Source organism: Petaurus breviceps, unplaced genomic scaffold (assembly GCF_028583685.1).
Source record: "Petaurus breviceps papuanus isolate PSGF00001 unplaced genomic scaffold, PetGlider_PUasm1.0 76, whole genome shotgun sequence".
In the NCBI taxonomy this organism is placed as follows: Eukaryota; Metazoa; Chordata; class Mammalia; order Diprotodontia; family Petauridae; genus Petaurus; species Petaurus breviceps.
In genome coordinates this window covers 34,782,945-34,855,033 of record NW_027186473.1, presented here as the reverse complement: position 1 = coordinate 34,855,033, position 72,089 = coordinate 34,782,945, and the positions used below count along the sequence as shown (strand labels likewise).

The 72,089-nt window shown below is 35.0% G+C and overlaps 1 pseudogene; it reads left to right on the top strand.

Moving 5' to 3' along the window:
- Positions 1-34,074: 34,074 nt before the first annotated feature.
- LOC138174790 (transcription factor BTF3 homolog 4 pseudogene) lies at positions 34,075-34,549 on the top strand (annotated as a pseudogene).
- Positions 34,550-72,089: the final 37,540 nt, after the last annotated feature.

Here is a 72,089-nt window from a genome sequence, read left to right as displayed (position 1 = left end):
AAATACAGTTCCCTGATACATATATTTGAAAGCATTTTTCTAGAGTGTCCTTTTTTCAGAATCTGATTTTGAGTGGAGATCAAAATTCTAGTATCCTTTTAGCTCAGTGATGGTATGATTTGCAATTATTTTGTTTTCTCTTAGTTTTTTATTAAAATCTCCTTTTGGAAAAATCATTAGTTGAATTATGGAGAAAAGGCATGTCACCATCCATTGGTGGGATGGGCATGGAGTTCACTGAATCCCTAGTAATCTGTAGTTGTAAGAGTGGTATAATGTCTCCTCCAAAGTCTTAAAAGAACAGGTATCTCCTATAATGAGAAAAAGTGGAATAAAGCTGAGAACAACTTCTGCTCTTGACCCCTTCATAGATTTAACTGGAATCAGCAATCACTTTCTCTTTTGATTAATGTGAGTCTTTCCTATGTGTGACATGGAGTAGTGAGAGTATTTCCCAATACTCTACAACATTTGAATGCCCCCAATGAGATAAATGTGTATTTTTAATAGAATGGAAAGGAGTAATCAGGATACTTGCACATAGTTAAAAGATGAGGCCTTTTGAAGATGTTACCTATTGTCCCACAAAGCTAAACCTATCATCTCCCTACTGTTGCCATTGCATTGTTGAATCTCAACCCCAGGCCTTAAGTTTACTCTGCAGTTCTAAGGGTCATTTTGTTCTTCATTTATGATTGATCATGAATTCTCACTATCATGACTATATTAGCTTTAATCATATCTGACTAATGTGAACTAGCTATCTTTTGGCCTTTATTTTCAGAAAGTATAAAGGAATATGAGCTGGTGGTTGCCATAAAATATATGTCTTCTATTTTTTTTTTGGAGGGTGGAAGGCTGGGCAATTGGGGTTAAGTGACTTGCCTGGGGTCACACGGCTAGTAAGTGTTAATGTATTGGATTTTGGCTAGTCACTCAACCTCCTTCAGCTTCAGTTTGCTCATATGTAGTACATGCCTTTCAGGGTTTATATGAGGATCAAATGATGAACGATATAATAAACATTTCTCAATCCTTAAAACTGTATGAGGGGAGCTATTATTGTTATTAATTTTAGTCAATAAAAAGTTATGCATCTATTAATTGAAAGTCTTTGTGCTAGGCACTGTGTTATCTCCTATTAATACAAAGACAGAAACAAAACATCCCTTGTTGTCAAGGGCCTCACATTCTTCTAGGGAGAGAAATATGTAAAATTATGAGTAATTAAAAAGTAATGTTGTAGGAGACAGTACTTCAACTGGAGGGATCAGAAAAGATTTTGTGAAACAGATCATAATAACAATGATGTGAAAGAAACTAGGTATTTTAAAAGAAAGATGTGAAGAAGGCTTGCTTTCCAAACATAGAGGAACACTTTGCAAAGGCATGGAGTATGGAGATGCAGTGAAGTATGTAAGAAAGAACTTGTAGGAAGGTTGTCCAGGATGGAAAGTGAATATAGAAGAATATAATGAAATATAACACAAAAGTAGAAGTGCAGTGTATGGTGGAAAGCTTTAAATGCTAAGATCAAGAATTAAAAAAAAAATCTGAAGCAGTAATGTGTCACTGAAGATTTCTGAATGTAACAGTCATACAAGGAGAGTTAAGGGATGGTAATTTTCATAGTTTTGGTGAAAACACATTGGAGAAGGGGGACTGTTATTATTGTTCCATCAGCCACAAGTAAAGTTTCTGTTCCATCTTTGATCCACCATTTTCTAACTTAAAACAAACTAAAGGTGGGTAGAGGCAAGTTGGCAGAGTAGAAGCACAAAGTTCATGTGAGCTCCCTCTCCAATATCTTCTAATACATGTAAAAAAAAAAGACTTTAAACAAATTTTAGTGCTACAGAATCCACAAAGTGATAGAGAGAAACAAATCTCCCACTGAAGGCAGCCTAGCAGCATGACAGGAAGAGTCTAACACACCAGGCTGGAAGCCTAGCACAGTCCTGCATGAGTTGTGAGGTTCTGGCCCCAGGGTGGCCCCAACCAGCAGCAGCCAGAGCAGACTTCAGGAGAGTGAATCACGAGCAGCTGTGGTGGTTTCCAGACTTCTCAACCCATAAACATCAAAGATAAAGTAAAAGGTAAGTCAGGAACTCTGTTGGACAGAAGAGCACAGTCCGGCCGCTGCCCCCAGGACAAGAAGTGGTGGAGGCACAGTGGCTGCAGCTGCTTCCAGAGCTCCTGGCCTACAGATTGTAGTGACCATTTAGAGGGTAATTCTCTTTGCTTTAACCTGCTTGGATCTGGATTGCAGTCTTGGGTGGTGGTCCTTGATTGTGTGGCCAGTGTGCCAGAGCTTGTGGGAGCTGTAGAGAAGGCACCCTCCCAATAGCTCTGGCAGCTATGAAAAACATAGCAATTTGGGACAAGGCTCTCTCCATTCTGGAAGCAGAGTTCTACCATGGCAAAGAGCCCAAAAGACAAATAATTGGCTGGCAATATGAGCAAGAAGAGGAAGCACAAACAGACTGTAGAATCCTTTTTTGTGGATGAAAAGATCAAAACACGGAATGGGAGGAAGACAACAAAGTCAGAACTCCTGCACAAAAGCTTCCAAGAATAATATGAATTGCTTACAGGCTGTGGAGGAGCTCAGGAAGGATTTTGAAAATCAAGTGGAGGAAAAATTGGGAAGAGAAAGGAGAATGATGCAACAAAATCATGAAAAGAGAGTCAACATCCTGCTAAAGGAGATGCAAAAAAAATGAAGAAAATAACATCTTAAAAAATAAACTAGCCCAAATGGCAAAAGAGGCCCAAAAAGCCAATGAGGAGAAGAATGCCTTAAAAAGCCAAGTTTGTCAGTTGGAAAAAGAGTTTCAAAAACTCACTGAGGAGAACAATTCCTTCAAAATTATATTAGAGGAAATGGAAGCTAATGACATTATGAGAAATCAACACACTATAAAACAGATACAAAGAAGTGAAAAAGTAGAAGGAAATGGGAAATATATCATTGGAAAAACCACTGAACTGGAGAATAGATCCATAAGAGATAATTTAAAAATTATTGGACTATCTGAAAGCCGTGATAAAAAAAAAAGAGCCTAGACACCATCTTTCAAGAAATTATCAAGCAAAATTGCACTGATATTCTAGAACCACAGGGCAAAATTGAAAATTAAAGAATTCACAGATCACCTCTTGAAAAAAGATCTCTAAAAGAAAACTCTTAGGGATATTATAGCCAAATTCCAAAGTTCCCAGGACAAGGAGAAAATTGCACAGTCAGGAAGAAACAATTTGAGTACTATGGAAACACAATCAGGATAACACTAGACCCAGCAGCTTCTGCATCAAGGGATCAAAAGGCTTGAAATATGATATTCTAGATCTAAAAGGAACTGAAACTAAAACCAAGAATCATCTACCCAGCAAACCTGAGTAAAATGTTTTAAGGGAAAATATGGTCTTTGAATGAAATAGTGGATTTTCAAGCATTCTTGATAAAGAAACCAGAGTTGAACAGAAAATGTGACTTTCAACTACAAGAACCAAGAGAAACATGAAAAGGTAAACAGGAAAAGAAATCATAAGGAACTAATGAAAGTTGAATTATTTACATTCCTACATGGAAAAATTGTAACTCATAAGACTTTTCTCAGTATGAGTATAGTTGAAGGGAATATAAATGTATATATATTTATATGCATGTATGTATATATATTACATATTATATATATATATGTATGTATATATGTGTATATATATGGGAAGGTACATGTGTATATAAATATGTATGTGACTGTGAGCATATGTATGTACATGTATACATAGACAGAGGGCACAGGATGAGTTGAATATGATGGGATGATATCTAAAAAATGAAATTAAGAGGGGAGAGAGGAATTTATTGGGAAAAGGAAAAAGGGAGAGATAGATCAGGGTAAATAATCTCATATAAAAGAGGCAAGAGAAAACTGTTACAATGGAGGGGAAGAACAGGAAAGTGAAAGGGAATGGGACAACCTTGTTCTCTTTGAATTTGGCATAAGGAGGGAATAACATACACATTCAATTTGGTATCTTACCCTATAGGAAAATGGGGGGGGGGAGAGCAGGGATGAAAGAAGGGAGGGAAGATTGGGGGAGAGGGTAGTTAGAAGCAAACACTTTTGAAAAGGGATAGGGTTAAAGGATAAAACAGAATAATTGGGAGGCTGGGGTAGGATGGAGGGAAATATAGGTAATCTTTCACAATATAACTACTATGGAAATGTCACTACACATGTCTCTACACATGTCACTACACATGTACAATCTATATTGAATTTCTTATCTTCCCAGTGGGGGTGGGTGAAGAGGAAAGAAAGGAAAAAATCTGATACTCAAAGTTTTAAAAGAAAATGTTTAAAAAAATGTTTTTTACAGGCAATGGGGAAATAAGATATACAGGCACTGGGGTATAGAAATCCATCTTGCCATACTAGAAAGTTAGTTGGGGGGATGGGAGAGTATATAAGAGTGAACAGATTGGGGAAGGGGTATTCAGTAGGCTTGCTATTTTGGGGAAGGGGATAGGTCAAAGACAGGAAGAAATATTTGTAACTCAAAATCTGGTGGAAATGAATGTTGAAAACAAAAAATTAATAAATACATTAAAAAATAAAACAATTAGAAGACAAAAAATAAAAACAAACCAAAACTAATAAAAAGTTTTGTCATCCTTGGCTTTCTATGTCAACCTCAGCTCATTTTAAGCCTTCACATTCTCAACATTAACAAGACTGTGTCATACTCTTGTGCTCATCATCTTTTGTTTTTGCTTCCATCATTTACATATTTATTTATTAAATCTAAGTTGACTGTTGAGTTCCCTCTTGTCAGTCATTTGTTTCAGCTGTTTTCAACTCTCCATAACTTTATTTGGTATTTTCTTGGCAAAAATACTTTAGTGGGTTGCCATTTTCCTCTCCAGTTCATCTTACGGATGAGAGACTGAGGTAAACAGAAGTGACTTGCCCAGTGTGACAGAAATATTAAGTGTCTAAAGTTTGATTTGAACACAGAAAGATGGTTCTTTCTGATTCCAGGCCCAGTGCTCTATCCCCTGAGCCACCAAGCTACGCCCAATCTCCTTGTCAATCCATTCATATCATTGTGTTCATCTAATCTCATTTTTTCCTCTTTACTAGAAGTGGATTCCTTGTTTGTTCAGAATTTCTTTCTTGCTTATATTCTCACTTCCTTTAGCTTACTTGCAAAAAGTATTTTGCTTCATGAATGGCTATTTTTATTCTCTAAAGTCTTTTAAACCTCTTTTCCCCAAAACTCAGACGCATTTTAGGTCATGTCCAGATTTTTGGCTCTCTATCCCAAACTCTAAGATAGAACGGTTGCTCTAACTGCCCTGCCAGCTTACTTCATCAATCCATAATTAACTCTATCAATCAGTTCTTCCATGTTAGTGAAAATGAGATCCAGAAAATAATCCCTATTAATGGTTACTTAGTCTTTTAAAAGTTGAAGTTATTACTATGACAAGTTCAGAATTTATTAGTTTACCTCAATGGTGGTAGAACTTGTGACCCTGAGGCCACATGTGGCCTTCTTAGGTCCTCTTTCTGTCTAGGTGGTTTATGAGACATGCCCATGACAACAAATGCTTCTGTTTTTTCCTCTTTTTAGAGATACCCAAATAATTGCAGCTATATTTCACATGTGTTCCTGAATTTCCTGACATTCCTTTATTGCTAAAAAAAAAAAAAGATTGCCTCATTGATATACATGGCATATTAAATGCATAGGGTGCATGCTATTTAAAGAATTATGATGTCCATGATGATTTTATTGACATTGTTATAATCTTTTCCTGGTATATAAAGGAAATCACTTAACTATACTAGGAAAGTCTTTGGTTTTCCATTAGTAGAACTCATAGCTTGTTAGATCTGGAAATAGCTGCTTCTAACTGTATCATGTAGCCTATTTTCTGTCTTGTTAACGAGGAGAAAACTTAGAAGAAGATAGATTATTAAGTGGTTTATCCATGTTATGTAGCAATTCAGAGGCAAAACTAGGAGTAGATGCCAGTTTTCAAATCTTATTCCCATGCTAATGTTCCTCCCACTTAATTTTTCAAACTAAGCATAATTTCCTAAGGATAAAATACCCAAAACATACACACACATGTATATACACACATGTATACACAAATATACACATTTGTATATGTGTACATGAACATGTTTTTGGATGATATTACTAGTAAGGTCTTAATCCTTATAGAATGTTAAGTTGAACACATTAAAACAATTGCTAAATCATGCCTTATTTGTTCTTAGCTCCTCTTTTTTTCTTTTTCCATTAATGCAAATGGAAGGCCCTAGGTGAACAGATAATGGCTTCCTGATTGCTTTCTGTGTGCTGCCTATCAAGGTGAGCAGTATTCAAGAAGACACAAATGCTCAGGTGCACATCAGTTATCAAGGTGGATTCTGCACCCCCAGTGGAAGATCATGATTATTCAATATTTTCAACTATTCTCAGAACAACATTCAATGAATATAAATACTTGGAGAATTGTAAAACATCTAAAACATGAGTCTAAATAAAAATGCATACTATCATCTTTATCTAAAAATACAGTAATAAAACAAAGTTTGCATTATTCAAATTCAGAACATACCACAGGGAGTAAGGAGAAAAATAACAAGAAACATGGATGTTTACAGATTGACAAAACAGTAATAACAATAAAATTGATATAGGAAAATATGCACATCAATTCTGGTGAGGATACTGTCGAAACATTTAGTACTTTTTTATTTGACATCAACTCAGAAGACAACTATGATTCAGGCTGTGCATTGATAAATACCTGGAAGGATTAGCTCTTAAGTTCACTGAGATGCAAAAATGTATAATCAGACTAAAGTAGGACCAATGGGGAAATTCATCTGAAGCTCTCTCACAATGGAGAAACAGTAGAGATCATGGCAAAATCTGACAGCTTTTACAAAACTATGATCTCTAAATAAAAAAAAGATACTGCAAGTTCTAGTTGTCTGAGGTACCAATGTGGAGTTTTGTATTATTCTTTCCTCTCATCTCATTTCCATTGCTTTACTTTTCCTTCGCCCTTCTTCCTTTCTGTCTGTCTCCCTGTCTCTCTCTGTCTCTCCCACCCTCTCTGTGTGTCTCTGCTCTGTCTCTCTCTGTCTTCACCCTGTCCCCTTTCTCTTGTCTTCCTCTCCCAAGTGCATAACAAGTAGACAATTAGATTAAGTGGTAATCATTGCTTAAATTACATAGATTAGAGCAAGCGAGGAAAAAGGTAATATTAAACTGAAGTATATCTTTCAATAATGTGAGGTTATTGGGATGTAGAAGAAGAAATGTGTTATGAAGACTCTCAATGAAAGATGCTTCTATTTATTTATAGACACCTGAAAATCATGAATTCAAAAAGACTTAGTTAGAAGACAACCACAAATTCTATAGACAACAAAGCAAAGACTATGCTGCTTCCCTTCGTAGCCACACTTTTCATTCTTATCTGACTTAACCAATGTTCAAAAAGAAAAAATAAGTCAGTCAATTAATTAATCAACAAGCATTCCTTAAGCATACCATATTCCAGGCACTGTGCTAGGTATAAATTTACAAGTGGAGAGAATGGAACAAGCCCTGTTCTCAAGGAGCTTATATTCTATTGAGGCAGCAACATGAACAAATATAGAGCCTAAAGAAAACACAAGACAACTAAAAATAAATACAGAACAATTATGTACAAGAAAGTTATAGAGAGAAAGCAAGAGTTGAGGGAGATAGTATTTGAATAATGACAGAAAGTCAGTGCAAAGGCACAGGGCTAGAGATAGTCATATGTTAAGAGACAGAGAGAAGGCCAGTTTGGTGGATTATGAAGTGCATTAAAGTGAATAATATAAAACAAGGCTGGAAAAATAAGATGTGGCAAAGGTGAAGGAATGCAAATGACTGAACTGCTATTTTATTTTAGAAGATACAAGATATGATAGTTTATTGATTAGTAAGGAGCACGGTTAAATCTGTACTTTATGAAAATCACTTTGAGAACTGTGTGGCAGGTGAACTGGATTGGAGAGAAATTGTAAGCAAGACAACCAAAAAGGGAGCCTTTGCAGTATTCTAGGGCAGAAGTAACAAAGGCCTCAACTAATGTGGTAGGCTCTATGAGGAGAGAAAAGGTGGAATATGAGAAATGCTGTATAGGTAGAAATAATAAAACATAGCTTGTGATTGGATATCTGGGATTAAGGAGAATTAAGAGTCAGAGGTAACAAAACCTAGATTAAAAGAATAGTGTTGCTTTCAATAGAAGAGGGAAATTTGGAGGAATGGAGTATTTGGGATGAAAGATAATGAAGTTGTTTGGACATACTGAGTTTGATAAGTCTAGGAAAACCAGCTTGAAATGTTCAATAGGTGATTGTGGAAGTGTAACAGAACTAAGATAAATGAGCAGAATATATTGATCTGTGAGTCATCTATATAGCAATTATACTTTAACTCAAAGGAGTTGCTAAGGTCAATAAGCAAGAGTGTAGAGAGTTAAGAAAAGAGGCTTGAGGTAAAAACCTAGGGGTAACACCAAGTGTCTGTGTGTATGTATGTATACATATATACATAGTATACACTGTAGCAGCAAGCACCCTAGCACACCCAGGATGGCTGCTAGCAAAGGTTCTTAGATCTGCTTTTCTAAAGGAAAATAACTCAAAATGGGTTAACACTCTTACTTTAATCAAACATAAATCATTTACCTAGTTCAGGGAAAAAAGTCAGCACCCGGAACTTCAGAGAATACAAAAAGAAGTTACAACAGAAAATAATACAATTCAGCAGACAAGGCTTCCTCTATCTGACCATTACATCCATACCTAGTTAGTTACCAGAGAGGGCAGCACCAACATCTGGGTTTTCAAAGCCGGGGGGCTCAATGGCTGCCCAGAGTCTCATCTGGCCAAATCACACAACTCTTGACAAAGTGAGCCCCAAAGCAAAACCTCACATCAGGCTATATATAGCCTTCTTCTTCTCAGAGACCATCATAACCCTCGTGACCCACTGCCCAATCACAAAGTAATAAGGTGTGGCCATTCCTGAAAAACAAGCCTCCCTCCACAGGCTCCAGGTGAGCACATTCAGCCTATTAGGGGGCACAGTATATTTTCAAATCAGGGAAGGTTCTCAGAGTCACTTAAAGCCTATGAAAGGGCCAAGAGGCAGGGAAGATCTTCAGATTCCCATTCCCATAACTTTACATATATATGTATGTATACATAACTATGTATATGTATGCACACACATCAGGTTAATTTTTATAATATGCCTTAATATGTCTCTCTCTCTCTATATATATATTATATATATGTGTATATATACATATATATGTGCATGTACATATGTATATGTGCATACACACATGCACAGACACACACTCATATATACACTCTAATTGAGATGAAGATTGGGAAAAGCCTGGCATTCTGTGCTGATTGGAAAAGTTCTAGATTTCGAGTATAAGATTAGGATTTTGAGGATCAGAGTTGGCTTTTCACCTCTTCCACTTACTACCAGAGTGATCTTGGACTTATCATCGGCTTCCCTTGGGTGGAGTTATCTAAACTATAAGAAAAGTCTCTTGGAGTACATGATTTCTAAGTTTCTTACCTACTCTAAATCTATCAAAATCAACAATATCTCACATTATAAAGAATTTTAGAGTTTGAAAAGCATTTGTTACACAGCAAAGCTATGATTGAATACAGTCTTCAGTCCATTTTGAAGATGAGTGAAATGAGTCTCTGATCAAACAAATGCCTTGTCCAGTTTAATATAAATAAGTTGATAGAGCCCAGACTCTTGACTTAATGTCCATTGCATTTTCAACTCTACCATGCTAATTCTCCTATATTATGATTAGATGAGTGGTTCCCATTTGCTTGGGACTATTCAAAATAAAAGGGGCAGGAAAAAGATAAGAGAAACAGAAAATCTGAGCAAATGGGTGAATGAAAGCAAAATAATGAGATGGGCCAAATAGGACTGAAAACATTTCTACTTCATTAGGAAAGTGTAATAAGTGATAATGGAATGGAATAGCCCTGAAAACATAAAAATCACAAAAAAAGAAAGAAATATCAGTGGAGTCCTGAGAGGGATGAGGAAAGGCAATATTAGGAGAAAAACGGTATAGGCCAAATGGGACACAAAAATAGAGCAGGATATTCAGAGGAAGATAGGTGGCATCATGCTGGGCCTATACAGTTAGGGAGACTCATTTTCCTGTGTTAAAATCTGGCCTCAGATAACTTGCTAACTGTGTAACCTTGAGCAAGTCATTTAACTTTACTTGACTCAATTTCCTCATTGGCAAAATGAACTGGAGAACAAAATGGCAAAACCACTCAGTCCAGTATGTTTATCAAGAAAATCCCAACTGGTTCATGAAGAGTCAAACACAAATGAAATAATGGAACAACAGCAATGTAGGGAAAAACAATAAATCTCCTTGAAGACAAGACCCATTCTTGTTTTCTTTATGTCTCAAGCCCCCAGAAGGGCATCCATACATAGCTAGTATTTAATAAGTGCTTTCAATTCAATATAGAATTAAATGGAGACAAACATTCTGTTGGGAAAAAAGGGGAAAACTAGTCTATGGTTATTACTCATAGGAAATTAAACCTCTTGAGTTTGAAAAAGCAAAAGGTTGTGAGGAAATAGAGACTCAGAGAGTTTGGTTAGATGATTTTCCTGAAATAATATAATTAGTAATTTGGGACCAAGACACTGCTGTAACCCCAAGTCCAATGTTCTTTCTAACTATTTTGTATTGGCACATATACAAGCATGCACATGGATCCTAAGGTAGCAGAAGAACATTCAGGTGATAATCCCCCAGGCTCTCAACCAGTGCATGACATAATACATACACCTCTGACCCCCATATGTTGTCAGTTTGACTACACAGGTAAACCAGCTAAACAAATCATTGTGGTTGTTATGCAGAATTAATGTGTGCATATGTATACGTGCATATATATATATACATACATATGTATATATATACTCATATGTGTGTATTTTCACATACTTTTTTCCTAGTTAAAAATTTATTTTCAGATTCACATTCTCTCACCCACCTCTCTCACAAGTCAATTGAGGAAGCAAGGGTAAAAAATTACAAACATGATTATCAAACAAAAAGAATTCCTACATTGGTCATGCCCATAAATATTTTAAAATAATTAAGTAAATGAGTAAACAAATAAATGGATGAATGAATGAATGAATTAATTAATTAATTAACAAAAAAATAATCCTCTCAATCTGTACTCTGAGTCCATCATGTATCTCTTTAGGTATAGGCTGTTTGTTGCATGTTTCATCATGTTTAGAGTTCTCTAGAATTGTGGTTGATCATTGAATTCCCAAGTTTTTCATGTTTGTTTACTTTTTTGACAATATTTATTTATTGTATAATTTTTTTTCCTGGCTGAACCAAAGTTTTAAAAGACACTCATAACCACAATAAAACACAATTAGATACATTTCTTTCATGTAAAAACAAACTAAGTCACTTACCCCTCATTATAAAGTTAGCATCAACGACAGACCCTTAATTCCAATGGCATGGTTCTCTGTTCTTTCTTCTAGCAAACATTGTCTTGCCTCATAACAGCCAATACCAAATAAAGATACCATTAGAAAAATGAAAGTCATTTAAAGTAATGATTTTATGTGACGCTAATGAGTGGAGTGTACAAGATCAGCTGAAGTTTATTGGACTAAACAAAGATTTATAATTGAGGCTTATGCCACAATGATTTGTCAGATGACGTTGGAGTCTTCAAGAATTATTGAGTGCGAGATATGAAGTTCACGGATTCTTCTGCAAGTGCCACAGGCCAGAAAATACCATTTCACAATACAGTCACATTGTGCCCCTCTTATATACTGTCAAAGTCAATGGAGGTGACATGGTAGAATAAAGCTTCATCTTTCTTCACATTACTTAATTTTCACACTTTTATTCCCATTTCATTGGTAGAAAAGCAGATGAAAGAACAATTATTACCTTACATAGACTACACCAATTGCTGGTTTTATACATTATTTTTCTCTCTCCTATCCTCATGCTCTCCATCTTCACTGCTGTGAGCAGCCTGACAAATGTGTCCATTGGCTTGTTTCTCTCATACAGGGTATGTAAATGGATAATGAGCTATGTCCAGTATTGAATGAGAGGAGGAGATTGGTTTGGATTGCATTTAGGAAATTATGCTATACTTTCAATGATCTCATAATTATTGCTGCTTCAAAAACTCATCTCTTCTACACAAATATGCTCCTGGCTCTGCTGTGTGGTTATAAATCCTGGACTTCTATAACCTCAATGACAACCCAAAGGACAAAGAAGAGATCCATGATTGGTGTTAGCAGGTTGGGAAATGTTATTCAAGGCAGTTTATGTGTAAATTCAATAGATTCACAAACATTTATTAGGCTCAACTTATGTGCAAGTATTGATTAAGGCCCTGGAAATAGGAAATAAAAATACACATACATACTGTGTGTATGTATGTATGTATGAATGCATGTATGACTACGTGTATGCATATGCCTGTGTGTATAAATGTGTATATGTATACCTCTATGTATGCATACATGTGTGTATTCATATGTGTTTATATAAATATACATACACATGTCTTCACACATTTATATACCTATATAACTGCATACACATGCTATGCATATATGCATATAAACATACATATACAAACACATGTATGTGTGTGTATACATATTTTATGTCTGTATATCTATCCATATATCTATATCTATCTATTTCTGTTGATAGATATAGATATAGTTGTACGCTTAGATATAGATTCATAAATACTCCCTGCCCTCAAGAAGCTTAAATTCTTCTCTTGGGGGTGGTAGTTGGAAGCACAGAAAAAGTTCCATAAAAACAGAGAAAGAGAGAATATTTTACTAAAACTATTTTAAGAACAATAGGATATTTAAAAATAATTTCATAAGCTAACATTAAAATATTTAATATCCATAAGTTAAATACTTTAATAATAATTTAAATTGAGTAATTATAAGACATTCAGTAATAACATCATTGAAAACACTAGAATAGGACATATGCTGTCCATGAAGAAGGAAAGACATAGTTAATCAACAACTCCAAGGACTATTGGAACTGATACATCAAAATGAAGCACAAAACAAAACACAAACAAGAACAAGAAAAACAATAAGAATATATCTCGTAGTTCATAATCCACTTTCTGATTAATATTAGATACTAAATTTAAAAAATCCAATTGATATCTCTTCTTTGAAGTATTGAAGGGAAAACACGCACAAAAATCACATACAAGAAGAGGCAGCCATTGTGCAATCTCTATCTATGTAGGAATAGATAGGGAGAGAGATAGAGAGAGAGAGAGAGAGAGAGAGAGAGAGAGAGAGAGATTCAATCTTATTTATAAGTTGCAATTCCTATAAAAGCAATATTCATAGTAGTAGCAGCATCACTATCACCACCAGCACCAACTCATTCACCTTCACTACCTGTTCCTCCCACTTTGGTTTGGTAGGAACTATAGGTATTATCCTCACATCACAAATAAAAACATTCATAGAAGCTAATTGATTTGTCAATGGACACATAGATAATATATCTAATAGTGAAGATTCAATACACATTCAATTCAATAGGAATGTATCAGGAACTGTCTTAGTACACAGAATATACATACAAAAATGAATAGCACTTGCCTATAAACAGCTTATATTAGATTAGTACTTGTCCTGATTTCAAATCCGACATTCAGTCTACAATATCATCCTGATACTGTATTTAACTTGAAAAAGAGGAGAAAATAAATATAAATGTATTCTTTACATAAATCTTATTATGAACTTAATGATCATTAGGATGTATTATCTGTCACACTGTTTTCCATTTTCACACAATAAAAAGAAACTGGTCTTAAATGTTTAATTTTTATCATCTGTTTTCCATAAATTTTTCAAATCTCCATAGTAAAAATGTTAGAATATCTAATCCACTGTGCAATTGCTTTGGAAAAGGAAATAAAGCAAGTTTAAATTTGTTGGAAAAATTGTTTTCTTTTTGGTTAGTCCAGAAAGGCACAAAATCTTAGCTGGAGTAGGCACCAGGGGTCAGGATTGCTAGTTTAAAATCTAAGAGAGAAAAAAAAATCCTAGGGTACAAACATAAAACAAAATGTTGCTGTAGAAATCAATTACTCAAAGGAAGTAAATACTAATAAAAAGTTATTTTGAAGACTGATTTAGAAAGGCTGTAAAATAGATTTTAATAAATCTGACTTTAGCCTGGGAGTTGAGAATTGCCAGGTCTCACGTTAGGTCTTCTTCAATGAAAGGCATCAAATGTTCACTTAGACTTAGAGGGCAATTTTTCCTATTAAAGAAATTGACAGATGAAACTGGAATTTAAATCTTCAAGTACATTTTGTGGTTTTTGCATTAGCCTAATAGAAAATTAAATCTAAATGTACCATCACAAACATTCATAGTCAAAATATTCTTTGCTGCTAAATCCCTATGAGCTTCCCACTTCTTATATTTTTTTTATCTCTACAAGTATTATTTTTTTTATAAGAAAATGTTTGCATCCAGAAAAATAAATTATGATTAGACTTCATCACACACTTCTGCACATAAATAAAATGTCCAATATCCAATTCAACTTAATTTAGCATATGTTCATTAAGTACTTACTATGTGCCCAGCTGGCAGTGTGCAAAGTATACAAAGACACATATGAAAAGCTATCTGACCTCAAGGAGTTTAGATTCTACTGGGGAAGAATAACATGGATAAAGATACTTTTTGATCAAAATAGTAAAGTCAAAATAAAATATTTTCAAAGTAGAGTGAAATATGAGTGGAGGAAGGAAAAGTACATACTGAACATTGCATTCTCTCTCAAATGGATCTGCAAGGTCTCTGATGTGAGTAAACCCTTAAAAATGTATTTCAGAATACATATGTGTTATTACTTACCAATATGATATAAATCTAGAACACTCATACTATCCCCCCATGACAGGCCTGCACAAAATTATTGCCCAACACACTAAGGTTCAGTAGCATTTAAAGAAGAGATATGAAGATTAGCAGATGAGATAAAATGAGAGCTTTTTATGCACTGAATAAATGCCCATCAAAAAAAGAATATTCTTTTAAAGGATATTTTTGCTAACATATTGGTAAAAAATAATGAAATGAAGATAGAAATAGCAATCATTTATGTTCTGGAACAAGTAATTTTGATCTCTACTGATGGGATTTAAAGCTAAAAAGAGCCTTAGACTTTATCTAGTCTCAACTCTTTATTTTATAGAAACATGTCTGTGGAGTCATTACTTCGGCAAGATCACAAGGACTTTGCCCTTAGTAGACCACATCTGGAAAATACAGGCTTCCTTGCCTTCCACAGTATGATAACACAGCTCTCATTCCCCCTGCTAATCCCTGAGCTCACTGGCATGGTGACTGTCTCTCTCAAGATCAATATTCTTCTCACACCTATTACCTATCCACTGCTCCATCACTTTCTGGAAATTGGGCAGCTATGGAATATTGAATGCATTACTGAAACATGGGACAGGACCTGGATGATAGACTGTATTCTTTCTTTCTTAATTGATTATCCTTTGTCCTGCAATTTATCCCTCACACTCATGTTTCCCCCTTCACTTTCCCCACTGCCCACTGCCTCCACCATCTCAGTTGAATTTTCTTCTGGTAAAAGAATTTTTAGTTTCAATTTCAATTGTCTCCATTTATTTTTTTTCTAAATATTTCAACACTATACTTTTCCTGCATGTTAAAAAAATGCTCAATGTTAAAAAAATCTTTATTGACTATATAGATACATAGATGTAAATATATGGATTTTATATTGCTCCCAACAAATAGAAGGAGATATTCTTTATAAAGGTTATATTCTCCTATGATTAGGATAGGTGACATAGATTGCCTGAAATCATATAGGTCACAGCAATATAAGATTTAGATCTATGGGGAATATTAATAAAAATAGCAATAGCAACAGCATTTATACCATATTTTAAGACTCACAAAGAAAGTTACAAATATCTCATTTTATCTTTATCATCCTAGGAAGTATGTGTATAATCTCCATTTTACATATTAGAAATCAATGCAGATAGAGGTTAAATGATTTACCCAGAACCTGGCAACTGCTTAAGTATCTGAGCCAAGATTTGACTTTTGAGCTTCCTGACAACAGGTCCACTCTCAATCCACCATACAACCTATCTTTCTAAGTCTGCCTCAATTTCCAAGGTAAGATAACTCCCAAAGATAAGAATTGTTTTGTCCAGAATACTATAAGTAGCAAATATGACATTAAAATATATCTGCTGATGCCAAAACCGTAATGCTCTCTCGTATATGAAGTTTATGAAAATACTCTGTAATGTCAGTAGGTTCATACCTTTTCTCACTCTGTCCATGAATGGCTGCCATTCAATTCAGCCCAATCCACCTGTCCTTGAGTATGTACCTTTCGAATCCCGTCCATCTGGTTTATCTAAATACATCCTCTTACAAAATGTTTTCTCTCACAATTAGAAATTATCTTTCCTTCCTCCAAATTTGTATTGCATTTTCTAACATAAATATTTACTTCTTTTCTATTTATTTTCTATTCATTTAATTTAATTTTAGATAAGGAACTATTAATTCATCACTACAGTGAACTCAATATGGATGGTCCCTCCATCATTGAAAATCAGGAAATCATATATAGTATTTTTCTTTGGGGTTTGTCTAAGACATCAAGAATGCAAGAGATTGGGTCACAGCCAAGATGGAGGAGAAAAGCCAGAAAGTTGCCTGAGTTCTCCAAAATTTCCATCAGAAACAACATCAGATCAAACCTCTAAGTCTATTCTGGAGCAACAGAACCTACAAAAAGACAGAGTGAAACAATTTTCCAGCTTAAGAACTTGGAGGAACTTCAGGAAAGATCTTCCTCACTTGGGTAGAAGGAAGTATAGCCCCACATAGATCACGTTCAGGCAAGGCAGTGGAAAGTTATTAACCATAGCACAGATCAATAAATGAGGTGTGACAGTTTAGGCTTAGCAATCCAGTGGCACAACAGGCCATTTCTGATACCTCCAGACCCAGCACAAGGCAAATTTCCAGCACCAGAACAAAGGCCCCAACTGAACTGACTAGACTAGGCCACCCCAGCACAGTGAATAAGATACTAGCACCTGAGACCCTAAAGCAGAATATCAGTGATCAGGAACCTGGCCTTCAGCACAAAGAGTTTGGGACAGTGCCACCTGTGCCCCAGGAGCAAGCTCAACTTTAAAAGCCATAAAATAGGCAAAAAAATAAGCAAGAAACAAAAGGGCCCTGACCATAGAAAGCAACTATGGTTAAAGGAAATATCATAGCACAGACTTAGAGGAGGACAAAAATGTCAGAATATCTGCATGTGAAACCTCAAAAGGGTATGTGAATTGGTCTCGAGTCCAAGAAGCATTGTTCAAAGAGCTCAAAAGGGATTTTTAAAATCAAATAAGAGAAGTTTAAGAGAAATTTGGAAAAGAAATGAAAGGTCTAAAAGAGTGAATCAAAAGCAATGAAAATGGACAAAAATTGACTAAAGAAAACAATATCTTAAAAAAATACAATTAACCAAATGGAGGGGGAGTGTAGTGCCAATACAATATTTACAGCACCCATGATCATGATAAAGACCATGACTATAAATAACACATGACATTAGGTCACAAAAAATACCAGATTATTCTCCACATAGAGAATAGAGCTGAAGGGTTTATTTAGATACCAGAAAATCAAATCCTGAAAACAGTAAGATGATTTCATCATAATACCAAAGATATTCAGAAGCCATAATAATGCTGAGAGCTGCAGCATCCTTTAGCCTTCCCACAAACCAATACAAAATCAATATTTACTCACAAACCTTTCTTTCTCCTTAATGATCATCCTCTTTCCCCAGAGTCTGGCTAGCTCTGAACACCAGCTTCCTTTGGGCTTTGCTTCCCTTCAGCAAACTCCTACCACAGGCTTCATGTGACTACATTCAGCCTATTAGGGGGCAGAGTTATCTTCACAGCAGGGGAGGTCTTCAAACTCCCCCCCCCAGGTCTATTAAGGGGCAGGGGATATCTTCAAATTCCCATTCCCATAACAGGAGGGGGGGCACTGAAGAAAGCAACTCTTTAAAAAGTAGAATTGGCCAAATGAAAAAGGAGGTACAAAAGCTCCCTGACAAAAATATTTCCATTAGAATTGGGCAAGTGGAAGCTAATGACTCTATGAGGGATCAAGAATCAAACAAAATCAAAAGAATGGAAAAAATAGAAGACAATGTGAAATATATCATTGAAAAAGCAACTGATGTGGAAAATAAATCCAGGGGAAATAATTTAAGACTAGTCTGGCTGCCTGAAAGTCATAATCAAAACAACCTGGATAGCATCTTTCAAGAAATTTATGAAAACTTTGCTGATATACCAGAAACAAAGGATAAAATAGACATTGAATGAATTCAGCAATCACTTCCCAAAAGGGATCCCAAAATGAAAACTCCAAGGGAATATGGTATCCAATTTCCAGAATTTATCAGGTCAAGAAGAAAATATTGCAAGCAGTCAGAAAGGAATAATTCAAATATCAAGGAGAGGGTCAGAATTACACAGTACTTTGCAACTTCTACATTAAAGGATGATAACATTTGGAATATTATATTCTGGAGAGCAAAGAACTTAGATTACAACCAGAACCAATTAACCAGCAAAATTGAGCATACTCTTTCCGAAGAAAAGATTAATATTTAATGAAATAGGGGAGTTTCACACTTTCCTGATGAAAAGATCAAAGCTAAACAGAAAATTCTCTTTTCAAATACAAGACTCAAGCCACACATAAAAAGGTGAATAAGAAAGAAAATAAAAGGTTATCTGTAGGGTACATACCAGGGAAAAGCTCTGAAATACAGTAATAAGTGACAAGTCATTAAAACCTTAAACTCTGTGAAATGTGGAAGCCTGAACATGTTGACCTGGTTACAATTATCTTTTAGATGCTGAGTTAAAACTTAAGATAATATATGGCCTATGGAAGCCAAAACAAGATTATTGTGACCCATATATGACTAATATATAATTCATACGTGAACATTTTGGGGCATAACATTGACTCAACTCCTAAGATCATTACTAATCATAAAACCAAAAAATATCCACCAATCAAAAGTGATGCACTCTCTAGTCCCTCCTGCTTTGTATGTTTTCTATAATTACCATTGGGATTTTGGAGGTTCTTAGCAATGATCCACAAAACTGTCTGGCCATCATCCCAGACCAAATACTACTAATTTGTCAGCATTCATAATGATTTATTATACTATCTCCTATAGTCAATAAGGATATATTTGTCCTTTTCTGTAGTATCAAAAGAACACCCCAGAGTTATGAGGGAGGAACAGGGCTGCCCAGAAAAGGGATTTCTGGACCTTATATTATTCTATGATGTTAAACTGTTTACATCCCTACACGAAAAGATGATACTTTTAACTCTTGAGAACAGCATCTTTAGATTATTATAATATAATAAAGTCTTCATTTCCAAAACATATAGAGAAATGAATCAAATTTATAAGAAGTCATTCCCCAACTGATAAATGATCAAAAGATATAAAAAGGAATTTTCAGATGAAAAAATTAAAGCTATCTATAGTTATATGAAAAAAAATGCTCTAAACCACTAGTGATTGGAGAAAAATCAGGTATGACCTCACACCTCTCAAGTTGGTTAATAGGAAAGAAAAAATGAAAATGATAGATGTTGGAAAAGATGTGGGAAATTTGAGACACTAATACATTGTTGGCGGACTTGTGAACTGATCCAAACGATTTGGTTAAACAATTTAGATCTATACCCAAGGGGTTATAAAACTGTATACCCTTGGATGAAGCAATATCACTGCTAGGTCTTTTTTTCCCCAAAAGAGATCATTAAATGGTAAAGTGGCAAAGAAATGGAAATTATGGGGATGTCCATCAATTGGGGAATGACTGAACAAGTTATGGAATAGGAATATAATGGAATAACATTGTGTTATAAGAAACAATGGGCATGCAGATTTGAGAAAAAAATAGATAAACTTACATAAATTCATACTGGGCTTAGTGAGCAGAACCAGGAGAACATTGTGTACAGTAACAGAAACACTGTACAAAAATCAACTATGATAGAGTTAGCTCTTTTCAGCAATAAAATGGTCCAAAACAATTCCAAAAGCCTCAGGATGAAAAATTCAGAGAACATTCAGAGAAAGAGCTATGGAGTCTGAAGGCAGATTGAACCATACTATTTTCACTTTGTTTTGTTTCTTTCTTGTGTTTTTTTTTCTCCTTTTGTTTGGTTCTTCTTTCACAAAGTGCCTGAGGTGTGAATATATATTAATATGATTGCACATGCATAACCTCAATTAGACTGTGTGCTATTTTGTGGAGAGGAGACAGGAGGGGAAAAAAATTTGGAAACCAAAATCTCATAAAACTGAATGTTGAAAACTACTTTCCTATGGGTTTGGGAGTAATTGGAAAACAGCAATAGCTGCAGCAGCAACAACAACCACAAAATATTATTAAGTGACGAAAAAAAAAATGTGAGAGACTTGCTCAAAGCCACACAACTAGTTTTTTTTTTTTTTTTAAGCAGGACTTGAATCCCAGTTTTCTTGACTTGCTGCTTTTCACTTCTCTTTTTCTTCTATTTTATCTTGTTCTGCATCACATGACCATGTAAGCTATAATTGAGTAATGTAAATATGTATTTTGTTGTACCATTTCTTGAAAAATTCTGTGATGACAATGATAATATTTTATTTGCCTTTGTTTTTCTCCAAGAACCAAGGGATTATTTTGAAGAGAACAGGCTCCTAATAAGTTGTTGTTTTATCAAAGAGTAAGTGAGTAAATGTGCAATAAAATGTAAGAAACAAAAACAAGGTCTCAGGATTAAACATGCATATTACCTGGAGAGGCTTATACGAACTGATGGTGAGTGAGAAGAGTAGAACAAGGAGAAATTTGTACACAATTACAGACACAACGTATGTGTGATGACCAAGTTTGATAGATTGGACTTTTCTCAACAATTCAGTGATATAAGTCAATCCCAAAAGTCTCATGATGAAGAGAGATTTCTACATCCATAGAAAGAACTAGAAAGGACTGAGTTTGAATCCAAATTGAAGAAAACCACCTGATCTTTTTTTTTTCTCATTTGGTTTTATTTCCTCTCTACCATTTTTCATTCCATCTAATACAATCCATCTTTATAACCTGACTAATGTCTAATGTGAAAGAATTTGCAGATCCTATACTGGATTGTATTCTGTCATGGGCAGCGGGGAAGGAGAGGGAGGGGAACAAAATTTTAAACTCAAGGAATTTTGGAATTGAATCTTGTAAACTAAAAGTAAATAAACAAATTAATTGTTAAAAGTGTTTGAAAAAAAGAAGCTCAGAAATGTATGCAAAATAATTTCACAGAAGAAAGTGTGCTAGATTTCACTTATTAGTTTTAGATTTCATTGTTTAATTTGCAGCAGGGACATTTTCTCCTGAGATATAAGCAAATATGAAATATCATGTTTCAATTGATTGTTTTGTTGATTTTCTAGAATTAAAAAGTGATGGAAAAATGATGATGATTATTAAACTTAAGAGTAAAAAAAACATGCTAGTGTTATAGGGAAACGTTTTCACGGCTTAAATTATATTTACTAATATATTTTGATCTCATTATATTCTATAAATAGTCAATTTTTAACAACAAATTTAACAAGTGTTAAACATATATAAGGTTAAGGATACAGAAAATGTTAAAGTCAAGTTAATATAGATGTATGTGTGTGTATGTAAATAAACCAAATTTCATTAAATAAACCAAAGGACTAGTACTTATCTTTGAAAATAATGCTGTTTTTTTAAATAAAGTTTTGTGCTATTGATATATTTAAGGGGTAATAATTTTAACTAATTTACAGGTGAATATGTGAAAATAATCATCAATACTGAATTGCAGAGTAAGAAAAAAATCATCTAATTAATACTGGTCTTACCTCTGCAACCTCCACTCCAATGACAATTATTATGTAATCAAATTACTAATAGTTGGTAGCTATGTTACAAAGTCCTTACAATGAAAATATATTAATATAACATTTGTCTGGAAAATTGAAAGTTTCTTGGACATGTAACTTATAAATAACTAAAAGTTCTGTCACTATGAGACCCTGGGCAAGTCATTTAACTTTTTATATGTCTCAGTTTCCTCACCTATAAAATGGCAATAATGATAGCACCTACCTCTGTAATGGTAACAGGAATTTGAAGATTTTCCCTGCCCATTAATGACGCTAGGGGAATTTGAAGATCTTTCCTGATTAGAAGAACTTCTTTTCCCCTAATAGGGAGAATATAATTACATGGAGCCTATGGTGGGTGGATGTGGCTGAGGGGTGAAGCAGAGCCCACAGAAATCTGGGAGTCAGAGGAGTTAGAGGTGAAGGGAGGAGAAGGTGCACCTAAGGAGACAGTTAGGCTTGTATTTGTTTGCCCCCTGCTGTGTCAGACTTTCGAGTGTTTATGAAAAGGCTAAAGGATTGTGTGGCTCTGTGCTGTGAAGGCATGATATTAGCTTCTTTGTTAGTATAATGCAGTTGACTTTCTGGTGTTGGGATTTGATTTTCTTGTGTCTGAATAAATGTTATACTTCTGTCTTCTATATGAAGACAGAAGTATATTCTGTCTACCTTCTATATTTGTCTACCCCTGGTTTAGTTTATTTGTTTGTTTTTAAAGGAGTTTTCTTCAGTATTTTTTGTGTGTCCTTTACCAAGCTGTTGACTCATTTTTCATGATTTTCTTGGATCACTTTCTTCACAATTTTTCCTCTCTCTGTCTTACTTAATTTTTAAAATCCTTTTTGAGCTCTTCTATGGCCTGAGACTAATTCATATTTGTCCTGGAGACTTTGAATTTAGGAGTTTGACTTTGTTACTTCTAGGTATTTCTAGATACTTTCAATTCTTCCAAGGTGATATGATCTGAAGAGAGTTGTTTAATACTACCCTGTGAGCAACCACAAGAACTCTTTCCTTTCCTGGAATTGTGAGGTGTCCCCTCTCTACTGTGTACACAAGCTTTGCTATGCTACCGTGTTTTCCCGATAATAAGACCTATCCCGAAAATAAGCCCTCTTCTTACTGTGTAAGATTCCTCTAAAATAAGCCCTCCCCCCAAAATAAGCCCTATTGAGATTGCTACTGTAGTGAAAGTGATCCCCTGCGCTACATGCTACATTACGGTACCCTCTGTATGCACCGTCTTCCCCCCCCACGTGAAACACAAGCCACGCTCTGAGCTGCATCCAATCAGAGCTACAGCAGTGAGCGCGTCATCTTGTTCTTCCCCAGTGATTTGCTTGCTGGCGCCATTGAGAGCAGTGCCACAGAGGAAAGCTGAGGCAGGACAACATAAAAACCCAGTATGTAAGCGGGAGTGAGGGGGCATGATGGAGTAAAAAAGAAGAACTCAGGGGGCATGATGGAGTGAAAAGAAGGACTGATGGTCATAATTTTATTATTCTGTCTGTTTTGACCCCCAGACATGAGTACAAAAAGGAAGAGCTATACTGTTGAGTATAAGAAAGCAATTGTAGAGGAGTCACATGGCAAGAATCTTGCAGTTTTCTGTAAAGAAAAACTTTTGGATCTTTGAATGGTCAGAAAATGGAGAGCAGATTATAATAACCTCAATCAACAGGTGGATGAGGGAAAAGGGAAAAAGCGCAAGTCTGGATCAGGTCGGCAGCCCTTATATCCTGACTTGGAGATCCTCATTGGTGAATGGATTGCTGACAGGAGAGCAAAGGCCTTGGTTGTGCCCAGGGCTGATATTCAAGCATTTGCCCTTTCAATGGCACCAGAGTTTGAAATGGTCTCAGAAGGATTCAAAGCATCACAACACTGGTTGGACGGTTTCCTTCAACGGTATGAACTGTCCCTACGGTAAGAAGATCAACAACACTGTTTAAGCTGGAAGATGCTGAAGTTATTAAATGTGCACTTGCATTCAAGTCCTTTATTGATAGGATCGACATTTCCAAGTACCAAACCTGCAATATGATTGCTATGGATGAAACTGCAGTGTTTATGGGACAAGGATCTCAAACAACAATTCATCACAGGGGTGCAACGTCAATCTACTTTCCCACCACTGGCTATGAAAGTGCATGGGTCACCTGTGTTTTGGCAATTTGTTTGGATGGAAAGAAAGCCACACCTCTAATTATCAGTAAGGGCAAGAAAGATAAGATTGAACGTGTATCTGGCATTTACTTTCTTGAAACCAAAAAAGCCTGGTGTACACAAGCCGTTATAAGAAAGTGGGTTGATTTAATGCTGCCACTTGTTATGCGAGGTAACCAAAGAGGTCTGATAGTCTGGGATTCAGCCAGCACTCTCCGCGCTAAAGAAATGAAGAACTTCCTTGCAGAGAGAAGAATAGATCAAGTAATGATTCCTGCAGGAATGACTGCCTATCTCCAGACCCTTGATATTGCAATAAACAAGCCATTCAAGGACCGTTTGCACATGGAAGTCAATGACTACATTGAAAATAGAATGGAAAGAAATCAGCATGGAAACTTTGTGAAGCCCTGTCTGCAAGAAGTCGTGACTTCGGCGAAGAAGTCATGGGATAAAATTACTGACAGCTGTGTCGCCAAGGCACTACGAGCAGGTTACCTGGACAAGACATATTCATTTAAAGAGAGCTATATTGCTGGACATGACAGATTGGGTCCACTTCTTCTGAAGGAAATGGAGGCGCAAGACATCCAGGACAGAATTCAGGGTATGGACACTTATGACGATGTTGCTGAAGACGATGACATGATTATTATTGAATAAAGGTACATTTTTTTTTGTTCACATTTACCTGTTTATTAAAATTGCTGTCAATGTTCATTAAAATAAGCCCTCCCCTGAAAATAAGCCCTCTGGTGTTTTTTTGTCCAAAAAATTAATAAAACAGTGTCTTATTATCGGGGAAACACAGTACTACTTTTCCTGTCCCTGGGACTACCACCCAGGGCAGTGACTTAGATCTGAATATAGGCAAAGCAGTGGAATGTTGCCTCAGTACTAGCAAAAACATCCCTGTAATTCCCTTCTAACCACTTGTATGAGCCCATTTCTATCTGTTGGCTGAGAGCTCTGGAACTAGCTGCTGCCTTTGTTGACTTAGCTCCAAATACCTGATCCTGATTTGCTGAGGCCAAGTCTGTGCTGATGTGGTCTGCCCTGGATTGCACTCCTCTCTCACCCTGGTGCAACAGGCTTTTCCTGCCAGACTTCCAAGTTGTCTTGGTATGGAAATTTGTTTCGCTTTGTCTTTTTTGTGGATTCTGCTACTCTAGAATTTTTTACAGCCATTTCAAAAGGTATTTGGATAAGTTTGGGGGAGAGTTCAGGTGAGTCTGTGCCTTTTCTCTGCCCTCTTAGTTCTATCTCCTGATCCCAAATATTTTCAAGGACTAAAGCTTTTTAAAAAGACATTTTTATCAATTACCTATTGTTCTCAGATAATATACTGAGAGATGATAATTTTTTCCTCTCTCAATTTTTTTGCATTATTCTTCTTCTTTGACATCTCTCTGCTCCTACATATAGCTTTTATTATAGATCAGACCTTCATCCTTTTTTACTTGACCTTTTGCACTAGCATTTTAGTAAGACATTTTGATTTTTAATCATCTTTTAATTCATCTTCTACTCAGTTGCCAAAATTTCTTCTTAAAGCTAAGATCTACCTATCTCATTCTCATGCTGAAAACCCTATAGTGGTTCCCAATAGCCAATGGGGAGCAGCTATGTGGTACAGCGGAAAAAATGTGGGGCCTGAAGTTGGGAAAAATGGAATTCAAATCTAGCCTTAGACGCTGATTAGCTGTGTGACTTTGGAAAGTCATTTACACCAATTTGCCTGTTTCCTCATCTTTATAATGAGCTGTTTCCCATGATAGACATTCCAATTCATGTGTCTTTGCCTTTATATAGACTGTCTTCAAGTTTTACAATGCTCCTCCTATTCCCTTAATTGTTTGCATCTATGTACTCAATATTTAGCACAGGGTCTAGCATATAATAATTTTTTTGCACATCTATTCATCCATTCTAATGATCAGTTGTTCTTTCCAATAAGAACTTCTTATCCAATATTGTTAACTTAGTGTGCTATGCTATTTTCATGTGAGCAGTTTATTCTTTTTATATATTTTCCCCAATTACATATATTCAACAAGGCATTAGTGTCCCAGTTTTCCCACATTCCTTCCAACATTTATCATTTTCCTTTTTTATCATATTAGACAATCTGATAGATATGAAGTGCTTCCTCTAAGTTCTTTTAATTTGCATTTCTGTAATCAATAGAGATAGAACATTTTATATGATTGTAGATAACTTACATTTCTTTATCTGAAAATTGTCTGTTCTTATTCCTTGATATTTTATTAATTGGAAAATGACGTGGGTTTGTATAAATTTGACTCCATTCTCTATATACTTGAGAAATAATAACCTTATCAGAGATAATTATTGCAATCCCTCCCCCCCCCCTTTTCCTGTGCAATTCATTCTTCATGTAGTTACTTTTGTTTTTGTGATTTCATTGGTGTATAAATCTCTAAGTATGGAAATTCTATTCACCAAACCAATAATTCTTCCTCTACTTTCCCTATTCCATCCCATGTCTTCTGTATTCTCCTATGAATTTATAGAAGACCACCAGAAAAATTATACGTAATCTCTGTATGGGGTTTTAGCAAACTTTCTGATAAACCAGGAAATATCTGGGATTACTTACTCAAATAGTTCTACTCTGGGTTTTAAAAAGAGACAGGTAAACAATTGGGAATTAAAAAGGTGGGGGGGGGGAAGTAATCTCTCATAGATTTCATCAGGGATAGCTTCCGAGAAGGAAGGTTGGATTAGAAATTGAATATTAGAATTTGCCAGATTTCAAAATTTCCTACTCTCTATATTTATGTATTAAAAATGAAGGAGAAATACTTTTTCAAATATCCTAAAAATTAAAGAAGCAGCAAAAGTGGTATTAGAAATAAACCCTTTATTTGATAGCCTTTCACATCTGAGACAAAGGCAGTCTAATGGAGGCAGCAGTTTCTGAAAAGAAATGTGACACCCCATATTCAAGAGTAGTACCAACGTAAAACAGAGAGACATCTTTTTACTAATAGTCATGCAATTAATCTTCTTTCAAATGTCTCTGAGGCATAAACATGGCCCAGCATTTTCTAAAGGAAATATACACACACACACACACACACACATCTTTTTGTTTTATTAGAAGTACATGATTATTCACATCAGAACACAGTTACACACCAGATAATATAGGGTGAAGGGGAAAGGAAAGAAGCAGTATCTGCTGTGTTGACATTCTCATTAGTAATTAATAAAGTTCTTAGATACTAGCCATGTAACCTTGGGCAAGTTACTTAACCCCAATTGCCCTGCAAAAAGCAAAAAATAAAATAAAAATAAATAAAGTTCTTAGATTAATTAAGGAGATTTCCAATCCCAATATACAGGTAGAAAAATGACTGACAATGCCTTAAAGGCCCTTAGAGTCACATTTTTGTTTTGCCATAGCTTGAACAGCTAAAAGTTAATATGTGTATTTGATTTGTCATTTCTTAACCACCATCATTGTCTTCACTACTAAGTGGGTACTTTGTATTCAATCTATTTGCTATATTCGTATCTTTTAACAGTCATGCTTGGGAAAGTATAAGAGAAATATTCAACTCCATTCATCTGTTATATCTATTATCACAGCACAATAGACTTCAAGGGCTTTGATTGTGGATGTATTTACTTTAATGAATCCATGGTGCTGTCAATGCTGGTATCTCCAATTCAACAGCATTCAAACCAACCTTGCCTGTTGACACTATATGACTTATTTCTATTTCCTCCCATAAGTTCGCCTAAAAGTTCTGGGAAACTTTTTCTGTTTTGTTTCTTTTTTGTTTTTGTTGATTTGTTTGTTTTCCCCCAGCATGACATAATTCTCTCTCTGTATCACCAGCCTACTTCATTTGCTGATCAAGCTTCTCTTGAATGACAGCTTTCATCAATCATTCAACCAATCAATCATTCTACAAGTATGTATACTATGCTATATGCTAAGAATAAAAAGATAAAAATGAACATCCCTCAATTTCAAGGAAGTTATCTTTCATTGGAGGAGACAGCATATCTGTCTAATTTTGTATTAATTAGGATGCAAAATAATTTTGATATATTTTCAATTTTTGATAGCAGTGGCCATATATATATATATATATATATATATATACTTCAATTTGCAAATGCTTGATTGACTTAGAATATCTGGTTTTGATCAAATAAAACAAAGTGAGCTTCTTTTCTCATATATTGTTAGTCTTCTCCAGTCAAATGCTGAATTTCATGCCATACAAACACATTTCATCTTTTTAAATCTTGTTTTATTTTTAATTCTGTGTTTTAAAGGATGGATATTGCTTCAAAGAAGCTCAGAAAAATTATTATTCTTAAAAAGACACTTTTCAGCGTCTGCTGGAGATATTGGTATGGGGCAGTCAATCATTTCAATGGTCATTCAAGTCTACACTGAAAAAGTGATCAGGTGTACTGAAGCACAAAGTAAAATACATACAAAAATTAAAAACAAAACAAAACAAATCAGCCATAAATAAAAGAAAAAAAATTAAACTAAACAAATGATTTGCCTATTACTATCTCCCTGAAGCAAAGACATTCAGAAGGACTTGGATAATTGAGATATTGTGATTGATGCATTTGTGCTGTAGCAAAGAATCCCTGAAGTTCCAAGAAAAGTAAGCAGAAAAGTCTTTAATATAATGAAAAAAAAATGCAAGGGGTAAAACAATACAAAGACTGAAATACTAAAGACTAGAAAAAGTTACATTTTAATGTATTCAAGAATACATTAAAAAAACTACTCTTATAAAAAAGTCCAGATTACCATGTAATATCTGGGTTTCTTCACTGGACAATAAGATATCTACCTTCCAAGTCAATATTTTGGGAAAGTCTTCTCCCAATTGATAAAATGATGAATTCTAATAAATGTCTTAATATACTGAGAAGAAGCAGACATGTTCTAAAATCACAGGAACTCTCAAATAGAGATGGTATACTACAATATAACATTGCACTGTGACACAAGTCACAAAAAAGGTTTTGCTGTTCTTGTCATTTTTCCAAGAAATATAGACAAACATGCTTCAGTAACTTGGAATGAAAATCTACAGTCTATGATGAAGGATAGACTTGGATAAGGAAACCAAGAAACTAATTAACATGTGTATGTAAATGTGTATATGTAAATATATGTGTATATGTATGTGTACATGTACATACATGTGTACATGAATATGTGTTTTGTATGTGTATATACATGTCCATTTGCACATCTATGCAAGTGCATATGTGTATATTTTCATATACACACATATGCTTTTCACTTAAAGTATGTTTAATAACCAATTTGATAATGTGAGTGGTTTCATGATGACAAATTTTAAAGGAGATGTGTCACTACCTTGTGAAATAAATGCTAAATCACTTAAGATAAGGGACTTGAGTAAATTAAAATGTACTTCAAACATTTCTTAAGATACAAATAATGGTTTGGGGTATCAATTGAATTAATTATTTTTCTTGTCCCCAGCTGATTTACCATAATTGTATATGCATAAAATTAAATACAAAAATGTTATTGTTACTGTCATTATTTATTGGTTGGGTTTGTTGCTTTATAGAGCAAAGATACTAGCAGCTAGGATAATCAGAAAAGATTTTATGTAGAAGGTAGCCCAAAATTATTTTGACAAACAATAATTCATGTTGCAGTAAATACAGCACTGAAGTTGGATTCAGGAAGTCCTAAATTTGAATTATATCTTAGACACTTACTAGGTGTGTGATCCTGGACAAATTATTTCTCCTTTCTAGGCCTTAGTTTACTCATGTGTAAAATCAGGTGGTTGTATCGAATGATCCCTAAGGTCCTTTGTCTCTCTAAATTTATGATCTTATCCTATGATCATATAATACTAAATGAGAGAAGTGAGAAAGGAGTGACTTCCAGCCATGGGAACCAACTCATATGAAAGCATGACAATGGCAAATGCATTGTCACATGAGCATCAGCAAGAAGGCCTGTTTACATAGACTGTGGAAAAGGGAATAGGATTAATCTTTGATTAGAATGGAAGTGTAGTTTGCAATGATAGTGTGCATAATTTGAATGCAAATAGAGGTATTTATTTATCCAAATGCAATAAAGAGTCACTTGGATTTCTTGAATTGGGAGTACAATACTCATACTTTAAGAAAAAATTTTATTGTGTGTATGTGTGGTGGATACAGTGGAGAAGATACATGGAAGATCAAATGAAAAAATATTAATTTAGATCATATTAGAATATTCCAGATGATGAGTAACAAAGTTCTGAATTTTCATGGTAGCCTTGATTAAGTTACTTTTTAAAACAAACTGGTATTTATCCTCAATACAATTCTTCATTGGCCTTTTGATTATTTACATTTTGAATTTTTTTTTTCCAAATGAGATTGCATTGGCTAGTTAACTCACCCATCATGTACTCTTTGCTATGTTTGCAAATAACGCAAATATCATTGTCCCCATTTTACATATGAAGAAGGTCAGAAAATCAATGACTTGTCTCAGGATGGGTACCTAGTACATGGTTGTACCAGGTTTCTAATTTAGATACTCTGACTCCATATTCAGGATGTTTCAACTGTGACATATAACCTTTAAGTCAAATTGTATATTTTTAGTATCTTCTGTGAAGTCTCACCCTACCAGAAACAATTATCTAAATACATCAAACACATCTAAAATTCCAGCTTTTTTTTTGTCTTGGAAGTCAGAATTGCAAAAGCAATTACAGGAGGAATTATTTGGAAAAGCAGATTTTATTTAACAATAGTTTCTATTAAAATTGTGACTTTTTCCAGAGAGGAATTCACACATTAAAAAAATATGTATTAACCTATCAGCACCATAGACTTTGAGTCACTTAGAGGCAATATAGTCTAGTAGAAAGAAGAATAGCTGAATGGTAAAGAGAACTGAGTTATTTTTCTTATATAATAACTTTCTTCAATTATCTTGCTTCTTTCAGCTTGGCCAAGTCACTTGTTAGCCTTGTACCTTATTTTATATAATTTATGAGGGATGGGGATCCTTTCCACATTTCTCACCTTTATTTGAAGGATATTGATATATTATGAGTAAATTATTTTGTGCTTTTCAGAAGAAAAGAACTGTATGATAATATGGTTTACCACAAATATTTTATAATGATAAATAATAATGCATTAATATTCCTACAGTGAATAACTTAGCACAATGGAGTCTTACCCCAGGTTCTGATTTATATAGGGAAATAGCAGAAAATATTAAATTATAGCATTATTTAGAAGGATAGAGTCCTTCATAATATTGGTACTGAAGGATAGGACTAAAACCCATTGTAGTGATTAACAATGTTATAAAAACTCTTTCAATCTGTGCTAGTTATGTTTTGTAAAGTATTCTTTACTCAGTTATGCAGATTTTTCCATGTAATTGCAATTCAAGAGAAATAGCATAACAAAGTGGATGCGTGGATGTATACATAGTCAAAAATTTGTGGGTTTAATTCCAATTATGTCTCTGATACTATTGTCACCATATACCAGTAATTTCATCTTTCTGAAACTCAGGCAACTATTTAAAATCCCAAGTTAAATATAGATTTCAATCATTGTAGATAGAGAAGAGATTCCTGTAATCATGACAAATGATACCATGGTGGAGTACCCTATGAACAATCCTTAAAATCATTAAAATAAACTTAGTCGACATAAAAATTCCAAGTTTTGCTATTAATTTTAAAGGAGCAACATTTTCATTAATAGAATGGAATATGCCATCTTGTTTTCAGTATGTGAGTGGGCAATAACATTTCTGATGGTTCTTATAATATATGGCATCTTATATTTATCTAGCTTTTTAAGGTTGGCAAACATGTATTATTTTATTTAATCATATTTAATGGAATGCTAGATAAATTCTCAGCTGGGAGAAAAATACTTTTAAATTATTGCAGATCATAAGTATGGAGATTGCGTATTTCTAAAACTTCCCATTTATATCACAATGTCACAGAATTTGAGAGCAGGATGGAGTCACAGAGGCTATCTAGTCCTACTTAAACTGAAAAAGAAACTCCATGACAGTATACTTGATATGAGGCCATCCAGTCTCTACTTGAAGACCTCACAGAAGGGGCAATCCAACATGTTTTGAGGCAGCTCATTCCCATTTTGGACAGGTACAATTGTTTCTCTGATATAAAGCTTAAATTTACTTCTATGAACCATTTGTTCATTGCTCCTGGTTCTGAACTCTGAGGGAAAACAGGATAAATTTAATTCTTCTTCCACATGGCAGAACTTCAAATAATTTTTAAAATGGTAATGTGTCCTCATCCTTGCTTCTCCCTTCCAAGTGTTCAAGATAAACATCTTTAGTTACTCCAACCCATCTTCCTATGACATGAACTCAGGGCTTTTCAACATCCTGGTGTCATTTCTCTGGATACTCTTTAACTTAGCAATATTTTTAACAGGATTTTTTTCCTGCTTTTTGGAGGGGGGAAGGAAGGGTAATTGGGGTTAAGTGACTTGCCTAAAGTCACACAGCTAGTAAAGTGTCAAGTGTCTTAGGCCAAATTTGAACTCAGGTCCTCCTGACTCCAGGATCAGTGCCCTCTTTACTACACCACGTAGCCTCCCCCTTTGAATAGTTTTGAATACAATTCTCCAGTGACTCTCAGATATAAAGAGATATTGATCCATTAGTTAGTCATAAGAACTGTTATGTGACTCATAAGATTGTTTTTGATAAATCACATAAAACAATGAGGAGTTTGCAAATTATTTGATGTGATTAAATATGTCATCATCCTTGATGGGCTTGAAAAAAACCCATTCAATTTATTTTCTTAAAGATAAGTATAGAGAAAATAAAACACATGAAATCAAGTTGAAAGCCAACAACAGCTGGGAATATGAAAAAAAAAACCTGTGAACTTTTTGCTAATTGACTGGGAACATAAGAAAAATGCACTTTGAGGTTTTCCTTCTTTCTTTTTCTTCTGAATTTCTTTCATTTCTCCAGGCTAAAAAAAAAAAGCTCAGAATTGAAGTGGACCTCACTAGATATCTGATATAATCTATGACTGAAAAAGAATATCTTTAAACATTTCCTATATCTAGTCTTTGCTTGAAGGATTCTAGTGAGGGGATGCATCTTGGATAAGTACTGTGAAGTCTCATTGGCTTAGAATCCTATTACTGAATCTATTATTCCCTGAATAATAGAATTAAACAAATGTAACAACATTCATGAGCAGCTTTCCAGAAAAATGCTATTATGAACAGGTTTTAAGATTCTGATTGCACAGTATAGTGAACACTATTTATTCCATAACAAACCAAAGTACAACATTCACAGAAAATCAAGGAAAAGCATTCACAATGTTACAACTTAACACAGAAAATGAAAATATAGCATTCACAAAGACTTATCACAAAAATGGTCTTATAGTTTTCACCAAAGTGGTCACAGTAGTTTTCAACAAAGTACAATCATTTAGTAACTCAGTCATTCAATCATCCTTAAGGAGGCTTGCCTCCTTAGGGGTCACAAAATGCAATAGTCAAAGTTCTCCACTCGGCTTGCTGCCACGCGTGTTGCCACCAGATGAAGTCCCTGCCTCGGCTCCAGATCCACCAGCAGCATGAATGAAGAGAAATTAGCCAAGCTTCAGGCTCAGGTCCAGATAGAAGGCAAGGGCACAGAGTGCAGAAAGAAGAAGTGCACACAGAATGGCTACAGCAGATGACAAGAAACTTCAGAGTTCTCTCAAAAAATTGGCTGTGAATAATATTTCTGGTATTGAAGTGGTGAACATGATTAAAGATGATGGGACAGTTAGTCATTTCAACAACCCCAAAGTCCAGGCTCCCCTCTCCACCAACACCTTTGCAATCACTGGTCATGCAGATGCCAAGCCAATCACAGAAATGCTTCCTGGGATAGTAAGCCAACTTGGCACTGACAGCTTAACCCTTCTTAGAAAGTTAGCTGAACAGTTCCCAAGGAAAGTATTGGAGAGCAAAACCCCCAAACCTGAAGACATTGACGAAGAACATGATGATGTGCCGAATCTTGTAGAAAATTTTGATGAAGCATCAAAAAATGAAGCAAACTAGAGTGTGATGATTCTTGGTGGCTGGCATGGACTAGGTTCGAGAAAGGAGCAGGCAGCTCCCAAGCTGTACAGTGACAGAGAACATCACCTGCTAATAATTCAGTAATATAAATATTGTGTATATTAAAAAAAAAGTTGTCCACTCATGGGGCACACTAAGTTACAAATCAGTCACTATTCAGTCATCAGTCACTACTCAGTCATTAGTCACTACTCAGTAACTTATTAAGGGGTAGTGGAAAATACACAGGTCATCCAGCCCTAGGTCACAGTAAATCATAATCTTCTCAGTCAATACACAGTATCCAAGTAATGTCTTTGTTCAGCTTGACTTGAGGTGGCTCTCAGCTTCCATGGTTCCTCTTCCATGATACCAGCTATAACTGTCACCTGGTTTCAAAGGCAGGCAGCTCCCAGTTCCTTGTCCAGCTCCTTTTCCAGTTGTTCATCCAGTTCCCATTCCATATTAAAGTTCACAGTGTCCAGTCTGCCTCAGGACCCTCACAATCCCGATTTCTGGGAAGACAAAGCTTAACAGAGCCACAAAAGTCTTCATTCACATTGCCTGCACCGTCATCAATTCACTATCTGCCTGTTAAATCAGCTCAGACCAACCAAGAACATCTGAGAACTTAACACAAATCACCAACATAGAAATCAACACAGACCCACAAACAAGATCCATGAGGTCAGCAGAAATCATCAGCAAAGTTCCAGGACCTCCAAAACCTTCCTCCAGGACTTCTATACACATACAACCAGAAAATCCTATTTCAGGGCTTTCAGTAAGGTCCCAGGTATCACAAACAAACATCGACACATACAGAGCAGAGTGCCGGGATACCACAAGTATTCCTTTTGACTGCCACCACAAGAGTCCTCTTTTCAGATCCTGCCATCTCTAGCCCTGGGGCTCTCCTTATATAGTCATTAGCTCCTCCGCAGGAGTTCATGTTGAGTTCACATGTTCTCTTTCTTAAAAGACTGAAACATGATGTTAATTAAATAGCTGAAACAAAGTGTGGACTACATCTCTGCTTTTCATTACAAGAAAACATAAAACATCAAAAAAAGAAGGAATTATTTTGAAGGCACTACTTTCCTCCCAGATTATGATGTAGTAAAAAAAACCCATTCAAATATTTATTTTCTTTTTAAAATAGGAGCTCATCTTAAGAAGGCAATAATAAGAACTTGGAGAATAAGTATAAAACTGTTAACAAACTTCCTGTTTACATTTTAAAGTAAAAAAATGCACTGGGCTTGGCATTCCATTGTTTTTTTTTTTGGTTTGTTTGTTTTTGTTTTACTTATGGAATTACAGATTTACAACTGAAATGAGTTGGAAGAGTTGCTTAATGTATATTTATTTAATCAATAACGAAAGTGAGACCCAGGAAGATTAAGTGACTTACCCAATATCACACAGGTTATACATCTTAGAGTGAGAATTTAAACATAGCCCCTCTGACTCCAAACCCCATGCTCTTTCCATATTATCTTACTAACAGGTGACTGTGTGCAAGACAATTAATCTCTTGGCTTGTTTTCCTGACTTGCAAAATGAGAGTTTGGAACAGTTGATCAATAAGTCATGTTTATTCTCTAGTAGTCTTGAATACTATGGCTTTCTTCTGCTCCCTCGTCTACCCTGCACCTCTCCTTCCTCCATGTGCTAGAGAAGCAAGGAACTGAACACAACAATATAGATGAAGGAAATTTTCCTCTTGGTTCCAACCCTTCTGACTTTTGTATCAGCATCTTGCAAGAAGGCAGAAGACAATTTTCAAATAATGGAAAGGTAGAAGAAATAATTGAAATGTTAGAGAGTAAAATCAAACTTTAGAAAACCTTGAAAGGCTATATTGATAAGCCCAAACTAACAAGAACATATTTAACAAGGATAAATATGAGGTCATCTATTTATGTTCAAAATATTAAAATTAATAAATACAGGATGATAATGTGTTAGTTTAACAGCATCAGTTCAAGATACTTGTGAATCTCTGTTGGTAGAAAGCTTACTATGAGATATCTTGGCATAGATGCTTAAAATAGCCAATTAAATCTTAAAATACATTAATATAAACAGTGGTGTCCAGATGGAAAAAGGTAATTGTTTCACTGTGTTTTGCACTGGACAGATGGCATTTGGAATTTTGTATTGGGATTTAATAGTCATATTTTAAAAGGGATGTTTCTAGAAGAGAATGAAAAGTGAATGGTGAAAAGTATAGAAATCATGTCATATAATCAATTATTAGATTGGAAAAGAAAAGATGTGCAAGGGGATGAGAGGCAATTTCGTATATTTGAAAGGATATAATTTGAATTATTACACTCATCCTATATTGTCTGGGAGCAATATTCAACCCCAAATACAAAGGAAGAATTGTCTAACAATGAACAACAACAGATAATGTAATGACCTCTCAAGAAAATGTTGAGAGACCCAATGGCTTCTTCCTATCAAGGCATCAAGAATTTATTAAATTCTTGCTATGTTCCAGGCACTGGTGTTTAAAATGAAAAATGAATATTTATTCTCTCCAGGAACTTACATACAATAATCACACTTTTACTTTTTTAACTCAGTCTATCACTTTAGTCAGTTCTATGCTGATTTATTTCAGTTAGTCCTATGCCAACTGAAATGGTGGTAACTTTAGAGAGAATATTTTTGGTAGAATTTTGGTAAGTTGGAAGCCAGACTGGAAGAGATTAAAAAGAAAATGAGATGGAAGAAAGGGGAGGCAGCTATTGTAACTAGCATTTTCAAGGACTTTAACCCCAAAGGACAGAAGAGGGATAGGATGTAAATTGGTATTTAGTAGGATGGATTATCATATTAAAGAAAAATGAGGAGATGAATACTACTGCACCTTTCATGTGTGAAAATTTTGGTGGCTAAAATGAAACAGAAAATGACCATTGACATGAAGAAAAGATATAAAGGCAATTTATGAAGAAATATACTTTTTATGATAAGATATTAAAGAGAGATGAATATTGTTCTGAGAAGAAGATATAGAACTGATCTTCAGATGAATGGACGGAAAGGATCTGTTAAAAGACAAGTTAATGACTGAGTTAAAGATGACTTCCGAGCATTTTAGTTCATCAATTAATTTGCATGTGACTGATTTTAGTTTTTTTTAATACTATAACTGAAACAATTATAAATCAAATACCTAGGGGATGCTATATAAGAGTTATTGAGTTCAATTCCTGGAATAAATGTTGGTTTCTTGAGTTTTACCTCATAATGCAGAAGTGAGTCACTGAAGGATGCAATTTGAGGTATTAGAAGCTAATGGGAGAAGAAATTTTAAGAAAGAATTAGTAAAGGTGACAGTGTCAGAGGAGGCAAGGGACTGTATTCTAGAGGTATTGCAAGGGTAAAAGTTGACAGGCCTTAGCAATAGCTTGGCTGAGGGGTGAGAGAAAATGAGGAACTAAAGATAACTAATATGTATGAGAGAATGGTAGGGTATTGATAGCTGATATAGCAATAGCAAAAGTGATAGGGGATTTACAGGGAAAGATAATGAATTCCATCCTGGACACATTGAGTTTAAAGAGTCTGCTAGACATCAAGTTCAAGATACTTGAAAAAACAATTGGAGATGTGAGATTGGAGGTCAGCAGAGAATTTGGGATAGAATAGTTAGATTTGAGAATTATCAACATAGAAATGGTCATTAAATCTATGGGAGCAAATGAGATCACTAAATGAAGGAGTATGGAGGTAAAATAGAAGAGGACCCAGGATAAAATCCTGTGCATCACCTGTGCTTATTTGCAATGATCTAGAATAGCACTCATAAAGGTAGGAGGTTCAGGAAAATGGTTTCCTAAGAACCCAGAAAGCAGAGAGTATAAATGATGAGATGGTGATCAACAGTGTCAAAGGCAACTTTAGAAAGTTCAAGAAAGGGGCTGCTAGGTGGAGCATTGAATAGTGCACCGGCCCTGGCGTCAGGAGGACCTGAGTTCAAATCCAACCTCAGGAAGTAAACACAAAACTAGCTGTGTGACCTTGGGCAAATCACTTAAAACCAATTGCCCTACCTTCCCCCTCCAAAAAACAAACAAACAAAAAAGAGAGTTCAAGAAGAATGGAAAAGATCAAAAAGCCATTGGATTTGGCAACTTTGGAGGGAGCAGTTCTGATTCAATGAGAGGGAAAAAAGTGCAGGCAGGTATTGTCGATGACCTTTTCAAGGAGTTTGATCACAAAGCAAAAAATATAGGACAATATATGCAGAGGGGGAAAGGATCAAATGAGACTGTTTTGTTGTTGTTTTGTTTTGTTTTCAGGGTGGCAGAGATATGGACCTATTTATATGAAACAGGGAAGGAACCAGGAAACCCAGAGAAAATACATTTGAAAATAAATGATAAAAACAGTATGACAGATAGGTCAATCTGTAGGAGGATAAATAAAAGAATTTTTAAAAAGTAAAGAGATTAGCCTTGATAAGAAGTAAGGAGATAGAGTGAGAAGGCATATGAGTCATATGAAATGAGGAAGAGGAAAAACAAGCTTTTGGTTAATGGCCTCATTTTTTTTCCTGTAAAATACAAAGCAAGTCTCTTAACTGAGAGTGTGGGGAAAGAGAGAGTCATAGGAGTTTTGAGGAGGCATAAAAAGGTTTGGAAGAACTACTGTGTAAAGTGGCATAGTGGCAAAAGGCAGTTAGAATAATTGCCTAGAAGAAGTGAGGGCCCAATTGAGTTTTCATAACATAAATTTGTAGTGGACTCAGTCAGAACATTTTGTGATTTTCTCTACTTTTGTTTATCAACATGTGTGTAAGAGTAAGAGTGGTGAATGGTGGCAGTGATCTGATGCCAGGCTGAGGCTTGGCAGATTTTACTTGGCAAAATGATAAAAGGGCTAAAAATTCAATAAACTAGAATAGTGTGGAGTTGAATTGGTTCATTAAAGAATCAAGAAAGGAAAAAGAGAAAAGAATGGTTAGTTCAGAGGACAGAGTTTAGGAGGAATTGAGAGATCAAGGGACTTGAAATCACAACGCAGATAAATAGTAAGTTTTTGTTAGAGAAGGAAGAGGGTGAGATGAAAATCCAAAGCATTTTATTTGTATAAAAGGATTTCATAATTCTTGAATGTAGAGGTACATTTATAGGTGATAGTAATTTCACATTCAAGGGTAGGACTATCAGTGTGTGTGTGTGTGTGTGTGTGTGTGTGTGTGAGAGAGAGAGAGAGAGAGAGAGAGAGAGAGAGAGAGATGGGGTGGGTGAGTAGTTCATGCAAAGTAGAAAGGCTGAAGAATTGAGTGGTTAAGTTGTTTGATAGATAGTCAATGTATAGGGGCTGCTAAATGGTGCAGTGAATAGAGCACTGGCCCTGAAGTCAGAAGTACCTGAGTTCAAAATCTGGCCTCAGACACTTAACACTTACTAGCTGTGTGACCTTGGGCAAGTCACTTAACCACAATTGTCCTCCAAAAAGAAAAAAAAAAGAAAGAGAGCATCAATGTATATGCTGATGTCCTCTAAGATAAGGGCAAGAGGTGCAAAGGAGAAAAAAGTGAGCAAATTAATTGCAGAAGGAAAGTCAGTGACCTGCAAGTCTGCAGATAATAGTCAAGAGGATTTGATTGGACAGTAGATGCGAATAACATGATCCTTAAAGGAGGAGAGAATATTGAATGATTATAGTAGAGGAAGAACCTAGAAATGACAAAGGAAAGAAGGAATTTTTCAAATCCTCTGCCTCAAACTGTGAGCTCTAAGAAGAATGAGTTAAGGTGAAGTCAGCATTGGAAAAGGTGGTCAGAGAGACTGTGCCATTGGGGGAGACCTTTCCTTGTTTAAGACAAATTTTCTAGTTTTTTTTTTTCACAGTAATAGTAAGTGAATCTGACATACAGAGACATCCTATAATCCTTGTCTCATTTTTAGTATTTATTGAGCTGTCCTTAGTGAATCTGAAAAATAGTGAGGTTTGAGCATAGGGGTGGGGTACCTGCAGCCTTGAGGCCACATGTGACCTTCTAGGTCCTTGGATGTGGCCTTTTGACTGAATCCAAGTTTTACAGGAAAATATTTCAGTATTAGCTAGTAGATGGAAGGAGTGGGAGAGGAAAATATTTAGCATGAAGGGAAGTTTGTTGTTTAAGAAACTGTCATTCCCTAAGGCACTGTGGAAGAACCACATGATATTTGGTTAAAATTTGGGGATAGAAGGATCAAGCAAGATGGAAATAAGGAATTAGGAAGTAGGGGAAGGGAATGGAGTTTGGGTAATAACCTACAAAGGTTAAGGAAAAAAATACTTGTATGTGAAAGATACAAATAAATGTGAGAATGTTCATCATTCAGTTCCATTCCATTTCCTGAAAGAGGATGGAGATTGGATTGGAGGCAAGTCCAGTATGAAATGGGAGGCACATAAGATGGGAGGTTCCCCTTCACTACTCCTCTTCCCTCCAAAAGATGGATATTTATATTTTTAAAATGTTAGTGATGTCATGGTTCCTGACTGTGTAAATTGGAAGTACACCAAGAGAGACACAAAAGATACAATGAGTGGTAAGAGGAAAGTATCCCCAACACATGAAGGTTATCTGCTAGGGGCCTGAGAATGAGTAGTGAGTGATAACCACATAGCCATATTTTAGTTGGGCCTTCCACTTTGGAAAAAAATTCCAATCCTCTTCTTCAAGGGCAGATTGACTACTTCGTCTTGGCTTAGTGAAGGGGGGAAGAGATTCCTGCCACATTGGATACCACACCAATAAAACTACACTGCTTGGGCAAATAGTTCAGTAAACCCACTCAGTCTAAGCATGAAAAAAAGAGCAAATTTGCTTAACCTCAGAATAGAGCTTATTTTCCAGAATTTATTTTGCTTGGGTTTAAAGAATAGAACTAGGAGTAAGATGCAGAAGCTACAAAGAGGAAAATTTTAGTTTAAAATAATTTTTCTAAATAAATAAACCACCAGCAACAACAACTTCATAACAACTAGAAGTTTCTGAAAGTGCAACAAACTCCATCAGAGGTAATGTATGAGTTCTCTTTTGCAGGAGGTTCCAAGCAAAGACTAGATGCCCCCTCATCAAGGCTGCTGTGGAGGTAATTCTTGTCATTTACAGGTTGAAATCAAAGGCTGCTAGGGGTGGCCAGGTGGTTCAGCGAGTAAGGGCACTGGCCCCAGTGTCGGGATGACCTAGGGGATCGAATCCAGGCTCAGACACTTAGCACCACACCCAAAAATAACTGGCTGTGTAACCTTGAGCAAGTTACTTAACCCCAACTGCTTAAAAAAAAAAAAAGAAATCAAAGGCTGCTAAAGTCCCTTCCAAAACTAAGAATCTGTAAATATGAGGAAGAATCACTTTGTTTTTGAGTTATTTTAAGAATTTTTAAATTAGGGGCAGTGGCTCATTGTATGTGCTGTTTATCTGAGTTGCTCAATCTTGGCACTGATATAGTACCAGCAATTATGTCTTCTAATGTACCATACTTTTCCAATAGCTATTTCTGTCTATGTCACCACTTTCATTATGCCACCTAAACATCAAATAGTCTCTTAATGAGTAGTTTAAATGTATATAAAATTCATTAAGTTCCATAAAGTTCCTCTTATTCCAATATTTAATTGCCAACAATACTATTTGAACAAAAGGCGTTTCCTAGTTTTTTTTCACAGTAATAGCAAGTGTTGTATAGAGACATCCTATAATCCATGTCTCATTTTTAGTATTTATTGAGCAGTTATTTGTGAATCTGAAAAAAAAAATAGTGAGATGCTAGCACAGAGGTAGGGAACCTTCAGCCTCAGGACCATGTGTGACCTTCTAGGTCCGTGGGTGTGGTCTTTTGACTGAATCCAAGTTTTACAGAAAAACTCTTTTCATTAAGAGGATTTGTTCTATGAAGTTTGGGTTTAGTCAAAGGGCCACACTTGAGACTAGAGGGTTAAATGTGGCTTTAAGGTCACAGTTTCCCCAAGCTATGACCTATGCTATCAAGTGCATCTCTTTAAAAGAAATAATGGCCTTTTCAGAAGTCATCAATTATTCTAGGAATGGTGAAAGGAATTGTCCTTGGGAAGGGAGGATTAAGTTTTTCTTCTTGCCCCCAACATATACTAAAGGATAACCTTGAAACCTTCCAAAAGTCAGAAGATTTGTGTTTTCCATTGATATTGAAAGCAGTGTTCTCAGAGTATTGGTAACTGAAAGCAACATCTGCACTGGAAACTGAGAGCCACACTTGCCAGAAGCATACAGTTTGAGATCAAAAGAAACATTTCAATATTCAGTTTTGATATTTGCTACTTTTATAACTTTTTAAACGTCACTTAAACCAAAGAATAAAGAGAGATTTTGCAACTTGAACAAGTAGTGGGTGGTGGGAGGGAAGTGGGTATTGGAGAAGATGTGAGGCATTTCTAGAGTTTTACTCTTAATGAGTTGAAGCCTAGCAGGAAACAGGTCACTATGAAGGTTCTACCTTGTTGAAACACTGGTCAATAGGAATAGAGGTAGCAAACAGGAGAAGGAAGAACTCACTGACTCAAGGTTTCTGCCTCTATTAGGAGAAGCAAGACAGACTGATTAAGAGAGTAGGTTAGGAAAGAGAGAGAAAGTTCAGGACAGAGCTGCCTCCATACTCTATATTTTCTTGCCTCTACTGGAAAGAAACAAACACCAGCTTCAGGGGGCAAGGTCATGAAGTGGTGAGAAAATTTCTCAGATGCTAGTGAGAAGAAATGACCCTAAGATCAAATGACCACCAGAGACATGTACAGAAAAGAGAAAAAAACTTTCTGAGTACTCCCTCAGATGGTATCATACTAACCTTCAAATTTTCTATCCTGTGTCAGAATTCCCATGGGTTTGCTATAGTTATAATTCTGACAACCACTTTGAACTTTAATTTCCTCATCTACACAATGGGTAATTTTGACAGTGACTTCTTCAGGCTCTTAGATGCTTTGAAAGCATCTATTTAAAAATCAGCGTCAGGCAAAACACACTTTAAAAAGAGGCCATTTGTTTTCTAAATACACTTTTCTTTGAAAGATACAAAAAAAACCCAAACATTATGAGAAACTAGTAGACCCATATTTTTTTGTGGTTATCCCTTCTGTGTGTGTGTGTGTGTGTGTGTGTGTGTGTGTGTGTGTTGGAATGGTCAATAGAGGATGGAAGGTTTAAACCACAAATGATACCCAGGTTAGAGAGAGAGCAATAGTGGAGATCACAGCAGAGCTATTGCAAATAAACCCACACTGTTTTTATTTATTATTAGCTCTAACTCTTACCTCTCCATCATGAGGTCAGTGTGTAGCATATGTGCTTCTTGTGAATCAAAGTATGATTTATACATAGCCCATAGTGAATTTCATAGTTGAAACTGAATGATACAAGGTATGTCTATGTATATAGGTAAGTTCTAAATGAATTATACTTCACTTGTTCATGAAAAAACGTACAATTTCTCTGTACATAAACTTTAAACATGCTTAGTTATTTACATCAGTTTAAAGCAGCATGGTATGATGAAAGATTGTTGAATTGGGAGATAGGAGGGCCTGCATTCAATATTACCACCAACATGTATGAAGTGTGTGGACATGGACAACCTTCCTAAGTCTCAGGAAATTATTTTATTTGTAGATGTTATGAAAAAGGAGACTTTCATGAAGACTATACAAAGGACTTTCAGGAATCAGGAGACATGACAATCCCTTTCTCCCTTTGTCAAACTCCTGAAGCTTGAACTTGTTTCCTCTTGGACTCTGTATGTATTTGGGGGAGAATGTATCTCAGAACTTTAGGAGAGCCTGTTTTCCCACAAATTGTTCTTACTACACCATATACTACTTAAATAATTAAGACATGGGCTTCTCAAATGAGTCAGGTGTTAAAAAATAATCCTTAATTAACTGGAAGGAGTAAAATACTTAGCATTGGATAAAATGAAATGATGCCATATAGAAAATCAATTGAAGTCTGATTGAAAGAGTCAAAGTCATGTCTTTTTTTCCATATATCACAACAGGTCAATTCTGAGCAACTCCAACAAGAATATTTTAGCAGGAATAATTTAGTCATCCATTGTTCTAGGAATGGTGAAGGGAATTGTCCTTGGGAAGGGAAGATTAAATTTTCCTTCTTACCTCCAACATATACTAAAGGATAACCTTGTAAACTTCCAAAGGTCAGAAGATTTGGGTTTAGCATTGATATTGAAAGCAGTGTTCTCAGGGTATTGTTAACTGAAAGCAACATCTGCACTGGAAACTGAGAGGCACACTGAAGAAAATTCAAAGTAGTGAGGAAATACACTTTTAGAAATATAAAAGATTCTGTCCCCGGGAGCTCATTAGAGAGTTATACTGACAGGTACATTTTGAGCACCCCATAAAGAGGAAAAAAACACATGCTATTATTAATCACTTTGCCACACGTGTTCAAAAATATTTTCTTCTGAAGTATGTGGGTACATGTGAGAGAATGTAACCCAACTATTGTGTGTGGTGTATTTGTGCCAAATTTTCTTATTATACTACTTTAGTAAATATGCCTTTCTAAAAGATAATTGGTATTACTGGATAATAATAAATGAGGAACAGATGAGATGAGGGCTCATGAATGGCAATGATGATGATGATAAATAATAAAAACAATAATAATAAAGCTCCAAAATCTCAGGGACACTACTAGAACTCAGAAGGAGGAAGTAATCTCACCAACACAACTGAGAGTTGGGAATGTTCTCCTGGAGAGGATGCTATTTGCACTAAAGTTGTAATAATACTATACATGCATCAATTCACTTAACCAATATTTTACTGCCTAAAACAGTCATATATTGTAAAAATGCAAGATTATAATTTATTTATGGAGATAAACTATGTCTTTTTAGCTATCTAAACAATATCTATTTATGCACAAATTCTGTATATCTCAAAAACTTAACTGTAGTTTAAAATTTTAATAAATTAAAACTCTACCAAGACACTTGGGACCTTGTGTGTGTGTCTGTATAAATAATTAAAATACAAGGTATGACATATATGTCCTCTCCCTAAATAAGAGCTGGGATTATTATAGTACTTTAAGATTTACAAAATCTTTTATATGTTTTTTTTACTGATCACAGCTCTTTGAAAGAAAAATAAAAAGCTCTATAAGCATGGTTATCATTCCATTTTACAAAGGAGGAAATTGAGATAAAAGACAAATGACCTACACTTGGTAAAGGCATTGAGTGTTACAAAAATAAATCCTTTAAATTAAGGGAATCATGGAAGAGGTAGAATAGAAGTTGAACCTTAAAAATGTGAGAGTTTATTTGGAGTTTCAAGTAAAGAAAATGGCATGAGAAAAGAAAGGAATATCAAGGCAATCTCAGGAATAGCTTTTCTCCAAAAGAGTACTGGTGTAGTGAAGTAATATAAAGTATATATTGTTTAAAGGTCAGTCTAAGAAACAAGTTTTGGGCTATAAGCACTAAAAGCCATTGGAATTAGTTGGCATCCAGTATTATTATAAGTGTCAACAGGAATGCATTAAAAGTCTATTTCAAAAGCTTTGTCATTCTAAGTCATTTAATTTCCTTTAGTCTTAGTTTCACCATATTTTAAAGAAGTGCCCAGTAAAAAAAAACATAAGAATCAAATGATTTTTAAAATGTATAAAACATTTTGCCAATCAAAGCTTTATAAACTTTGAGCTTTGTTTGTCATTAAAGTTTTGCTTCATAGAAGTTCTTATACTTGAGATATTTATCTTTTTAATACAACATATGACTAAATATAACATATGAATTGATAAAAATGTTTCCTTTAATTAATTTTATAACTTTATTTCAAAATAAATTGTTTCTTCAGTAAGTAGCTGTATCTTTATTTCAAAATAATCTGGGAGATCTTATGTTTCAGTAGAATTCTAAAATTCTACTGAATTCTTCATCAAGAAATTCATTAAATTTTTTTTTATATTTGCTTTCTTTTTTCCCACCAATTTGATTTTTGTTTCTTTCTATTTGGAGGTTAGGGATACAAAAGGTCAGCTGATTGGGCAAATCACATATTGGATGTAAAAATGAAAATCTCAATGGCGGTGAAGAGTTAGTATTTCTAATCATAGAACCCTACCCAGATACAGTGCCTGATGTATTGTTTGGTGCCAAATTTATCCTGGACATTGTTGGCTGCCTCGGAGCAGGGAAGCCCAAGAAAACCAAGTGTGGCAGAAAGTCTGGAGGGCAGTGGTCATTGTTCATCTTTCTCCCTCTTAGAGCAATCTGAAAAGAAAATAGAAATAGCATCTGCTCCAATAGGAGTCTTTTATCCTTTCTACTAAAACTCCATGTTAAGGGAAATAGCTGTGGCAAAAGAGGAAAGCATGCAAGAGGCCAGAGTTCTTTCTTTGTCTTTCTATCTTTTTCTTTCTTTTCTCTTCTGTTGTAAAAAGCATTATTAGTGTATTAAAATGCAATAGAAATAGAAGATATTAAAAAAAAAGTCAAAACAAATTTAAATTTTCTGCTTGAGGAAAATGAATCTGGTGACATCTCTTTAAAACCAGGATACAGAGCAGTCAGAGAATATGACTAAGATGTTAAGTCTTAAAATGCACGTGGAGTCATGGAAATTTGGATAATGACAGTGAGAACAATAAAATATGTGTGTGTGTGTGTGTGTGTGTGTGTGTGTGTGTGTGTGTATGAGAGATCAGGCCTTAATTCTTTAGAGTCTAGAAATACCAATATAGATTCTTCTAAAAGTTTAGATCATTACCCATCCTCACCTTTCATCTTGGGAGGTGTTTGTCTATGATCTCTTATAAATAACACCAGAAGGAGCTAGGGATTGTCAATAGCTATATATTCTTCAAGAATCCTACAATATAATTTTATCCTCTTGAAATCTGTATAATATCCTCCTTTATTCAAGGCCAGAGTTCCTGGAGGAAACACATTGAGGATTATTTTATGCAAAGTTTCCTTAATTAAGAACTATGATGGTAGCAAACAACAGATGCAATATTCTTTTGAAAACACAGAAGAATAGGTTAATTACCTACTCCCTCTTTCAGTGACAGATCTTGGTTCTTGTGTCCCTGTAGGTCTAGGTGCTGACTAGCATGACTAACAAATCCCATGAAGTGATCACTATGCTAGAATTTACTGCATATATCCATTGGTATGAAATCACTTGCCATATTTTACATGTAACTTCAAATAATGCAAATTCAAATGAAAGATATTACTTCCCATGATTCAATATCTATATTAACGTGTACCTAAACACAAAAGCACACAAGTATAAACTAGTTCAACACTCTCAGTTTATAAATAGGAAATCAATTTCACTATCCTCTACAATTCGACAAAATGTTTCTAAATAAAACTTTCACTGAGCACTCAACATTAAAAAAATGTATATGGATGTATAATTATATCATATATTGCATTGTCAAAGAAAATGTGACTTCATTTTTTAGGAAGTCATGTCAATTCTGTTTATCTATAAGATAATTTCTACACAATATGTTCAGTTTAAAGAATTTAAGTCATAGAATGTATGTTTATAAACTACAAATATAATTATACTTATAGCTTTATTTGCTGAAAGGAAAGACAGGGAATGAGCAGCCTAATTGCCACTGATCTTGTTAAGTCTTCCTCTAAAATATGGAGCAGCAATAATTATTATCAATATAAAATATTTTCTTTTCTGGAATTAATTTACTATGCAATTATAATCTCAGTACTAAGGATTAGAATCAAGGAAGACATGGTATGGAACATTTTGTAATATTTTTATTTCAAAAGCACATCAATTTCATAAAATGAGACTTAAAATGCATATCTTTCATTCATATGATATTTCTTGATTTCATTTGGTGACACCCTCTCAAGAAATTTTCATACATGATTTATGGAAATCCAAAAACCTTGCTGTATGAATATTATCTGCCTTAAAACTGAATTGCTTATACATAAAATGATGTTTTTATTATTTACCAGTGCAAAGGAGTTTTACCAATTTTCTGGTGATTACATTATTCTGCTTTCTACTCTATTAAAATTAGGTTACTGCTTGTGGGTAATGGCTGCCTCATAGAATCACAGAGTTGAAAAGGCTTAAAAACCTTCTAGTCCAACCTATATCCAAAAAAGAATTCCTCTACAATGTGTTACAATAGAAAGGAAGCTGAATTTGAAGTCAGAGCACATAGTTTAAAATCCTTGCTTTCTCACTTGCTAGCTTTGTGGCAATGGAGCAGTCCATTAACGTTTTTGGATCTCAGTTTTCTCATTTTTAAAATGAGGAGGGTTTTAAATTAATCTCTAAAGTCTCTTCCAGGTTGAAATCTTTGATCATGAACTGGTTTCTAGACTCTACTTGAAGATACCTAAGGTTAGGATCTTTTTCCACACATAAAAACTAAATGTATCACTTCCAGATTTTATCCATGTTTCTCACTTGTCCACTCATCTGTTTAAGAAAAAGAAATCTCTTCAAGTACTTTATAACTACTGTCCTCTACAAATCGTATTCATGTCAACTTTATAAGAAACATACTAGATTTTTTAAAATTATATCTTTATTTTGTTTTATTTTAATTTGATAATTTTTTTTATTTCCCCCAATTACATGTAAAAATATTTTTAGCATTCATTTTTAAATTTTTGAGTTCAAGTTCTTTTCTTTTCCTCTCTCAAACCCTATGCCTCCATTTGAGATTTCAAACAATTTGATAAATTTTATACATGTGTAGTCATGTAAAAAAATTCCTTATTAGTCATATTGTAAAAGCAAACAAAGACCAAAAAAAACCCCTCAAGATAAATAAGCAAAGTTACAAAAGGATGTTTCAAACAGTATTCAGATATCATCTTTTTTTTCCTCTGGGGATGGATGGCATATTTCATCATAAGTACTTCAGAGTTGTTGTGGATCATTGTATTACTGAGAATAGCTAAGACATCCACAGATGATCATCCTACAATATTATAATTACCTGTAAACAGTACATTTCACTTAGCATCAGTTTAGGTAAGTCTTTACAGGTTTTTTTTTTTTTTCTGAGAATATCCTACTCATTCTCTCTTGTAGCACAATAATATTCCATTATAATTACATACACAATTTCTTCAGTCATTCCCCAATTGGTGGATATACCCTCAATTTCCAATTCTTTGCCCCCAGAAAGGAGCTTCTATGAATATTTTTTGTATGTATAGAAAATTTTCCTTTTATGAAAATCTTTTTTTTTATATTCAGAACTAGTAGTGATATTACTAGGTAAAAAGTTTTCATGGATTTATAGCCCTTTATGGATAGTTCCAATTTCCTCTACAGAGTGGTTGAATCAGTTCACAAGTCCACCAACAGTTCATTAATATTTCATTTTACCCACATCCCCTCCAACATTGATAATTTTTCTTTTCTGCCCCATTAGCCAATCTAATAGGTGTGAGGTGTACAGTACCTCAAAATGGTTTTAATTTAATTTTCTCTAATCGATAGTGAGAGTGTTTTTTCTTTCCTTATATGACTATGCATAATTTTGATTGCTTCATCTGAAAACTTTTCATACCTTTTGATCATTTATAAATTGGCATATGGCTCTTATTTTATAAGTTTGACTCAATTCTCTGAGAAATGAGGCTTTAATCAGAGAAATTTGCATCAATTCATTATTATTATTATTATTATTAATTGTATTATCTTCCATTCTATTTCCTCCCCATTTATTATAATCTCTCCTTCCATCCTGTCACTCCTCAAATGTGTTGTGCTTCTGACTTTCCTCTCCACCAATATGCTTCTCTTCTACTGCCCCCACCCCACACACACTTCTGTCTCCTTTACCACGTATTTCTAAGAGTTTTCATTTTGGAATGTCTTTCAGGGTATGATGGGTAAAGTCTTTCAATTTCTATTTTACCCTCTGGCTCTAGAATATCGAGGGAATTTTCTTTAATAATATCTTAAAAAATAATGTTTATTCTCTTTTTGTATTATGGTTTTCAAGTAGTGTAATAATTTTCAAATTATCTTTCCTTGATCTATTTTTCAGGTCTTTGGTTTTTCCAATGAGACACTTTATATTGTCTTCAATTTTCTAAATTGTTTGGGCTTTGTTTTATCGTTTCCTTGATTTTTCATAAAGTCATTAACTTCCATTTAATAAATTCAAATATTAAAGGAAATCTAGTCTTCAAGGAGCTTTTGTACCTCCTTTTCCATTTGACCAAATCAGATTTTAAGGAGTTATTTTATTCAGTGAATTTTTGTGCCTCTTTATCCATTTGGCCAACTCTTCTTTTTAAGACATTCTTCTTAAAGCAGAACCAAGATGGCAGAGTAAAAGCAGGAATGTTCTTGAGTTCCCACTCCAAGCCCCTTCAATACCTGTAAAAAATGAGTATATACAAATTTCAGAGCTACAGAACCCACAACGTGATAGACAGAAACAAATCTCTCACTGAAGACAGCCCAGCAGGCTGACAGGAAGGGTATCAAACCAAGCTGGGAGAAGAGTGCAATCCTGCATGAGCCGTGCTGGCCCAAACCCAGGGCAGCCTAGACTTGTGGCAGACACCTGCTGGAGCAGATTTCAGGAGAGCAGATCACTGGAAGCTGTGGCAGTTTCCAGAATTTTCAACCCATAAACTCCAAAGAGAAAGTAAAAGTTAAAAAAAGGGAACTCTTTTGGAACTGGGTGGGAAAAGAGTGCAATCTGGCCCATGCCCCTGGGGGGTCATGGAGACAATGGCTACAGCTACTGATACATTGCTGCCTCCTGAAATCCAGGCCTACAGATAGCAGGAGGACTAAGAGACCATTCAGAGAGAACTGCTCTTGCTTTGACCAGCTTGAATCTGAGTTGCAGACTTGGGTGGTGGTCCTGGGGTGAGGAATGCAAGCATGGCAGAGCTTGTGGTGGCTGTGGAGAGGGCACCCTCCTCACAGCTCTGAGAACAACTGAACAAGATCCTAGAATTTTGGGACACAGCACTCTCCACTCTAGAAGTAGAATTCCACTGTGGCAAAGAGCTCAAAAGTCCAGTAATTGGCTGGCAAGATGAACAAACAGAGGAAGCACAATCAGACCTTAGAATTCTTTTGGGGGACAAAGAAGATCAAAACATAAAATCAGAAGAAGACAACAAAGTCAAAACTTCTTCATCAAAAACTCCAAGCACAATATGAACTGATCACAGGCCATGGAGGAGGTCAAGAAGGATTATGAAAATTGAGTAAGACAAGTAAAGGAAAAAAATTAGGAAGAATGGAAGATGTAAGAAAATCATGAAAATAAGTCAAGAGTCTGACTGGAGAAAATAACACTTTAAAAAATACTCTAACTCAAATGGCAAAAGAGATCCAAAAAGCCAATGAGGAGAAGAATGCCTTAAAAACCCAAATTGGTCAGATGGAAATGGAATTTCAAAAACTCACAGGAGAGAATAATTACTTCAACATTAGGTTAGAGCAAATGGAAACTAATGAACTAATGACTTTATGAGGAATCAAGATACTATTAAACAGATCCAAACAAATGAAAAAAAAAAGGCAATGTGAAATATCTCATTGAAAAAAACACTGACCTGAAAAATGGATCCAGGAGAGATGATTTAAAAATTATTGGACTACCTGAAAGTCATGATCAAAAAATAAAAGCCTATACATCATTTTTCCAAGAGATTATTAAGGAAAATTGCCCAGATATTCAGAATCAGAGAGCAAAAGAGAAACTGAGAGAATTCACCAATCACCTCTTGAAAAAGATCCCCATTATATTCCTCTCACCTCTTAATTTCACCTTTTAAGTATCATCCCTTCCTGTTAAATTTGTCCTGTGCCCTCTATCTATGTATACCTGTAAACGTATATACACACATTCACATATGTATTCATATGCCCACATACCCTCATATAAAGACATATATATATTTCTAATCCCTTCAACTACTGAGAAAAGTTTCATAGGTTACAATTATTGTTTTTCCATGTAAGAATGTTAATAGTTCAACTTTGGCCAGGTGGCTCGGCGAGCAAGAGCACTGGCTCCAGTGCCGGGACGGGAGATAGAGTGGGGCAAACTATCTCATACAGAAGAGGCAAGGGAAAATGGTTACAATGGAGGGGAAGAATAGGAAGGCAAAAGGAATAGGTCAACCTTATTCCTATTGAATCTGGCTTGAGAAGGGAGGGAAACACACACTAAATGGGGGATCTCACCCTCCAGGAGAATAGGGGGGGAAGGGGATGTGAGGGGGGATGATGGAAGGGAGGGCAGGCTGGGTGGGGAGGGAAGTTGGAAGCACCCACTTTTGAAAAGGGACAGGATCAAAGTAGAGAATAGAACAAGTGTGAGGTGGGATAGGAGGGAGGGAAATATAGTCAGTCTTTTACAGTACATCTACTATGTTATTGTTTTGCATTAGCCACACATGTACAACCTATACTGAACTGCTTGTCCTCCCAGTGGGGGTGGGTGGCGGGGGGGGAAGGGAATGGATCTGGAATTGAAAGTTTTAAAATCAAATATTCAAATATATATATATATGTGTGTGTGTATACTATTATTAATACCATCTTACATGTAATTAAGAAAAAAGATATACAGGCATTGAGGCATAGAGATCCACTGGAAAAGTTGAAACGGGTATGGGAGAAAATATGGGAGAGAGCAGATTGGAGGTGGGGATATCCTGTGGGACTGCTGTTTTGGGGGGATGGGTGGGGGAAAAACGGAGAGAAAATTTGTAACTCAAAATCTGGCAGAAACAAATGATGTAAATCAGCAGTTAATAAAGCATTTAAATTATATAAAAAAGAAAAAGATCCCCAAAAGAAAACTCCTAGGAATATTATAGCCAAATTCCAGAGTTCCCAGGTCAAGGAGAAAATAATACAAGCAGTCAGGAAGAAACAATTTTAGTATTTTAGAAATAAAATCAGCATAACATGAGATCTAATAACATTTACATTAAGGAATCAGAGGACTTGGAATTTGATATTCCAGAGGTCAAAGGAGCTAGACTTAAAACCAAGAATCACCTACCCAGCAAAACTAAGTATAATACTTCAGGGGAAAATATGGATATTCAATGAAATAGAGGAGTTGAAATCATTTTTGTTGAAAAGACCTGAGGTGAACATAAAATTTGATTTTCAAATACAAGAAGCAAGAGAAGCATGAGAAGTAAATTGGAAAATGAAATCATAAGGAATTTATTAAAGTTTAACTATTTACATTCTTACATGGAAAAATTATTTTAACTCATGAGATTTTTCTCAGTATGTGGATAGTTGAAGCAAATTTATATGTGTATGTATGTATGCGTATATGTGCATTTATGTATACATACATATGTATGTATGTATAGGAAGGTGTATATATGTATAAATATGTGTGTACATGTATACATAGACAGAGGGCACAGAATGAGTTAAATATGAAGGGATGATATGTAAAAAGTAAAATTAGAAAGTGAGAGAGGAATATAATGGGAGGAGAAAGGGAGAGATAGAAGAGGGTAAATTATCTCACATAAAAGATGCAAGAGAAAACTGTTACAATTGAGGGGAGGAGCGTACAGGTGAAAGGGAATGAGTGAACCTTACTCTCATTTTATTTGGCTTAAGGAGAGAATAACATAGACACTCAACTGGGTATTTTACTCAACAGGAAAGTAGAGGGGAATGGATTAAGAAGTGGTATGATAGAAGGGAGGGCAGATGGGGGGGAGTAGTGAAAGGCAAACACTTTTGAAAAGAGACAGGTTTCAAGGAGAAAATAGAATAAATGGATGGTGGGATAGAATGGAGTGAAATATAGTTATTCTTTCATAACATAACTACTATGGCAATGTCTGGTGTCACTACACATGTTCAACCTATGTTGTTTGTCTTCCCAGTGGGGGTGAGTGAGGAGGGAAGAAAGGAAAGAATCTGAAAATCACATTTTAAAAACAAATGTTAATTTTTTTACATGGAAAATGGGGAAAAAAGATAAGCATTCAATAAGGTATAGAAATCCATCTTGTCCTGCAAGAAAGTAAGGAGGGAAGGTCATGGGGAATGACATAAGAGAGAACAGATTGTGGGAATGGGTATTCAGTATGCTTGCTTTCTTGGGGTAGGGAGAAGGGGAAAGTCAGGGAGAAAATTTCTGACTCAAAATCTTTTAGAAATGAATGTTTAAAACTAAACAAAATAAACAAATTTATTTTAAAAAAAGACATTCCTCTAGTACTTGGCTTTTTATACCTTTTCTATCATTTGGCCTAGTCTATTTTTTAAGATGTTATATTCTTTTATACTTTTTATCTCCTTTACCAGTCTGCTGTTAATTTTTCATTATTTTCTTGTGTCACTCTCATTTCTCTTCCCAATTTTTCCTATACATCTCTTATTTGATTTTCATGGTCTTTGTTAGGAGGATTCCAGGAAGATGCAGAAGCATTTAGACAATTCCAAACTCTCCAGATATTCCCAAGAAACAAGATAAAAAAGTGCCTCAGGGCAACATTGAGTGGTAAAAATAAACATGAGTTGGGGCAAAGCAGTGGTCTTCCTGGGACAACTTGAGGATATCTTAAGAAAAACTCCAGGAAGGAGGTTTGCTCCCTGTGAAGTCTCAACATCTCCAGGCTAGTTCCACTGAAATAGCAAGTTGTGAGCCCTGGGACTAAGTGGGTTGGGAGATTGTCTCAACATCAGCCACAGTAGTTTTCATCTCCCAGACAGTGTAGCAAGTTGGCCATCTAAAAGGGGATAAGATTGAGGCAACCTAGTCTCTAAAGTGACTAATGACAAGGGCCTCTATAAGGATAAATTCTCTGCTTTTTATACATGGAAAATGTATTTGTAAAATTGTCATTAGTAATGGGGTAGTACAAAAGAAAGGTTGGTGTAGATTTGACTATGATGTTATCATAAAATGTAATACTGTCTAGGAAAAGACAAAAAAGCATAATTATCTTGGACAAATGAAGTGAAAGATAAAGAATTGGTACTGAGGAATTAGATAGGGGAGGAGAGTTTGTAGTTCTGGAACCCTACTTTCATCAGAAATTTGTGAAAGAGGGAATAATACATATATACATACACACAAATACACATATTTAGGAGGGTTTAAAAGTCTTCTAAATACAGAAAGGAAAAGAAGGAGGGAGAATATAAGGAAGGGATTATTAGAGGGGATATTAATCACATGAGATCTGAATAAAAGAGAGAAAAATGTCCATTTAGAAGTAAATAAAACTATTCTAAATTTATAAACACATAAGAGGGTGAGGGAATAGGATAAGGAGGATATAGAAGGATGTTTAGATTAATGGTAATGGAATAAAGAAGAAAAAACATAAATATTTGCAAGGGTATAAAAGTTAATTTAGGTAGAAACAAGAAAGTATGGGGAAAGGGTTGGAGGAAGAGGATAAAGGAGGAATCTTTGAAGGAGGAATATGTTAAGTAATAGGAGGGCAAGGTAGCAGGTAGAAATAAAGTAGTAGAGTTAGGAGGGATAGGAAATAAGAGGTACAAACAAAAAATGAAGGTCAGTAGAATTTATTAGGGAAAAATAAAAACCAGGGGAAGTAATCATGATCTCAGACAAAGTTAAATCTAAATAGATTTATTAAAAAGAATAAATTAATGAGACTAGACTACATGTCAAAGATATTAATCAATATTGTTTTGGATGATTTAAAATAACTAGACAATATAAAGTCAGAATATTGTTGTGGTGCATAAAACGATGAGTTGCTGGATCTAGAAAACCATGGAAGACTTGAACTTATGAAAAGAGATGTTTTCCACCCTCAGAAAAAGAGAGGACAAACAAGAATAGTATGGTCTTACATAGAAGCATATGAATACACACACACACATATATAGGCACATATATATTTGTCTATATGTTAGTATGATTACAGATTTTTAAGTATATGAATGTAAACATAAGTGTATGTATCTATGTCTATATGTATGTGTGTATATATGTGCACTTATGTTTGTGCATGTATCTATGTGTACATTTATGTGTATATATGTATATGTGTGCCTATATACATATGTGTGTTTATCTGCACTTAATTTCAGGCTTCTTGGGGAAGGAGAGGGTGGAAAGAAGAAACTAAAAAGTACACAACAGAGAAGAAAAGAAAATTCAAAAGGAAACAAAGAAAAGATCAACAGTCTTGAATACAATGTGCAGTATTTATTACATATGCTTTCCTGAAATGGAAATTTTTTATTGTATATGTTGTTTTTCTTTTCTTTTTTATTTTGTATTAAAATGTAAATATTTAAATTTATGTTTCTTTTACTCTTTTTGTTTTAATATTTAAATTTAATATTTGTTTCAAATTATTTATTTATATTTATGTGTTTAAGGATGTTTACATCAAGAGAAAGAACTGCAATTGAACACAGATTGTAGGAAACTACCTGCCATTTTTCATCTTCTTGTTTGGTTTTGTTTCCTCTTTCCCATTCTTCATTACATCTGTTACAATCCTTCTTTATAACCTGACTAATGCCTAATGTGAAAGTATTTGCAGATACTGTACTTGATTATATGCTGCCATGGGGAGGGGGCAGGGGGTAAGGAGAGAAAATTTGAAACTCAAGGAGTTGTGGTAATCAATCTTGTAAACTAAAAGTAAACAAATTAATAATAAACAAAGATCATAACACTTGGAATATGATATTCTGTAAGGCAAAGAAGCTTGAATTACAACCAATGATAAGCTGCCCAGAAAAACTGAGCGTAATCTTTCAGGCAAGGAGACAGACATTCAATGAAATATCAGAATTCTCAAGCTTCCTGATGAAAAGACCAGGGTTCATTGGAAAATCTGATCATCAAACACAAGACCCAAGATAGGCATAAAATGGTAAACAGGAAAGACAAAAACACCAAAAACTGTTTGATATTCAATAAAGGCAAAGTGTTCACATCTCTACATAGATAGAAAAAAAAAACAAATACTATTTAAAATTAATTTAATGAATTAATAAAAAATAAATAAATAATCATTTTGATTTAACAGTTAAACTTAAAATACATTTTTTAAAAAGTCCTTCTTGAGCTCCTCTATGGCCTGAGGCCAATTCATTTTTTTTTCTTTTGGAGGCTTCTGATACAGGATCTTTGACTCATATTCTTCTTGAGGGCAAAGAAGCTGGGATTACAAACCAAGAATCACCTACCCAGCAAAACTGAGTATAATCCTTCAGGGGAAAATTGGCATTCAATAAAATTGAGGACTTTCAAGCATTATTGATAAAAAGATCAGAATCAAATAGAAAATTTGACTGTCAAATACAGGACTCAAGAGAAGTATAAAAGTCCTGTATAAAAGGAAACAGGAATGATGAGAGACTTAATAAGGTTAAAATGTTTACATTCCAACATGGGAATATGATACTTATAACTCAAAGGAACTTTCCCATTATTGGGGAAGTTAGAAGGAGTACATATAGACAGAAGGCATAGGTTCAAGTTGAATATGAAAGGATGACATTTAAACAATAAAATTAAGAGATGAGAGAAGGATGTACTGGGAGAAAGGGAAAGAGAGAAGTACAAAGGGTGTTTATAGTGGAGGGTAAGAGGGGGGATTTGAGGGAGAGTAAGGAAACCTTCCTCTCTTCAGAATTGATTCAAATAGGTAATAATATGCACATTTAATTGGGTGTAAAAATATTTCTTCCCTTACAGGAAAATAGGAGGGGAAGGCTATTAGAAATGTTTCATAATAGAATTGATTGCAGATTTGGAAGAGATAGTCAGAAGCAAAACAGTTTTGAGGAGGCACAAGATAAAAGGAAAGAGAGGACAGAATAAACAGAGGGTGGAATAGGATGGAGTAAAACACAGCAATAATGTTTGCAAAAAGCATGAAGACAGTTTCTCTGATGAAGACATCATTTCTCACACGTGATAGAGAACTGAGTCAAATTTATAAAAACAAGACCCATTCCTCAACTGGTAAATTAGCAAAAATATGTGAACAATTTTAAGATGAAGTTATCAAACCTTTCAATAGCCCTATTAAAAAAATACTACAACTCACTATTGATTGGAGAAATGCAAATTAAAACCTATTAGACTGGCTAATAGGACAGAAAAGGAAAAAGAAAAATGATGAAGGGGATATAGGAAAAATGAAACATTAAGATGTTGATAGAGTTGTGAACTGATTCAACCAATCAACCAAAGAGCAATTTGGAATTATGCCCAAAGGGCTCTAAAATGATGGGTGTGTATGTATGTGTGTGTATGTGTGTGTGTGTGTGTAATTATATATTTGATCTACTATTAACACTAGTAGATCTATTTTCCAAAAGGTATTTTAAAAAGAAAGGAAAAGGAACTGTCTGTAAGAAAATATTTACAGCAGTTCTCTTCTGGTGGCAAATAATTGAAAGTGAGGGGATGCCCATCAATTAGGGAATGGCTTAACAAGCCATTATGTGATTATGATGGGATACTCTTGTGCTTTAAGAATAGATGAGCAGGATGCTCTCTGAAAAACCTGGAAAGGCTTACATGAAATGATGTCACATGGAATGTACTGTGTAGAAAGCAATAGTAATATTGTATGATCAGTTGTGAATGATTTAGCTATTCTTAGCAACACAATTATCCAAGACAACTCTGAAAGGCTTATGATGAAAAATATTATCCTTCCCCAGAGAACTATCTAATGGTGTCTGAATACTGAATGAAGCATCCTTTTTTGTAACTTTATTTTTCTTGAGGGTTATATTTAGTTTGATTTCTTTCACAACATGAATATTATGGAAATGTTTTGCATGACTCCACATGTATCACCTATATTGAATCAGTTGCCTTCTCAATGGTGAGTGGGGCTGTGGAGGCAGGAAGGGAGAGAATGAATGACAAAAATTCTTACATGTAACTAGCAAAAAATAAAGTCATAAATAAATAAAAAACAACATAAAATGAGATGATAGGACTACATGACTTCCATGGTGCTTTCTAGCTCTTGATCTATATGGTCCTGGATGAATTAAATTCAAGAAGCATTTATTAAATACTTAGCTATCTATCAGGTAATGTGCTACATGCTGGAGAAAAAAAGATCAAAATAATATAAGGATAAGTGGTGTTGATGTATATTCACAGGCAACAAGGCACGTAGAGCCTTTTCCTATGTTTTTTTTTCCTTCTTTCAATTTTCTGATTTTTTGGTTTTCATTATGTCTGGCTTAGTGTTTTAGCTCCTCCTTTTCCATCAGTGTCATCCCCTTCCCCACTGCCTTCTTCTTTGAGTACATCCTTCTTTATTTCTCTTCATCATGCACCCTTTCTTAGTCAAGATTTATATTTATTCTCTTCCCTTCTCAGTATCATTACTGATTCTGACTCTATTGTCACACTCCCCAAACACTACCATGAAAGGTGATTATGCTGTCATTATCATTCCTTAATTCCATATCTTAGATTTTGATCCCTTGCTTCAAATCTTCTGTCTTAGAGAATACTTTAGCCTAAACTAGGTCTGGTAAAGAAAGAAATTGCTTAGGGACCACTAAAGTACATATGGGCACTAGAAATATAAAATATTTCATCATTTGATTCTCTGTGTTCAGTTTTAGAATCATAGAATGATATAGAATTAGAAAGGATTGTAGAGCTCATCTAATCCCCTCTGTCATTTTACCAATGAGGAAAGAGGCCCTGACGGGGAAAGTGATTCATTTAGGATCAAATAGATTGTAAAATGGTGCAATTGGATAATTAACTAAAGTCTCTAACTTTAGTTTCAAAATTTCTTCCACCACAAATATCTATTTGGAAAAGTGTGAATATCATGAGAGGAGCCCAATAACCATCAGTTGAGGTAAATGTCTATAGTAAAAAATATTAATAATCATAGCTTGCATTTATATAATGCTCTTACATGGTACGGAACTACATATTCATTAATCTCATTTCTTTCTTATCATATCCCTGTGATGCAGGTGCTAACATTATATGCATTCTACAGATAACTCAAAGAAGTTCTATGATTAGCCTCAGGTCACATGGCTAGTAAGTATGTAAGAAAGGATTCCAACCTGGGTCTTCCTTACTTAATACAGCACCCTATCTCCTGTGCCATACAGTTCCTCAGAAGACAGTGTTTTCTCTCACTCCTGATCCCTTCCACTTTTCCCTTAGTGCAGTTTCTAAAAGCTCTTTCACTAATTGTGAAAAGCATGTAAATAGAAATCAGGAGACTTGACTGCATTCCTGCCTCTGATATTATAGACTGGGAAGAAATACTTAAAGTCCCTGGGGCTCTGTTTTCTCATTTGTATGTTACATAAAAGGGTTGGACTATACTAGATCAGTGGTGTCAAACATATGAACCTCAAAAAGGAATTTTCTTAAGAGTGGTTAGAACCAAAATAAATTGTAATTGGAAAATGCTTAATGAAACAAATATAAATATAATAGAAAGTACATATGTGGTTTTCTTTTATTTTCTTTTTTTTTAAGCAATCGGGGTTAAGTAACATGCTCAAGTTTACATGGACAGTTATTTTGTGTGGGTGTCAAGTATCTGAGCCCAGAACCAATCCCAGGTCTCCCAACTCTGGGGCTCACGCTCTTACACACTGCGCCACCTGGCAGCCCCCAATATGTGGTTTTCTAAGGCAATATGTGGCACAGGTAGGCATACAGAGTATATACTAGTATAGAGTACTGAGTCTGGAAGCAGAAAGATTCATCTTCATGATTCACATCTGTCTTCGTTTACTTACTAGCTTTGTGAGAGACCTGGGGCAAGTCACTTAACCTTTTTGCCTCAGTTTTCTCATGTATAATATGAACTGGAGGAGGAAATGGCAAACCACTCAAGTATCATTGCCAAGAAAATCCTAATTGGGGTCACGTAGGGTTGGACATGACTGAAAATGACTGTATGAGAAATTCAACATGTGTCCTAAAAAAGCCCTTGTTTTTTTGTTACACTGGCCTTGTTTCTATTTGAGTTTAACTCCATCAAACAGTTTCAGAGACTCCATCCAACTAAATCTAAAAACATATTCCTGCCTATGAATCATATAACTTTTAGAATTTATTAAAGTATACAATGTATAATGTGTAAAATGTTGTTTTAATTCTAATTTCTGAAAAATTACATTGCATCTTTTCAAATAGTTTTTTTTTTAAGTAGGTTATTGCTCTAGTTCACAAAAATAGTTATAAAATATGAGCTTATTTTGTTGGAACTTTTCCAGTTCTTCTTTATCTAATCCAATCTAATTTAACTTATCTGTTTTCAACCAGTGTTATATAATTTTGTTGATTACTGATTTGTAATACAAACTAAAATCTAAAGTGTTAGGCATATGGGTGGCACATTGGGACAGGAGTAAAGAAGACATGTTTGTGAATTCAAATTCGCTTACTAACTGTTTGACCTTGTGCAGGTCACTTAACTCTGTTTGCCTCAACTTCCTCATATATAAAATGAGCTGGAGAAGAATTGCACCAAGAAGTCATTAAATGAGGTCACATGAACCACACACAGGTGAATAACAAACTGAAAGGCTAGTCCCACTCCATTGCTTCCCCCTGCCCATTTCTTTCCCTTTAGTTCCTAAATCTTTCATTTTTCCAAATGAATTTTGTCTATCTCTCTAAAAAGTAACCTTTAGGTAGGTGAATTAAAGTAGTACTAAAAGTTCAAGTTAATTTACATGACAATTTTAATTTTATGCTCCTTTAACTTGAATATAAGCAATGCTTCTCCTTCCAATTTGTTATTCTTTCTTTAAGTCTCACAGAATGATTATTTCATACAACATCACTGTCCTGTAGTAGGCTGAAACCCAAACATTTTATGCATTTTGAATTTCTTTTAATGGAACTTCCCTTTCTATTATTTCTTCATAAATCTTGTTGTAGCTGCATAGTCATATGATTAATGTTTGAGACCACATTTTGCCTCCTATTGCTTTAGTAAAGTTAGCCCTTGTCTCAGTTTCTTTGATGATTATATGGCATTTTTCTAAGTAAACCCTTATTTTTCCTTTAGTAGGTTAATTTTCTATTTTCTGCCTATATTTATACCTTTAAATTTCTATTATGCAATATTTCTATAGCTAGAATGTTTATAACCTCGTTAAATAATAGTAGTTATTATCCTTTATACTCAAGAAGATGAAAATTACATCATAATCTCAGGATCAAAACACAGTTTATCTGACTGTTGTTTATCAGACCAAGAAAGACTTTGCAACAGGTCTAGGACAAATTGTCTCTCTGTACAACTGGGATTGAGATGTCTTTAAATTTATGCATCTCACTTTTCCTTTGAGCTACTGTGATTCTGCTATGCTCAGAGAAATTAAGAATTTTTTTTTTTCATGCAGACAGGCTAGGTGGTATGCTCTATGTCTTGCCATCATTATCAAAGTTTTTCAGGGAGACCTTGAAAATGTCCTTGTGTTGTTTCTTCTGGCCTCTATGGGAATGCTCACCTAGTTTGAATTCTCCATCTTTTAACATTGTTTAGAAATCTTTTTGCCCAATTTTATCTATTTTCCTTTCTTTTTATGATTTTTTTTCTTTTGTAATAGTTTTGGTTTGGGTTGTTATGTTTTTACTTTTTTAAATTACATGTTAAACCCGTTAATTCTTTTTCACTTTTGTTAATGTATGCTTTGAGAAATATATATTTCTCTGAGGATTGTTGAACTCTATTTTAGAAACTTTTTCATGATGCTTCATTGTTATTCTCTATCACATAATTTTCATTATTTCTATATATTTTTCTTTAACTCAATCAATACCACAAATTAGGCATTATGTTTTTGGAAGGATTTACATAATTTGCAGAGGATCAAAAGCAACAGCAATGAAAATAACGAAGAACATTAAGATATACTAATTTCCTAATAGAAATGTTTCAAGTAAACAAGAAAATTTAACCAAAAGAAACATATACTTGTATAGTTTGTATCATCTGTATTTTAGTAAGAATAGAACTCTCCTGGGGATGAGGGTGGTAACTTGTTCTGCTTGCAGAATTAGGATAAATGAATAGAGTTCATTTAAATGCAACAAATGTTTTACAAAGATTTAGATTTAGGCTAAATAAAAGGAAAATACTATCTTAACATTCAGAGCTAAGAAAAATAGAATTGACCGTATATCAGGAGGTAGTTTCCTGTTATTGGACATCTTCAATTGAAAACTAGATAACCATGTACTGAGAGTGTAATTGTTGTATGTAGGCTAAGTGAGGTCCATTCTTGCTCTGTGAGTGTGTCTTCAGAAAGCTATGAGCACAGTTAGAAGCATTAAAACCAAATAATTACTTCCATTTATGTACTGCTTTAAGTTTTACCAAGAGGTCCTCTAATAATTTTGTGAAAAAGGTTGTGCAAAAATTATGATCCCCATTTTCAAGAGAAAGAATCAGAAATCCATAGGATTTAAGTGAGTACTCTAAGGCCATACAGCTAGAGAGAAATATATTTGGTAGTTGAGTCAGGTCAAGAATAGTAACAGAGAGCAGTCAGTTCATATATGGCATATATACGATCAATATACAGTTACTTAGATTAAAAAATGGACAGATATGATTCTGTAAATGACAAAGCAGGCAAACACAAGTGGTTTTTTTTTTAAGAGATGTTTTCTAAACCTAGCTAAAGTTATTTAAAATGCATTAGAATTACAGTGTTGGGGGCTGGAATTTTCTAAATCCTTTTTTAGGTCTGATTTACATGAAGCAGCAATAAAGAAACAATTAAACATTTCAACTCTAAGAACGTAACAGTAATTTTATATTAAACATGCACGTATCTACCATTATCTTTGACATCTTACTCATTAGTCACATTGAAACTTCCATGCTACAAATAGGCATCATGCTTTGAAAATGATGAGGTAATAGCCTAGGATCGAGTCATCAGTTAAATTGTTAAGCAAACATCTGTGAAGACGAATGCTACAAAGACTGCAAAGTGAAGTGCTCAATATATGCTTTTTTCTTTCTGAAACTAGATGTGTTTCTTTGAAATCCAGAGACAAACTCTCTAAGAACCAGAGAATTCACTGAGTTTTACAAAACCACTCTTGTTTTAAATGTTTCTTTGCATTTCGCTTTCTAGAATAGTGGTTGGTATAGAAGTCTTGGTTGTTTTAATAAAGACAATTTTCTTCTTTATCCATAAAAGCCTGAATTTGTTGTGCAATGTTAAGATGGGAATCACTAAATAAAGCCAAATTAATAAGTATGTACTGAGTGATTACATTCCACTCTGCTCTGATCAGATGAGAACATTGTGTTCCATTTCAAATACCACATTTTAGAAAGAGCATTCATTGTGAAGGTAGTCCAGAGAAAGGCATCATAACATGGTGAGTGACCTCAAAAAATACAATGATACAAATGGAACAAAGGATATTTAGATTAGAGAACATGGTGGGGGTAGAGGTAGGATAAAGTAACTGTCTTTTAAGGGAAAGACTTGGTTTTGGCTTCAGGTTCGGTTTTTGAGGGGAGGAGTGCAGTTGGCTCCAGAAGGCAGGACCAGGAGCAGTGGGTAGATACTGCAAAGAGGTCAAATTAAGTTTGCTATCAGGGGAGGAAAGTTTCTGTTAAAGACAATGCTGCGAAGTAGAATAGGCTGCCTTGAGAGGTGCAGTGATCTTTAGGCAGATGCTAGATGGCTAGTGTCTTGTACCAGTAATTATTTTTCAGGTAGAAGTTATACTTGTGATTGCTCAGATCCCTTCTATATTTGGAGTGCTGAGTTACCCTGATCTTTGGGTGTATAAAAACTTGCATAATCGATTATATCTAGCCAGTCCCAGAATTCACATGCCATCAACCCAGTCAACATCAAAGAGCAGCCTAATACTGTGTAAATTTATTTTCTATATATTGCCATGGCAAAAAAGGATACTTAAATCAACATTATCACTATTACTAGACAATGATATATTTTTACTGCATGATTATGTTATAAATACACTAACAAACCAGAAGCAACCTGCCTTTACTGGATCCCATTAATCTATACATCTATGTGACATTGTGAATGAAGCACTGATCTTGGAGTTAGGAAGGCCTGAGTTCAAATTCAGCCTAACTGTATGAATCTAAGCAAGTCACTTAACCTCCTTCTGTCTTTGTTTCATCAGGGTTCAAATGGGGTTTATAATAGTACCTATCTCCCTGGTATATAGAGATATTAATAAACACTTAGCACAGTGGCAGACACTTAATAATTCCTTATTTCTTTCCTTTATATTTGTGTGCTATATCGCCCTATTGCTTGTTAAGGGCAGAGAATATCACACCTTTGCATTTATTATATCCTCAATATTTACAAATTTTAGCTTAATATCAGCATAGGAAAATATTTAAAAATATTCAGACATGTTGAAAATGAGAGTAGGATATCTTGAGAGGAAGTAAGTTCTTTGTTATTAATGTTTTGCATATACTAGGTAGCCACTTACACATACTTCCTGATACCTAGTAGAAAATAAATCTTTGCTTATTCATTAATTTAAATATCTATGATTGCATAATAAGGTCAGGATTCAGAAAATTTCATATCCCAAGTTACAATGACACCTTGCAGTTTCACTATGACACATATTATTTAAGATGTGTTGGTAAGGAAATGTAGGATTGGCATCAGATTCTAATTGGATGAAACTTATTCAGGCCATCTTTAAGAGAAACTATAAAAGAAAGAGCTAACAAGTGTTTTCTCTGTCTCAGGGTTGGCATCCTCTCCCAACTATCCTGAAAAAATCATATGAAAAGAGATTCACAACAGAGGGGACCTTTGAGACCATCAAGTGTGTTAACAGATATGCAAACAGTAGCTAGATGTTAAGTGAGTTGCCCAAAGTTGCACAGGTGATTGTTTTGGTTATGAATCCACATTCTGTGGCTACAAAATCCAATGATTCTTCTCATATATATTTATAAATAATATTGAAAAGGAGAAATGATTGAAATAGCAATGTGTGGAGCTGGGAACATGTCAGAAACTCTTGCCCCTGTATTTGATCTGAAAATGTTAAGGATTTTACACCATGTTGAAATTAAGAACCATAGGTAAAGTCTGAGGTGAACTAGCTATGGTAAACATCCATATCGATACAATCATCTGTCTGTCTGTCTGTCTGTCTGCTATCTATCTATCTATCTATCTATCTATCTATCTATCTATCTATCTATCTATCTATCTATCATCAATCTATCTGTCTATCTGTCTATCTATCCATCCAGTATTTACTTTCACCAATACCTCTTTATTCTAATGTCCTTACTCTCTAAATTATTTCCTGGCAATCTTGTATATAGTTTGGATATATATTGTGGTTCTTTTCTCCCACAGTAGACTGCTAGTTCCTGTAAGACATTGCAAAGTTTGAGAGACATAATTTCTAAGTAACTAATACTTTTATTAAATATGGCTATCAGAAAATTAAGAAAAGTATCAATTACCTAAAAATCACATTTCTCAAACTTTTCATTAGCCAAAATATTTTTGAATCCCTAGCACTTAGCACATTTCCTCAAAGTGGCACTTAATAAATGCTTATTTTCTGATTAACTTATGTGTAGAATTCCTTTGTCACATTCAATATGTATAAGATTTCTATCCTCACAATCTCATAGCATCTAGAGCTAAAAATCAACTTGAGGGTCATCTAGTCAAACCTCTACATTTCTCAGTTGTAGAAACAGAAGTTCAAAAGTTTAAATTATTTGCCCCAGGTCACATAGGTAGAAAGTAGCAGAGCTGATTTGGGGACCCAAAAATTCATTTATTCAAAAAGTACTCATTAAATAGATGCCCCTTTCCAGGTTGTGTACTAGTTGCTATATGAAAACAAATAAAAATAAAATAATCTCTGTCCTGAGGGACTCAAAATCCTAATGAAAGAAACATCATGTCCATATAATTAATGGAATAGATGTATGTATTTGGAGACAGACAGACAGACAGAGAGAGAGAGAGAGAGAGAGAGAGAGAGAGAGAGAGAGAGAGAGAGAGAGAGAGAGAACAGTTTGATGACAGAAGACACTAGTACTTAGGAGAAAGAGGTGGGAAAAAAATTATCTTATTTAGGAGACAATACTTGAATTTAGCCTAGAAGGAAGGCTTCTAACAGTTTGAGGCAAAGAGTAGGTTCTCTGAGTCATTATCAAGATTTTTTTGCTTTGTTTCATTTTTTTAAATCACTATACATGATTATTTTTTGCAGTTATCAAATATAAAACCCTAAAAGCTGATAAGTTCATGGTGAATTTCATGGTGTTTTCATACTTGAAAGTCTAGTTCCCATATAGTTCCCATGTACTTTAGAGAGAGAGAGAAAGAAGGAGAAAGAGAGAAGAGATAACTGAGAGAGAAAAAAGGGAGAGGAAGAGGAGAAAGAAGAGGAAGAAAAAGAGGAGGAGGATGAAAAGAAAGAAAAGGAGGAATGTAAGCAAAGGAGGAGTAAAAAGAGGGAGGGAAAGGAAGGAACAAAGGGAAGAAGTAAGTGGAAGAGGAGGGGAAAGAAGAGGAGAAGGGGAACAGGAGGGAGAGGAGCAAAAGGAGAAGTGTAAAGTATCAGCCTATTTTCCCCTTTTGTTATGTTTTTTTCTCTTCTTTCTGCTTTTCATTCCTCATTAGAGTTTTGCTTTCAACCATCACCTCCCTCAGTCTGTCCTCCCTTCTATCCATCCCTTCCCTTTTCTTTCTCCTTTCCTCTCCCACTCCCTATATGATAAACTAGCTTTCTCTACCTAATTAATTATGTTATTCCCTCTTTGAAGTAAATCTGGTGAAAGTAAGTTTCAAATATACTTATTATCCTCCCTTCTTTCCCTCTACTATAATAGTTTTCTGTGACTTTTCATGTGATATAATTTACCCTTGTCTACCTCTACCTCTCTTTTTCTCCCAGTATAATCCCTTTTCTACAGTTAATAAGTTTTTTATCATTACTTAAAAATCAATATATACCCATGCCCTCTGTCTACATATAAACCTTTTAAATTTGATAATAACAATACAGTTCTCAACAGTTACAAGTGTCATCTTCCCCCACAAGGATATGAATAATTTGGCCCTATTAATAAGATGTAATTTTTTTTCTTTTTCTTTCATATTTATCTTTTTATGCCTCTCTTGAGTCTTGTATGTAAAAATCAAATTTTGCATTAATCTTTTTCATCAAGAAAATCTGGAAGCCCCCTATTTCAAGGAATGAACATATCTTCCCGTAAAAGATTAGGCTCAGTCTGACTAGGTAGCTGATACTTGGTTGTAATCTAAGCTCCTTTGCCTTATGGAAAATCATATTCCATGCCCATCCTGATCTTTTAATGTAGAAGCTGAAAGGTCCTACATACTCCTGACTGTGGTTCCATGATATTTAAAAATTTTTTTATGGTTCCTTGGAGTATTTTTTCTTTGACATGGTAATTTTGGAATTTGGCTATAATATCCCTTAGAGTTTCCAATTTGGTATCTCTTTCAGTAGGTGATAAGTAAATTTTTAATGACTATTTTACCCTCTCTCTTCTAGTACTTCTGCGCAGTTATCCTTGATTTCCTGAAAGATCCTCTCCAGCATCTTTTTTTAATTATGATTTTCTGGTAGAACAATATTTTTTTAAATGATTTCTCTAAGATATATTTTACAGTTAAGTTGTTTCTCCGGTGATGTATTTAACACTTTTTAAATCATTTTTTTCTCTTTCTGTTTAACTAATTCTTAATATTTCATACTGTCATTAGCTTCCACTTGTCCCATTCTAATTTTAAAAAGTTGTTTTCTTTTATTAGTTTTTGCACCTCCTTTACCATTTGGCACATTGTAATTTTTAAGGAATTCTTCTCTTCAGTGAGTTTTTGTGCCTCCTTTTCCATTTGGTTAATTGTACTTTTTAAAGAGGTATTTTCTTCATTATATTTTTCCCCCATTTGACCAATTGTATTTTTCAAGGACTTGTTTTCTTCAGTGTACTTATTTTTCCCAATTTGGCCAATTTCATTTTTTAAACATTTATGTTCTAAAGTAAATTTTTGTCCTTCCTTTTTCAAGCTTTTGACACTTTGTTGCATATCGCTAATTTGTTTTCTCTATTTTTCTTCTACCTATTTTATTTGACTTTTAAAACCCTTCTTGAGCTCTTCCAAGGAGTCTTTTTCAACTTGAGAGGAGTTCATATTCCCCTTTGAAGTTTTGGATGTGAGTATATTGACAATATTGTCCTTTTCTGAATATGTATTTTGATCTTCTCTGTAACCATAATAAGAATCTATGGTCATTGTTCATTTCTGCTTTTTTTTTTAGCAATCGGGGTTAAGTAACTTGCTCAAGGTTACACGGCCAGTTATTTCTGGGTGTGGTGCTGAGTATCTGAGCCCGGATTTGATCCAGGTCATCCCGACACTGGAGCCAGTGCTCTTACTCGCTGAGCCACCTGGACGCCCCTAAGCAATTGGGGTTAAGTAACTTGCTCAAGGTTACACGGCCAGGTGTTTCTGGGTGGGTGCTAAGTGTCTGAGCCCGGGATTCGATCTCCAGGTCTTCTCAACACTGGAGCCGGTGCTCTTACTCGCTGTGCTACCTGGCCGCCCCCCATCTCTGCTTTTTGCTCATGGTGTTTCCCTATTACTTGGCTTTTTAAAAATTATCTTTCCTCCTGTTTCATGGGGGCACTTGTGCTATGAGTCCAAGACCTCATCACTAGCTTTGTATACTGGGGTCTCAAATGCTGTTAAGTGGATATTGTAAGTGTCTGGTTTCTTACCTAGTGTTGAGTTGGAGTAGACAAAACTAAAGCTCTGAGGGTTGAGGTGGGGAGTTTGTCCCTTAGAGGATGCCTGCTCTCTTGGACTTCCTTAAACCACTCAAAGGTTTAGCTGCTGGAAGATTTCTGCCAGCCTGGACCTAGGCATCTGAGAGTTGTGCTGAAACACAGGGGGATGTGACTGCTGGAGAACACAGGCACATGTGGTGGTTTTCTGAGCTAGTGTCTATTAGTTCCCCTGCTTATCCTGAGGCACTTTGAGGTGGGGAGTGTTGGGAAGTCAGTCCTGGTGTTTGAGCTCACCTACTCCAACACCCTGGGTCTCAGAATCTTGTCCTGGTTTGCTGAAGTGAGACTTGCTGCTGGCTTGCTGGTAAACCTTCCATCCTGTACTACTCCCCCTTCCCCAGAGTGAGAGGGGCTTTTCCCATTCTTTCCCAAAAATTCTTAGGCTATAATACTGCTACACCCCATCTTTCTGCTGACTTGGCTGTTCCCATGGCTTTCCCTGGCAGTGATATTATCTGGGCTTTCAGAATTTAATAGGGGAGGGTGAGACCAACTTACTTCTTACTCTAACACCTTAGCTCCTAGAAGCCTCTTATTTCTAATATCAAGAGGCTTACATTTTATCTGTGTAGACAAGAAATACAAACATAAGTAAAGACAATAAATTTTTAAAAAAGAGAAGGTAGTTAAATATATGTTAGAAAGAGAATGATTAGCCTTCAGAGGATCACAAAAGTTTTCACTTGAAAAGACTGCATTTCAGTTGTGTCTTGAAAAGGAAAAGTATTCTATGAGATGGAAGTGAGGTGATAGTACATTCTGCTCATGGAGGACTCCTAGTATAAAAGCAAGGAAGGGAGAATGGGGTGTTATGAACAACGAAGAAAGAGAAGGCTAGTTTGGATGAATCATAGAATGAAAGAGGGATATTAATGGACAGTGCATCTGGAAAGTTTGCTTGGGGCAGAAAGCCAAAGACAAAAATAGGAAGATACTTAAAAGTTAACAGAATAATTTATATTTTTATCAGAGGGACAATCAGTAGCTATGGGAGTTTACTGAGTAGGACATTAACATGACAAGATCTGTGCTTACTTTGATAGCAATTTGGAGTGAGGATAGAAGTGTAATGTAACTTGGAGAAGAGAGAACAAGTACTAGGCCATGTCAATTAACCAGGGGGGAGGGGAAAGTGATGAGCACCTGAACTAAGTTAGTAATTGTGTGAGAAAAGAGAAGGGCTCAATGAAAGATATTAGCAAGGTAAAAATGACAAGAACTGACAACTTTTTGGATATGAGTAGAAAAGAACAATAAATAGTCTACGAGAATACCAAGGTTATAAATGTGGGAGACTAAATGAATGGTAGTGTTCCCCAACTGAAATAAGGAAGCTTGGATGATGAGTGGATCTTAAATAAAAGATAATGAGTTCTGGATTGAGTATGTTGGATTTGAATAGTCTCTGCAGTTTTTAGTATAAAGTATCCAGTAGGTGGCTAGTGATGTGGGGCACAGGAGAAATACTGAGGTTGGGAATATACTGTAAAGAAAAGATTCATCTTCATAGAGATGATAATTAAATCCATGTTTGTGTGTGTGTGTTAACAAGATGTATCCTCAAGAGACAAATAGTCAAAAGATCTGGAAAGGTAGTTTTCCTAGGAATAAATGCAAAGTATCAGTATACATACATGTAT